Source organism: Anser cygnoides, chromosome 1 (genome assembly GCF_040182565.1).
Source record: "Anser cygnoides isolate HZ-2024a breed goose chromosome 1, Taihu_goose_T2T_genome, whole genome shotgun sequence".
In the NCBI taxonomy this organism is placed as follows: Eukaryota; Metazoa; Chordata; class Aves; order Anseriformes; family Anatidae; genus Anser; species Anser cygnoides.
This window is the reverse complement of record NC_089873.1, coordinates 84,610,250-84,682,338: the sequence shown is the minus strand read 5'-3', so window position 1 is coordinate 84,682,338 and position 72,089 is coordinate 84,610,250. Positions and strand designations below refer to the sequence as shown.

The following is a 72,089-nucleotide window of genomic DNA, read 5'->3' as shown; positions in this document are numbered from 1 at the left end:
GGTGACTGAGTGCTTCTTATGCCCAATTTCTGCGATTATATGAAGCATTGTCTGAATTCATGTAAAGCTTAGTGCAATAGAGAGACTTAAAGGATACAGGCTTTTGACAGGAGTTACTCAGGCTAAAGGCATTCTCCAGAGAGAGAGTCTGAGAAGGTTTGATTGCTGAAACTTTCTAAGGATCCTTGTTTTTTCTCTGCTGCCAAATTTGAATAGTCCTTAAGATGTTGACCAAAATGCTGATGAAATATGCTAAATATTCACAGCATAAAAAACTGCTTTTACTAGACCTATCCGGCTTTTATAATCCCAAATTCTCAGCAGTACAAATGTGCACAACAAAAGTCTCTAATAATTAATACCTGAAATCCCCCCAAACCATGCTGCTGCCCTGGGAAATCCAGAGCAGCTTGCACGGGCACTTGTGGAAACTCAGCCCAGTCCTCCAGTGTGCAAGGAGAAGAGGATGGGAGCAGAATGACTGGCACTGGGAGCTGCTGGGATCGCTTAGCTTCAGGACCTCTGATGACAGTGTTTGAACAATAGCGACTGATCACCTTCCAGAGCAGCAGCTGTGGATGCTGCACTTTCATAAACAGACCTCAGGTTTTTGTTTGTGTGTGTGTACTGCACTGGGAAGGTATTCCACTGGTAAATAAATGAGCTAATAAGCCAGGGTCAGTCCGTATGAGGACACGTTTTGATATGTTTCATAGGAAACACAGCAGTGTGAGTGAGCAAGGCTGAAGTACAGCTGTAAAAAGTAAAAATGTGTGTGTGTACATGTATGTGTCTAAATTTCAATCACAAGAGAATGCTGCTGGCATCTGGTAGCCATTTGGGTTCCTGGACCAGAAGAGATTTAGCAGACCTAGTAAGCATGAGTAGTAAAGCATGTATGTGCTGATGCCCATAACGCAAAATAAATTTAACCCTTTGCATTTTTATATGTTCTTTACCAGTCACAAAGGAGCCTGAATGATGTCTCAGCAGATGCTGCTCTGCAGCACAGACACTCAAAGTCTAGCAAAAAGGTTTCAGTATCGACAAAATGACTTACTGATAACAATATTTGTTACCTGTGTCCAAAAACTGCACATCTATAATCCCTGCCTATCCATATCTATTCATGCATTATTTTTTGGATAATAACATACTGAACTAGGTTCATTTCCAGCTGTGAATGCATGATAGAATTGATTTAAAGCTGCAAAGTTTATTGTACTTTTTCAAGGAGCTGTCTGATCAAATGACAGATTAAAACTGAAATCAAAACCTAATTACTAGGCCTTCATTTTCTATTAAATATATACTATTGATGGCAGATAATACCATTTAGAAAATAAGTCAAGGACATAAGCTGAGTCTTTTTGCTGTATAATTACTTCTCTGCATACAGAGTTGGTCACAAGAAAGCCTCCTAGCTATGAAACCGTCATCCTCCTTCACACAGCAGCACTAAGCACAATGTATTCAAAGAACACGTGCTTTGAAGTGCTCTTGGCAATGGTATTAAGGTGTAGGAACCAAATGCCTTGACCGGTCACGTTCCTCTGTTGTACACAGGAGCGCTCAGGAGAAATGAGAAATAAGAAGCAAAGCAAAGCAGGTCTAGTAAAAGAAGTTTTGTGCTGTGTCTATTAAATATATATTACATTATTTACTGATACGCTTGTGAGTGTTCTTATCATATCCATTATATAAAAATGTAAATTGAAGAATAAAGAATGAAAATAGTTTGATGGTGATTATAAAATGCAGTTCACTGATTTGGATAAAAACCAAACAAATAAGGATTTCTGTTCTCTTGATTGTGATTCAGTTATTATCTCATAATATTGCACACAAAAGGCAGTACAACAGATATGTAGCTCTATTGGTAAGTTAAAATAATGGCAAAATTATCCCAGGTACCATATTTTAAAGAATACAATACAATCTAGTTAGGTTAATTTGGTATGTAATAGTTGGCATTATTGATTATGTGAGTTAGCTGTTCAGTTTTCTATCAGAGAAAATAGAATAGGTATGGGGAATGTAGACAGTGCATGCAAATACTTAGTAATTTATATATTGTTGATTGTTTTGACTCATTTTGGTGCATGTTATAGTAGCATACAAGTAAACCATCTGCTAATGGTGCAGAGAAAGAGAGAACTTGAAACTGTGTTAATTAAAAATATATATTATTATTATTCCAGTTCAGAGTCTTTATCTGCACATTTGTGCACAGTTTCAGCAAGGTCCATTCCTTGGATGTGTTTTTGCCCAGGACCTCTTGAACACAAGGACATTAAACTCTTCCTAGGGAAAGGGGCTAGAAAAAGACAATGCTTGCACATGCATACACACATACACAAAGAAAAAAATGGGGAGAGAAACAGAAAGCTATTGATTTGATTCTGGTTTATGGATTGTTTTAGTCTGTTAGAGGATTGACTAAGATATTACCATAACTAATGCAATAGGCTTTAAATTAAATTCCAGTAGACATAGTCATATGTATTGTAGGTTTGAAAGGGACAGTGAAATTTTATATACTCTGCAAATAATGTTTTCTGATTGCTAATCATGGGTTTCCTTATAATAGCATGATCTGTGTTTAAGTGGTGGACTCTCATAGTTTAAACAATTGATGCTGTCATAATCCTTATCATTGGTAATATAAATATTCTCCTCCTTACTGGAAGAAACTCTTGCTTGGTGACTTTAACAAAATCAGGAAAGGAGGACTAGTGACAGTGCCGAAGTGTCTTTGAGTAGATCTGAGTAGGACTGTAGATCTTTCTGCAAAGTTACTTCCTCACGTCGATCAAAAAGAAAGATGGGGTGCTAAAGAGGTACGTTTGTGTATGGATGCATGTGTGATTGTAATCACAGGGTCTGAAAGACAATTCCAAGGATTTATATCATTCCTCATGATGACATCAGAAATGAACTAGTTCAGCTTCAGTTAAAGTTGACAAGAACATTTGCATTCAATAGCGAGGTCAGAGAAACCATTCATCTTCTATTCTGTTGGGAACATCTGTTTAGCGAGACAACCAGGTGTTCTTGCTGGCAAAGACAAACAGAAGCTGCATTTTAATACCAGAAGTACAAGCCAAGGAAGTCAACCCCATGCTGTAGTTCCAAGAGGAATGAGATGTGCTTTCATGTCTCAAGGAGCAGAATAAGTCTGTTAGTCATTGAGAGACCCAAATGCTGCAAATTTCCAGTCATCTACTGCATCTCTTCACCTTTCAGCTGCATTACTGTGTTTGTGTGTGTGTGTGTGTCTTAAAATTTGTTTGTTGGTGTAATTGTTTGTTTGGTGAATTAAGTAGGTAAACCTAAGGGTTCAGAAAATTCACGCATTGATCTGTACCTTGCCAAATAATATTTAACGATCCTAAATATTGTTTCAAATATGGCTTATTAACTGGCCATCACAAATAGTATTAGAATTTTGCAAGCTCTACTATTTGTTTATTTACTTACAAATACATAGTTTTATCTGCTGTGTGAATAGTCATGCCTCTTTTGGTTCTCTTAGGGGTAAGGCAGGTGGGAAGAAAGTGATCACAAGAAATTTAAGCATGCAGTCAAATATATAAATGTTACAGAAGGCTTCAATAACCTGGGATCCCAAATCACACACTTTAATGGCACAATCTGTAAATAAAAAATAGTACTAAAACTTTGTATTTCCTGTAGGAAAAGCTCGTAGGAGGTACATAAGCCTAAAAAAAGTTTCAGGTTGCCATATGTCTGTTTATGCAAAATTCAGAGGCTTTGAACGGTGACTCCTGTGGGCAGATCAGCCCCCACCTTGCCCGTGTTATCACCTAGCTAGTTCTGAAACAGCCTGGCTGCTTTGTAGTTGACAGGTACCTGTAGTTCCATGTGTGAGCTAGTGCGTTGCTATTTGGAATTTGGGTGCAGTTTGTGTTTCAGTGATGGAGTGACCCAGGTGTGTTGTTTTCCCTTGCCATGATCATGCCAGATGACTTCCCCTCAGAGGAAAACTAAATATATTTCCTGTAACTGAATAACATACATGTATACATAAAGCGTGTGAGTGCAGTTTATGAATGTAACTTATTCAGTCCATCTTTCCTTTGCAAACAAAAAGAACAAATAACATAAAAACATCCCCTTTCTGGACAGATCTTGGGCACTTCTGTCTTCTTCTTATACAGAGACATGAAGACTCTCTCTCCCTTAGCCATGTAGATGGTCTCCCAGTGAGTGCTGACATATAAACCTGTCAGGTTACCCGTGTGTCCCCAGGTTTGAAATTGAGTGACTCTTATCCCTCCCCCACCATAATTTCTTGTGAGCCTTATTTATTGTACAACTAGCTAAAATTAAACACATGGATGAGATTGGCCACTCAGCAAAAAAGTTATATTTAAATTCCATGTTAAACCAACTCATGCATCTAGCTCATGTAAAAAAGGCTGCCTTGACTAACACCCAAATTAAAACTAAACCTGCCGTATCTTCAATAGGATTGTACCACAGGCTGATTTGAGATTTTTCCCTTCCTCCTTCCTTCATTTTCCCCTTTCTCCATATTTTAGCAGCAGCAGTATTTGTGGGGTGATAGTAAGTGGTATGCTCTGTCGTGCTACTCTGGTTTGATGGGACTAGTTTGGTTGAAAACAAATGCTTTTTCTATGTATAGTCAGGGCAAAGCTCAAAGGATTGGCCTAGGGCCGACTGAATTGGTTGGTGTAACTGAATTGGTGCTTGTAGCCTGAAGAAAATATTTGGGAGTGTTCATGGTCTCTTTTACAATGATGCCAAGTATCTTGATTTAATTGGAAAGCATTAATAAGTGGGATTGTATTTACACTACAGAGTCTGGCAGCACAGTTGCCACTTATAGCAGCATCACTGCTGTACTTGATAAATCATAGTCTGCTAAGATTCAGGATAAACTGTCTTAAGACCTGCCTCAGCCACAAAGCATAACAACTTTGTGTTTGTGGGTTTCACTCCAGATGAAAGACTTATAAAAAATATATTTTTTATTTTTTTCTGATCTTCCAAGAAGTGCTATATTCAAAAAAGACAGAAAAAATGAATCCAATAATAAAAGTAAACTGAACTTTAAATAATTTTAAACATCTACTCAGAACAGAAATATTTCTCTCCAGATTAGACAGTCTTATTTGCTATTCTTGTTTGCTGTTGTGCTAGCTGCAGGAAAACTGTCACTCATAGCAGTCTTTTATTATTTATACAAAATCAGGAAGGAAATCATTATACTCTGGTACCATTGCAATAGGAATTTCTATTACCTAGTTATAGATGGTCTTTTTCAGTATGTTTAAAAAAGAGAAACACCTTCCCATGTATTTGAATGATTATTTAAAATGCTATATATTTCCCACATCGGGCAGAAAATTTATATAGTTTTTTCTTTTCAGTTTTTTCAGTCTCATTTCCTGCCAGCTCCACTCTTCTTTCATTTTATGAATCCATTTATTATAAACGTTGCCAAAAGAATTTCAGGAAAGTTTGACTAACTTGTGCAGGGTTAGTGGAGTTCTGTACAAATGTGATGCTGCTTGAAAGATTAATTGAAAAAGTTCAGACCTGTTGGTCCCTGTGGAAGTTTCAGACAATATGCAGCTGACATTTTAGTTGTTTTCTCAGTTCATTCTGGTCATGGGACCACAGAGTCATTTTAAGATAGCATTGATATGTGGTTTTGTTCAGGTAGCTCCTCCTTAGAATACACTTATAAAAATTTCTATGTCAGCTAAAACTAAGTAAAATGGTTTACATTTAAAAGGACTAGTTCACTGAACTCTCAACAAAAGCTGAAATTAATAAATGGATGCTGAGGGAGATAGGTTTTTGTGTAACTTCTCTCTGGATGCTTCAACTTACTACAAATAATTATTTCAGATTTTCCTTATTTTTGTTGACGTGAGCTCAAGAGACACACAGACAAAGAATTTACCATTTTATAGTAAACAGATTTGGGGTGAGTGAAAGAAATAATCTGACTTTTCCATGTTAAACATTAACTTATTTTTTCTCATCTTTCATTGAGTGCTCTTTTTCTTCCTCTAAAGATCAGCGTAGAGTTTGCCCATTTCTGGTATTGGATATCATGTAAGTCAGACATTCTTTTATCTGCAGTTGACTGAACTAGCCTTCATTATGAAGGCAGCCATCCTTCAATGTGAAATAAATAACTGTATCAAAAGGCTTCCCTGACATGTTTGCATCAGATTATTTTTTTTTAAATGAAAATAATCAAAGCAGGGTCTGTAATATTAGCAGTATTGCAAACAGCGCTGTGGACATAATTCTTTCGGTTTTGCACTGGAATAATAATTAAGTCAATGCACACATGAGAAAAGAATTAAGCATTAATTATATTTTCCCTTCCAAATTAAAAATAATGTAAATTACATCACTGTCTTGTTTGCGTTTACAGTATGCTGATTCTGCGAGCAATCAAACAAATTTTTGTTGTTCACAGAACCGCTCAAGCTTGTAGAAGACAGGATTTTATCTGGCTGCTACCCCTACTCTGAGCTGTTGTGAAAGGAAAGGTTTGAGGGGATGTCTGGGGTTTACTTATTTCTTTTTCTGCCAGCTGCACCAGCTCACAGAGGACTGGCTGGAGCTGCTGCAGACGCTAGGTGCATGTGCTCCACCTGCCTCTCTTTGCCTAAGGGGTCGCGCTCAGCCCAGCCAGAGCAGCCTGCAGAGTGGGACAGATGTTTGTGCTATCAGCATGTAGCTGTGGTGGCTGCAACAAGCTCCGCAGTGAAAACATTGAATTCAAGGAACATTCTGTGGGGGTAGGATGGAGTTGTGCAGATTTGCACATTTGTACTGCTCTGCCTCTCACCCACTGATTTGCCTTCTGAGGCTTAACTACTGTAACTCTGTATTAACTATAGAAAACTTTTTCTGAAGGAGGGCATAAAATACTCAGGGTATTTTGATGGCCCTGAGCTAAGCTGAAAGGCACCGAATCACTGCTCAATTGGCATCCTGAAATAATTAGATAAATGAATAAATGTGATTCCTGCAATGATAGGATATCACTATGTCACTGGTAAGACACTATACTATATTCACCAGGGAGCTGCTAGTGTCTGATATAGTTGTGGCCTTGTAATTTCCTCCTGTTGGTCTGTGGCAACATAGATGCTGCTGACTGCATCAGCTCTCAGGGGTGATGTTTGGTCCTAGGCCAGGTAGCACAAAGCTGCTTAAATCCCCACTTCTCAGTCTTCACCTCCTCTGGAGCAGGCTCTGTCCACTCTGTGTGGTCAGTCAACTGCAGGCAAGGTGTATATTTTTTGCTTTTGTTTTTTACTTTTAAAAATGTATGAAATAATATGAAGAATACATTGCAGCTCATCAGAATGCTGTTCCGTAGTGTGAAACTGAGGGAGCATGTTATGTGCCCTAAGGAGTGCCATTAGGGCATGTGGAAGCACCTAAAATTGTAAACCCTGATCAGTTTTGGAAGATTGTGTATGGTCCAGAGAGCCAAACCTGAAGCAGTCACCTCATGTTGTCCATTTGGCAGTCCCTAGAGTGAGGAATCTAGGGGACATGTTTGGGCTTTGCTTACAAGTCATCTGATTCATGGCAAAACTAATCATCTCTGAGAGGACACGTGCAGTGTGGGTGATGAGGGACTGCGAGTCAGGAGCGAACAAGGCATTAACGCCAAAACAGCTGTGTCAGCTTGTACCTCTCATTGTTCCCACATCCTTCCTATGCTTCAGATGGTTTTCAGTTGTCAGCTGTACTCTCATACTTGCTTCACGTGGAGGTTTGCAAGGTTGCAGGGAAGACTACAAAGACTATGATATGCAAACAATTTTCAGAATTTGGTTTTGAGTTTCTTTGGGTTTTAGTATGGGAACAGTCAATCAGAATGAATCAGCTCTGCATATCTAATTGAGATTTGGATCACATTGCTTTTTTTCTATATTTTCCCTCTATAAATATGAAATAAATATAAATATTTAAGGAGATGCCTTAGTTTGTACAATGGAATTGTCCTTACCTTACATCAGGATACACACTATGAAATCTGACTTCCAAATGATAGCCTCCTGCTGTTAATACTGCCTGCACCTACAGTGTAATAACATTGAGTTTCACTCTACAGATCAGTCTAGGAGTTTTGATCTAGGAAATTCTATCGGTATTATTGAAGTGAAACCTGTATGTCAGGGAGAAATCTTACTCTGCTGTTGAGGCATATTATTTCTTCCAAAAATGTAGCCACTTGGAAAAGCATCAAAGATTTTAGACAGTGCCCTGCAAACCCATCCATGTCAACAGGAATCTTTCCATTCAGTTCAGTCAGTCTGGTCACAAACAGCATTGTCATGGTGGAATTTCCCAGTGCAGTTGATTGCAAAAGATCATTAAAAATTATTATTTTGAAATTACTTATTGCTTTGAAAATAATAATGTTTGCCAATGTTTTGGATTTGTTTTTTGAAGCTGTTGCCATTTTTCAAAATTTCAGTGGCATCAACTCTGTTGACAGATTGCTGCTGAGAGATTTGCCAAAAGAAGATTTCAAAAGAAAAGGTTTGGAACAGATAAGAGTCCTTGAGATTTACAACCCAGCCATTGGAAAGGCTTTTCTTAGTCATTCTATCTTTCAGACTTTTAAAGAGGATTAACCCATGATTATGAATAAAGTTCCGTAGCTGGAAAGAAGAGCAGGAACTTTGTATTGTAGCATCTAAGAAAGAATCTGTGTTGCTTATCTAACTCAGGTACTGACGGGCTGTTTCCCTTTGCTCTTAGCAGAGGAAAGATGGTTGTTTGTGTCCTTTTTGCCATGTGGCTTTTATTCTGACCTATTGTAAAAGGAAAGGCTTGAGGGTTTTTGGGGGGAACTTTTCTACTGCTTTTATTCCCAGTATGCATCTGCTGGGAAAAAACTGGAGATAAATTAATACTTCCATCAGCCGTATATCTTAGACATTTATGGATACGCATATAATTGTTAAATTTAACTGAAAGTTGAAGATAGACATTTTCTTTCTATGGCTTATTGCTTTTCTAAGTAGCATGGAAATCTTCTAACTTGTAATCAAAACTTTGAAATCTAAGTTTGTTTTTTGTTTTTTTTTTAAATGATATAATTCTACCTACAAAATGATATTCATTTTACAGAGAAAAATAAGGAACAAAGCTAAAATATTTCTCAGCTATTTTTCCCCATGAAACTAAAAAAATCTGAAAAATATTTTGTTTTATTTTATTTTATTTTATTTTTTTTCATAATAGTTGAAAAGGTTAAAATGGCTTAGGAGTATACATTTTTATTCATGCTACCAATGTCAGGAGCCTAAAGAAAAACAAAATAACCAAGAGAAGTCATAAATGTCTTATCAAAATTCATTGCAGATTTCTTTAGAAAACTGCTCTTAGCAGAAATCAATTAGCAATGCTAAAAAATAAATATAAAATAAAATAAACAAAGAATTTACCCCCAAAAGCTGAAATTTCCAAGTGTAAAAATTGTACTTTGTAGAACATTACTTGAAGGGTAGGATTGGTGAGATAGTATGACAATATATCAGTAAAAAGTAAAGTAGGAACATTTTGTCCTTTCTGGATTACTACTTATGTTTAAGATGATTTCAAATTAGAGTGCTGCTGTGCACAGACCATGAGGAAAGATTAGTGGACTTTAGGTGAATAACGTTTCCTAATACTACTGTTCTTCTTCGTCCTGTCTTTTCAAAAGGATGTGTCCTTTTTCTCCATTGTTTATCAAGCTAAATTCATCCTCGTATACCACCTTGTGGCCCAGCTTTACTTTCATAGCTGTTAGTGCTGTAACCAAAAGACATGTCGACTTTTACTTTCTGCTTTTTGCTAACTAGATATGGATTTTTTTCAATGCGTTCGAACAGTTAGCAGATGAGATTGAGTTTACATCTCAGCAACATCCCACAGCTTGTCCAGGGAAACAAGGAATCACAAAACTATTGTGATCATGGTGATAAGTGCCTGTGACTCTGTGCTGCCCTGGTAGTTTCACGTAATTTGAATGCCTGAGAGTGGATGTGCTTCTTGCCCACATGTTCCCAGCAGGCCTTCTAGGCCAGCATTCCTGGATGGCTGTTTTAACTACAGTTTTCTAGCCAAAGAGACTTTGTATGGTCAGGTCTGGATTTTGCACACATTCTCTATGCTTCACTAGTTCTTATATCTGACATTTTATGAACTGATAAGGATTTTATTCAATGTGCATGAATTTTGTTAATCAGGTTTATTCAAGTGAGTGACCTGAAGTGATTGTCATGCCACTGTTTTGATAAGCACTTTGTAAGCTGGGTGAACACATCTGGCAGCTTGGGGGTTTTACAGTTTGTTCTCTCCATTATATATAAGCTCAAAAGTTATTGGAATGACAAAAAAAAAAAAAAAACAGGCAAAAAAACAGCAGAAGATAATGGAAATCTAAAAGCGAAAGAACACTTGAAGATGGAGGCTATCTGTCTGTTGATCTTGAACAAAAAGGTGGCATTTCTACTGCACTTTGCAATAATTTTGTGTGGTAGCAGATTGCCATTCTTCTTGTTCCCATTGCTTGGGATGGAGATTTTTGTCTCCCTGGAATAGAATGCCTTTCTTGGCCTTTTAAACTATGCCAGACTGTCATAAAGGTTGAATATTTTCTTCTGGGTGGTTTTAACCAGTTCTTATCCTTCATCTTAGATTTTGCCTCAAAACAATCTCCTCTTCCAACATATCCCACCAAAGTGTTTTTTTGACACACATATAAGCTCATGCTGTTCTCAGAGTTGCAAAGTATAAACCAGCCTACAAATCACTTATTTCTCCCAGACATTATAGTCTCTTTGTTCACTGTATTTGTCTTCCTTAAAGTGAACACACTACTTTCTTGCCAGACAGAAAAGCAACAAAAATACTGTGATTTAAAGTACTGCATCTAATGCAAACAAATTCTGCTATTTTACTTTCCCAATGTCTTTCTGCATAGCCTTTATCCATTTTCTCCATTTAACGATTCACCTATTTCTGCCTTCAAGTCAGTTTTTTTTTTTTTTTCGGTTTTCTTGATGCACTTGCTCCCTTTGGGAGATAATTTTGTGGTACCATTCTTCATTTTGTAAATCACATTTGTCTTCATTTTTTCTGCTTTTTAATTGTTTTCAGTTAGGAAGAATGTGTTTTGGATCTGTTTATTCAATCTTTTTCTAAACTCAAAACCTTTAATTGCAATATTAATTCCTACTTGAGTCATAATTTCTTGCAGAGTGCCATAGCTGTGATTATATAGGAACAGTTGTATTAGGAGGGAGTAACTTGCACGTTATCGGTAGGTTTAGTAAAAACATTTCACGGCTGGGAAAGAACCTTTGACTCAAAACTTCAGCTAACCTAATAAAAACATTTAAGTTTAGACAAAGCATCTTGCTTGTTCTAGAAGTCTCATGAGAATATGTTTCTCTTGGGAGATTCCCAGTACTTTCAGAAGTGTGACATATATATTTCTCATCTCTCAACTTTCTACTGCACAAAGAGCACTTAAAAAAGATAAGGTAAACAAGGAAGCACAAAATGTTCTGAGATGAAGGTGGCTTGAATACCAACAGGAGATAGCAGGTAATTTCCCTATAATCATAATTGTTCTCTGATAATTTCCCATAAAGATATTTAAATGTTGTTCAGTAGCTTTCTGTAAGATTCATGGTTACAGAGAGGATACATCTCAGGACACAGAACTACTGGAGAGAGTGTCCAAAGGAGGTCAACAAGGATGGTCTACGGCAGAAAGCTTATGAGGAGCAACTGAAGTCACTTGGTTTGTTCAGCCTAGAGCAGAGGAGACTGAGAGCCAGGAGCTGGGCTCGATGATCCTCATGGGTAACCTCCAACTCGGGATAGTCTGTGATTCCATGTCCAGATGGCTTTTGACTCTCCCTCTTTAGTTCTGCAACAGTCACCCTGGAGAGGTTCTCTTCACCTTTGAAAAGCAGAGCACAGGAGGGGACAGGGAGAGGGATTGCTGTGATGCAGCTGTGGTGCCTGTGACAGCAGAGAGGACGAGTCACAGCGGGGGAACTGTCATCAGGGCCAGCAGCAGGCAGCGCCACCACACTGTGGCCTTGGCCGTCGGTGAGTTCAGTTTGCACCTCCTGCAGGCCATGGCTCGGCTGATCTTCCTCGCCCTGGCTGTGCTGGGCATTGCCCAGAAGCCGTGGTTCGTGGATGATCACATGGATATGGACGCGAACGAGCGAATGCAGCAGCATGCAGAGCAGCTGATTGAAGGCATGGCTCAGCTGCTGCATGAGATGGAGGAGAGGAGCCAGGAGCAGAGCGGGGTGGCCCTGGGAGCCCTGCTCTTCACTGCCTTGCAGCAGTGGCAGCTCTGGACCTTTACTGACCTCCTTGTCCTGCTCCTTGGGCTCTGCCAGTGGCTCAGGAAAAGGAGCCGTGGGCCAGGCAGCAGCAGCAAACAGGGCAGCTCCACAAGGAAGAAGAAGGATAAGGATGGTGTAGAAGACGACAGCGACACCGATGCCACCTGGGATCTGGGCAGGGTTTGGGCCTATCACGCCCAGTGGCCGACACCGTACATGGCCGACAAGTGCAAGGTGGTGGAGGAGCTGGTGGATGAGCTTCTTGGTGCCTGCAGAAGACTCTCCGGGAAATCTCTCTTCAAGCCATGGCTCCAGCCAGCTATCGGTGTGGGCTGCCTCTATGAAGGCTGGAGTGCCCGGCAGGACAGCGTCCTCTACCGCCTGCTCGTGCCCCTGAGGCCTCTCCCCAGGCACGCCTTCCACCTGGAGCTGGGCGCCGCGGGGGAGACGCCAGCGAAGAACCCCGGCCTGCGCGTGGAGCTGGAGTGCGCCTGCGCGAGGGAGCGGCTGGTGGGGAACATGCTGTGCTTCCTCCACCACCCCGAGGACAAGCTGAGGAGAAGACAGGAGCCCAGCCTGCTGTGCACCCTCTGCACCAGCTCCTACCTGGATGTGGAGGAAACCACCCGCTGGTTCCAGGCCTTGGTGAAAGCAGCTTGGGAGCTTCTGCCGCAGTCACGCCACTGCCGCCTGACGGTGCTGCCCTCCCACCGCTCCTGCAAGCTCAAGCTGGCCAGCGCCTCTGAGAGCACCCTCTCCATTGAGATCACGCTTGGGGTGCGGCTAGATGACTCTGACACCTTCCTGAGCCTGGAGTAGCCGCAGCCAGCTTCACCAGCAGCACGGCGCCGCCAAAGAGCTGCGCTGTGGCAGAGATGCAGTCTGTCGGGCACAGGGCCAGACATGCCCGACCCCACAGCTTCCACCTCAAACATCTGCAGACCTGCGCCCGTATGCTGGTGAGCAAAGGCTTTTCCCCCCATGCCCTGAAGACGGCTGTGATTCACCACCTGACAGCCACAGCCCTGGCAAGTCTGGCAAAGGAAAGATTGCCCCCTGCGCCTGGATGACCTCCTGCGGCGCCTCTGCTGCTGCTTGGAGAAGAAACCCCTCAACCGCTTCCTCTTAGGCAACGAGAGGGTACCTGACAAGATGGATGCTGTTGTCCCCGGCCTCCCAAACAGCTGGACTGGTCAACCTCTTTCAGGCAGTGAGCACCCAAACTTTTGGAGAGAGCCCGTTCCCTCCAGGAGCTTCATCCTATGCACTGATGTCAATAAATTGCTTGTGTGAACAAACACTGTGACTGTGTCTGCGCTGCACTTTATGGGGGAATGTGGGCACTGGGTGCTGAGCGCACTGCTGCCACAGAATTGGGAAGTGTTTGGGGAAGTGAGCTGAGGTTGGAAGGAACCTCTGGAGGTCACCTGGTCCATTCCCCCTGCTCAAGCAAGGCCACCTGGTGTAGACTGCCCAAGACCTGTTAATTACAGGCCTGTCAGGCTCACCTCAGTACCAGGTGAAACCATGGCAAAGATTATTCTGAGAGTTACTGAAAAACACTTGAGAGACAATACAGTCATCAGTCATAGCCAAAAAGGGTTCACAAGGGGAAAGTCCTATTTAACCAGCTTAATTTAATTTTACGACAGGGTTACCCATGTATTTCACACAGGGAAGCCAGTTGATGTAATCTGTTTGCATAGCTTTTGATACTGCTTCTCACAATATCCATCCAGACAAAATGTCTAGACAAATACATAGTAGATGAGTGAGCAATTGGATGAAGGTCAGGCTCAAAGGGTTATAGTAAATGGGGTTACATCAGACTGGTGGCCAGTCACCAGTGGGGTTCTCCAGAGCTCCATTTTAGAGCCAGTTCTCTTCAATGTTTTCTAAAATGATCTGGGCACAGGACTTGAATTCACACTAAGTAAGTTTGTAGATGATTCTAAATTAGGTGGAGCTGCTGACTGCCTTGAGGATAGAGAGGCCTTGCAGAGAGATCTTGACAGACCAGAGGGCTGAGCAATCAACAGCTGTGTAAAGTTCAACAAAAGCAAGTGCTGGATCCCACACCTGGGAAGGAAGAGGTGATCCTGAATATATGTACAGACTGGGGGATGAGAGGCCGGACAGCAGCCCCGTGGAGAGTGATCTGGGGGTTCTGGTTGACGGCACGTTGAATAGAAGTCAGCAGCGTGCCCTGGCAGCCAGAAGAGCCAAGCACACCCTGGGCTGCATGAAGCCCAGCACAGCCAGTCCGGGGAAGTGATTGTCCCGCTGCCTTCTGCACTGCTGCGGCCTCACCTCGAGTGCTGCGTGCAGTTTTGGGCACCAGAATGTAAGGAGGATACAGACCTACTGGAGAGAGTGTCCAAAGGAGGGCCGTGAAAACGGTGGAGGGTCTAGAGGGGAAAGCTTATGAGGAGCAGGTGAAGTCCCTTGGTTTGTTCATCCCAGAGCAGAGCAGGCTGAGGGGAGGCCTCTTGTCGGCCTGCAGCTCCCTCACGAGGGGAGCGGAGGGGCAGGTGCTGAGCTCTGCTCTCTGGGGACAGCGACAGGACCCGAGGGAACGGCATGGAGCTGGGACAGGGGAGGGTCAGGCTGGGTGTTAGGGAAAGGCTCTTCACCAAGAGGGTGGTCGGGCACTGGAACAGGGCAGTGATCATGGCACCGAGCCTGACAGAGTTCAAGAAGTGTTTGGACGACACTCTCAGACGTATGGTTTGATTTTTGGACAGTCCTGTGTGGAGCCAGGAGTTGGACTCGATGATCCTTGTGAGTTCTTTCCAACTTGGGATATTCTATGATTCTATGTTAAGTTATATGAAGTATAGATTTTCCTTTTTTTTTTTTTTTTGCAGTTCCCTTGTAATAAAAGCACTTGTTTGTTTGTTTCCAAGTTTTTTTCTTGTTTTTTTCTTTTTTTTTCTATTTTTTTTTCTCCAGGAGAAAAGACCAAATTTCTTTTTTTTCTGTTTCTGTGAAAGGCTGTATTCTCCCACATAACTTGCTCTGCATGTAGTTCCCTTGACGCCATTTGAAATTGTCATAAATATTATTATCTTGCATAACCTGTGCTTTTTTTTAACTGATTTCACAGGTGGTCCTGCTGCTGTCATTTATGATCATGACATAAGAGCTTTTCAAAATAAATTGCTTTATTTATAGTTTGGCATAAATTATGCCTGTTTTTAGAGTTTGAAAAAACAATTGACAATGAAATTATTTCTTCACGTGTGCTCAGGTTATTTCAGAATATGAAACTGGGGCTAGGTTTTAGTGAGTCTCTTACCCAGCTTTTCTGAAGGGATGGTTTATCAGCTCTAACTGGTAAACAGATAAACTGATTAATGCACTTCTACCATTAGAGGAAACATCTCTTGCATCTGTGGCTTCTTTTTTTAAAGAAACATTTTATGTTTGATAATACCTTTCAGATATGTGATTTCTCCTGCTGAATCTCTTGCTTTAAATGTGCATAATAATTTTCTAGGCCTTCAGTTTCTCCTGGTTTAAAAATGAAATAAAACCAACCACAATAGCTAAAACAGTATTTTGTTTTGTTTTCCTACTGTTGAATTAGGCTTACTGAATTTGTTCCAACTTGAACAGGAAATACATGGATGTACTTTTTAATAATATAAAAAAAATCCTCTGACACTAGCTATTTCAGACTCTGATCTTTTCTTCTGTTGCAAATTCATGATTTATTTTTTTAGTCATAAACTTTTAAACTAGTCTTGTTACACAATGCTTTGTCTACCATGAGCTTGCAAACTGTCTCTGAAGCTGACTACATTACTCACAATTGCCTTCTTTCAATTTCCAGATTCTTTCTTCTGTTAAATGAACAATAAAAGCTAATGCATGCCACTTACCTTTTACACCTGTGTAGTATGTTACCCAGAGCTGTAAATGAAATTACCACATTCAATTTCTACTTTCTTTTTCTTTCCTTTTGTCAGCTTTCAATCTCTGTACAAAAACTGACCATTCTTTTCCAAATTCCATCCTGTAGATATTGCATGTTAATGTGGAACATTGTAAATTATGTTTAAGGATGGTATAAGGAAGATTGATGTCCATTTCTTTCATCTTTTCGACTATAGCTGTAATATCATCAGCAATTTCCAGTAATTAGTGGGGGTGGGGTGGGGAGAAGGGAAGAGCGTGGATGGACGTGGTTGACATTTCTTGGAATTGTTTCATATATTTCTGTCTTATAACAGTAGTCAATTATCCAACCCTTTATGTCCAACTTAACCTAGGCCATTAGAACAGTATTTTTTTGGTAGATGTCTCTGCATGCACAGGATATATCCCATTAAAGATGCCATTTATTACATTAAGGGACTCAGGTTCTTAATTGCTTGCTGCATCAATAGTGCTTGGGACATGAGGGTCAATGGCAGCATCTGGAAATATGTGCTGCAGTGCTTCAAGCTAAATGATTCAGATTTGACTTCATAAAGAAACAACTGCTTCTAATGAAGGACTGGCTAAACAAACAGCAACAACAAATTGCCCCCCCAAAACTTCCAAGTCTTTGACATGTTTATCCAGAATAGAAGATTAAATTAGAAATGTTACCTTCCTCCTAAGACTTGAAATGTAATTAGCGGGTTCCCATCTCTAGATCAGTTCTTACAGTGCTGGTTCCCTGTCATTCAAATTCTTCCTTCACCAAATGGAAACATGACCGTGTTTGGTGGGGAAGGCAGTCCAAGCAGGTAAGGAATGGGAAGATGAGGCAAATGAACCACGTCTCCTAGGAAGCATGACTTTCTATATAATTTTATTATTTTCCTTTAAACATTTTTATTATTTTCAAGGAAAAACATTCTTAGCAAGCTATTCTTTGAGGTGACATTTCAGTGCCACAAATGAACCTTTAGGAGGCCAACTGTAACTGGTTTTTGCACTGTGCATTGAGTTAATGTTATGCAGAGCTGAACATTTGGTGTCAAGGCACTAAATAAAGCTGACATTTACCAGACTCTTTGGCTCTTTACTTTGGCTCTGAGGAAGTCCAGAACTTTGTACTTGAAGGAGTCATATAGGTTTTGCTCCTGCTGTCATTCAATACATGCAACTGAAAAGTCCTTTACCTGCTAAACAAATATGTGTGACACAAAGCAAAAGTATGCTTCCAGTCTATGTGTAAAATGTTAGACTGCGTGTAAATTGCCAGCTAAAACTGATCATATGTACTCAGTTTTACCATTTTCATGATCAGCCAAGCAATTTGTCATCTTTCCATCAGTTCCAATTTGTGGCAAAGTTCATGAGATTTATTGTGCATCTTGAAGTTGTTTCTCCATGTCTGGTTGATATTCTGTTGAAATATGTATTTGATCTACCCCCGAACTTTAGAAGCTGAGGCATCAAGGGAGGTAAATCTATTGATCTGGAAGCCTTTCAGTATACGTTGTACGTAATGTGGCTGGTAGACTCACAGTTTCAAGAATTCCTCCAACCGTCCACAGAACCCAGCTCTGTAATTGATGATGACAGCATCAATCACAGCATCCTATCTCACCTTCTTCTATTTTTCTACTACAGCTTAACAAATGGACAATTACAGTACTTAATGGTTAATGTAGAATTAGAGCGTTGATAATGCTCATAAAAGAACAACTGTTGAAGAATGATGGCAAGAGGGTCATGGAATTACATGGAGAAATCCTGCCTTAACAGGATATAAAGGTGCTATGAACAGAAGGCAAGAACAAATACAGACCCCACAGAGTTGGACATTATTGTAGGGTTAGGACTATGAGGAACCAGAGGGTAATAAGAGTGCAGCTGTAAGGGAGAGCAGACAGGACACTATCTGCAATTGCGGGAAAAAAAGAGGTGCAGAGTGCTCCTATAGTGAGGGAGGTTACGAGGAACTGCAAAGACAGAGGTGAAAAGGAGAGGAGCACAATGAAAGCGTGTGTGGGAAGGTTGTGTCTGCAGCATCGTTATCCTGGAATTTGCCTGTAACTGACTGGGTATTGTAGAGCACCCAAACTGAAATGAATGCTCGTCAAAAGGGAAAGCTAAAGGCATAACACTACTACCCACTAGATTACCAACCCACATCAACTGTCTACAGCCACTGCAAGTGTGGCACTTCCCAGGGGAAATTCTGTCTGAAGAAGTTCCTGTGACTGAAGTGGGTTCTTCCTACAGAGGAGGAAGCCATTAGTGCTGGTGCAACAGTTTAGGCAAATGTATGTGTATTTCAATTTTTGTGAAGTGAAGCCTTCAGAAAAGTCCAGTTTCATCCAAACTGAGCAGTCAGGATAGTACAATTATGAGAGTTTTTCATGGCATGAATGGCAAATATCTGAGCAAAAAAAATTAGGAACACAAAAGGAAGAATTGCTGGTAATCTACATTTGCCTCTTTCTGGCAATGGTACTAGTTTCCATCACTGCTATACAGCTTTAATATAAATCTTCAAAATGTGAACTTATGTAAACTGCTAGATTTGTATTTCTCCCTGTCTTTGGAACTTACTATTTTATGCATCATTACAATAGCGTACATTTTTGCTCCTATTTACTCCTTTCAAAGCAAGATTTCTATCTATTTATCTCTCCCCACTTCCTCCTTATATTTGCTGCCTAAAAGCAGCTGGTGAAATCCATTCCTCAAAGAAAAGAATCAAAATAAATAAATAAATATGAAAAGTGCAGAATCCTTTCGTTTTTAGTGTGGTTTGCATTTCTCCTTCTTACAGATAATCTGCAAAACCAGCGCCAGATTCCTTGTTATTTAGTTACAAAATTGTTCATGACAGAGCAATGCAAAAATATTTTACAAAGCATTTGAGTGGTATTACCTACACCAGTCTCTCTGCCTGCCAGTGTTTTCCCCTATCTGATTAATCCAAATCAAGTTGCTTAAGCCTTCTGGCTTCTCTGGAAGATGCAAAGCTTTCTTACGTTGCTTTCCTTTCCTTTCTCAAATACCTGCAATGCCATTCTGCTGTTTATGCAGAAATATCTAGCCTCATCAGTTAAGTTTACAACCTTAATGTGATTGCAAAACTAGCAATACTCAATGTAAAATTTCCCGTGAGACACAGACAACCCTTTTGTTACACCGTTGCTCAGCTGCAGAGGAAAACAGACAACAGGACCTATACTATCCCCTGATTTCCGAAGGTTCAGTAGCACATTTTTAATGGTAAATTAGTATTAATTGTTCACAGCAAATCTCTGCACTGTAAGAGTAATTAGACATGATCTACACAGATGCACAGTCTTTGTATTCCAATACTGTGAGGCTGGCCTCATTTGCCTTATAGTCATTTATACATATTTATAGCCTTATCAAGAATGTTTTTGTGTTGGTTTTTTTTTCAGATATTCCGTTAACTAGGTTTAGGAAGCATTCATTAAATTTTTGAAGCTGAGGATCAAGCAAGATAATACACAGTAATTAAAAACAACAACAACAACCACAAACATTTAAAAATTAGGAAGGTAAATACCTGAGGTACCACTTCAACAGTATTTACACAATCAGTTTATTCTAAAGCACGGGAACACCCAAGCGTAATGGTGATTAGAGCCTTAATGGATTATTTTGATTGCTTATTTGAGAAAGCTCCCTGTTTTACATTAAATTCTCCAGAACTATTTAAATGTTGATTGAAATCTCTCAAATGGATGCATGGTAATCCCATTCTTTATTGTCTTCATTGGTTTCTAATGACACGTTATTTACAAAATCAAAAAGCCCAGGTTTAGCTCTATTTGTTCCTTACATCTCTCTGCTAAATATGCGCTCTTAGCTTGACTCGTTTTTGTTGCTGTCTCATGTTGCAAGTCGGTGTTTTAAGGATTGGGCTTTAAAAGGAAAAATATCCCATTGAAATTTCATTGCCTCAGAACATATGTTCAGACATTTCTAACAGCCTTCAAACCAAAGAAGAAAACGAACATAAAGGAAGCACATCTCTTCAAAGTGATAATCCCGAAGATACGACTTGCTTATGTTTTAGAGCAAGATGTTTATTTTACACACTTGTGGTCTCTTTGTTACTCATTGTGACCTCTGAAATGGTAATATAGGAATCATTTGCTATTGTATTTTTAGCTGTTACTACACCCACAAGACTTTTTATTATCAGCAGGAGTGGAGGTATTAAAGAGATTTGTGGGCCTCAGAAGGCTCAAAGCACAGTAGGGATGAAATTACAAAATTATATTGTTATAAAATATATTTCTAAAACTGTGTACAAAGGTTCAGTGTTAATGAAAGTAATTGATAGCAAATACTGATTTCTTTTTACATCACCAACAAAGCATTTTTTCTGAGTAATAATGAGCCTCTTTTTAGTAACAATAGGAAAAAAATGAGTCTCATGAATCATTTATGTGGCCTCATTCATTGCTATTATTACTTCTGCCATCAAATATTTTGGGAATTCAGCCCCTTTTTCTCTCTGTCTTTACATCTCACGTAATGGTCTTTCTTGTGCTTTTCAGAAGGAAAATTGAACTTTCTTCTTTTTTAATGTACAGAAAAGTACCAGATCTTCCATTCTGATTCTGAATAAATGTTCCTGTTGCTGAAGCTTTTAGCTGAAGGAAGCCATAAAAGATGAATAATTGCTAAAGGAGAAATAAGATAGAGGAAGTAAAAACCCAATGTGCTGAAGGAATCCATTTTCAAAAGGTCAACACCTTCAGTACAGGATTTGCCTAAATTGGCTAATTCCATAATATTTTAGCTATCAGTAATTCCATAATAATGAAAAGACTAAAAAAAAGTGCACTGAAAGTGTCATGCCTGTGTAGCTGGTTTCGCTGCAAGAAGCATTGGCTAACACTTAGAGCAGGACAATAAGTGTCGGAAGGCTTTGGCTCTTTTGGACTTTGTTTAAACTCATCGAGACAAGTAATTTAACCTTCACTACTTAAAAGTAATTGTCTGTGCGTTTGTCATCTCTGGATTGATTCACATGTTCTGCAGGCAGCTGCACATAGACACTATTCAGAAGCTGTCTGCAATGGATATTGCATGTTCTCTTCCACTGACTTTAAGAAATGACAATTTTTCAGTGCAGTATCTTCTTCCACTCTAATTCTGCCAGTGATGTTCCTCATCTTCATTATTTTCCAAATATATTTGGAACTGTTGTTCTCACGTCCAGGTTTTATTTCTGGTTTGTACCTTCCTGCACTCATTTTTTAACCTTTATTTTATATATTCAGTACTTCAAAGATGATTTATGTGCTTATGATCTGGAATCAGCTGAGGTGTTTATTTTATCAACAAGTACTGTTTAAAATACAAGGTGGCTAGAAAAGAGGCTATTGTAATGAGACATGCTGACCTCAGCCCATTACCCTGAACATCTAAAGCATAGCACCTGTTATAAAAATAGTCTTTGTACTCGGGATTTTTCTAAAATGATGTCATGTGAGGTTAGTTTGGTTTTAAGTTACTTTTGGTGAGGTGACACAATTACAACTTTTTCCATTTTTTTCTTTTAAATATAGAGTGTTTAATTTGATGAAAAGAAAAAAAGTTCATTGAAAAATACTTAAACTCCATATGCCTCAGTTGCTCTATTTATTAAATTCTTAAGATATTTCTACATCATTCTTAGATTTGAGATTTGTGGATGAGCAGCATCATGCTACCATCAAGTAGCATTCTGACAGCTTTTTTTTTTTCATAATCTTTTTAGCTGCAAAATCCAGATTCTGTTTGCTTAGTTTAGTTTTGTTTTTTGCCATGGAAAAATATATGGCATCTTGCCTCGAGATCAACTCTCCTTGTCTGTATGGGGGATTTCAACTTGCCAGACGTCAACTGGGACCACCACACGGCTGACACGAGCAAGTTCAGGAAGTTCATAAAGCACCTAGATGATAACTTCTTGGTGCAGGTGCTAAGGGAACCAACTAGGAAAGGTACCCTCCTAGATCTGTTGCTGGAGAACAGAGAGTGTCTTGTGGGAGACATGGCAATTGCCAGCCGTCTCAGTCATAGTGACAGTGTGTTGAGTTTAGAATTTATGGTGACAGAAGGAAAACTGTCACCAAAACTTCAGCCCTGGATATGGGGAAAGCAGACTTCAGGCTGCTCAGGGAACTAGTCAACAAGGTCCCCTGCGGAACTGCTTTTGAAGGCATTGGCGTCCATCAGTGCTGGTCAGTCTATAAGCACTGCCTCCTAAAAGCACAAATCAGGCGATTCCAAAATATTGGAAGTCAGGCAGGCGGGGCAGAAGGCCGGCCTGGCTGACCAGGGATCTTCTACTGGAGCTTAGGTGAAAAAAGACACTGTACGGCTGCTGGAAGGAGGGTCAGGCAATGAGGAAGGAATACAGGGATGCTGTTTGTGTTTGTAGGGAGAAAATTCGTGTGGCCAAAGCCCAACTAGAGTTGAAGCTGGCCATGTCTGTGGGAGACAATAAAAAAGGTTTTTTTTAGATTTGTTAACAGAAAAAGGAGAACCAAAGAAAACAGAGGTCCGAAACATAGGTCCGCTACTAGATGGGGAAGGTCTCCTCACAGACAATGACATAGGCAAAGCAGAGACATTTAATGCCGCCTTCCCTTCTGTCTTCAACACTGATGATGGGCTTCGGGACCGAGGGTGCCCTGAGCTGGAGGACCATGACGGTGGGAAAGACAAACTCCCAACTGACCCCGAACGTGTGCGGGACTTGCTGCTCCACCTGGATCCATACAAGTCCATGGGTCTGGACGGAATTCATCCCAGGGTGCTTAAAGAGCTGGCTGGCATCATTGCGGGACCCCTCTCAATTATTTTTCAATGATCCTGGGAATCTGGAGAGGTCCCAGTAGACTGGAAGCTGGCAAATGTTGTGCCAATTTTCAAGAAGGGTAAGAAAGAAGACCCTAGCAATTACAGGCCTGTCAGTCTCACATCAGTGCCTGGTAAAATTATGGAGAGGATGATTCTTGAAGTTATTGAGGCACACCTGGGGGACAATGCAGTCATTGGTCCCAGCCAACATGGGTTCATGAGGGATAGGTCCTGCCTAACAAATTTGATTTCCTTTTATGATAAGATCACCCATCTAGTCGATCAAGGGAAACCAGCTGATGTAATCTTTTTGGACTTCAGCAAAGCTTTTGACACGGTTTCCCATAGGATCCTACCGGACAAAATGTCCAGCATACAGCTAAACAAAAACATACGATGGGTGAGCAATTGGCTGACGGGCAAGGCTCAAAGGGTTGTGGTAAATGGGGCCACATCTGGCTGGCGGATGGTCACTAGTGGGGTCCCTCAAGGCTCCATTTTAGGGCCAGTCCTCTTCAATGTTTTTATAAATAATTTGGATGTAGGACTAGAAGGTGTTTTGAGCAAATTTGCCGACGACACCAAACTTGGAGGAGTTGTGGACTCGGATGAGGGTGGAAAGGACTTGCAGAGAGATCTGGACAGATTGGAGGGCTGGACGATCACCAACCGCATGAGGTTTAACAAAAGCAAGTGCTGGGTCCTGCACCTGGGACGGGGCAACCCTGGCTGTACGTACAGACTGGGCAACAAGGCGCTGGGGAGCAGCCCCGCAGAGAGGGATCTGGGGGTTGTGGCTGACAGCAAGTTGAATATGAGCCAGCAGTGTGCCCTGGCAGCCAGGAGGGCCAACCGTATCCTGGGATGCATCAAGCACGGCATTGCTAGTCGGTCGAGGGAAGGGATTGTCCCACTCTACTCTGCACTGGTGCGGCCTCACCTCGAGTGCTGTGTGCAGTTCTGGGCACAACAGTACAAAAAGGACATGAAACTGTTGGAGAGTGTCCAGAGGAGGGCGACGAAGATGGTGAAGGGCATAGAAGGGAAGACATATGAGGAGCGGCTGAGGTCACTGGGCCTTTTCAGTCTGGAGAAGAGGAGGCTGAGGGGGGACCTCATCGCAGTCTACAACTTCCTCGCAAGGGGGAGTGGAGAGGCAGGTGACCTATTCTCCGTTATCACCAGTGATAGGACCCGTGGGAACGGTGTTAAGCTGAGGCAGGGGAAGTTTACGCTGGACATCAGGAAGAGGTTCTTCACCGAGAGGGTGGTTGCACACTGGAACAGGCTCCCCAGTGAAGTCACTGCACGAAGCCTGCCTGAATTTAAGAAGCGATTGGACTGTGCGCTTAGTCACATGGTCTAAACTTTTGGGCAGACCTGTGCGGTGCCAGGAGTTGGACTTGATGATCCTTATGGGTCCCTTCTAACTCGGGATATTCTATGATTCTATGATCGTTCAGAAGAAATGCACTTCAATATGTTTCCTGTGGTTCTCATCAACATTTTAAAGTTAAATAATTATTTAAACCATTAAAAATCGATGCTGCTTCTGGTACGAGAAGTCTGATAGCAACAAGAACCATTGTGCTTTTATGCATGAAATATGACAAAAAAGTCAGAACGTTGTCTGTGGTAAGCAGAGCCAAACTGTAAACTGTTTCTAAGGTGCAGCCTCATTATAAGCAAATAATGTTGACGCAAAGAGTTGTTAAACATCTAAATCTAGTCTGATGTCTACATCCTTGTTGCACCAAATAAGAATTTCTTGTGTTTAATCAAGTTGTTCAATAGTGTTGACCAATGTCACTGGGAACAGACTCGTTACTGTAAATCCACTCTGTCTGTGTCAGCAGGGGTCTCACCCTTCCGATTGCGTTGCTTTGCGACAGAAATCACTAGCACCATTGGTCATAAAGTCATGGTCTAGGTTAAAACTAATCTAGCTACAAACTTTCAAGTGGAATATTTTCAGGTGTATCAATATCACAGTCTGATTTCAGATGCAACTGCATCAATGCAGGGTGCTGGCACAAAAGTGGGAGCTCAATGCTGGAGTTGTGTAGGATGGACAAGGGACTTGCCCCTCCGTGCAGTGACATCTGCACTGATTCCCTTAAACAGATTGTGAGACAATGCCTTCAGCAGGGAATGAAGAAGCCAGATTTCTGGAGGCTGCTTCTTGCACATCTGGTAACTGTGCAGAGGGAGAAAAGGTGTCTGCACGCAGGGAAGGAGCAGGGAGTGACTGCAGGGCCCCAGAGCTAAAAGAAATTTTCTGTTGAGATTTTGGGATCACATTTGCTTTTTTTTTTTTTCTTTCTTTTTTTCTTCCAGCTTGTTTCAGAGCTCATTTATTCCATTAGAAATGTGTTAAGCACAAGATTAGTAATAACTGAAAACACTATGGGGAAGCTGTTTTCAGATACAGCAGTGAACTCTTTACCTCATGGTGTTTGACTGATGATTTTTCTTAGAAACTGTCATACAATATGCACTTTTAATCTGTGATCTGTTACTGAAGTACTTTCTTAGTGGACTTAGCTGGAGGAATTCATATATCTAACAAATAATGTGTTTTTTTTTGTTGTCGTTGTTTTTTTCCCATAAAATATATTCTGATAAATCATGTGTTTCATAACAGAAGTAGGATCTAAACTAGGCAAATTATAATCATCATGGATTAATGAATGAAAATGATAAAAGATTATAAAAATGCAGAAGTGATGCAATTACCATTTCTTTCCTTCATGAACAGTCTTCTAAGAAAAAGAGCCTGCTCTATTCCTTGAGAATACAATTCCGATAGCTATGTCCAGCTCAGGAACCTTACAGTACAGTTCACATGCCTGTTATCTTTTTGGTTAAAAAAAAAAAAAAAAGACGTCCACAAAAGTCAAACCTCTAATTTTACATGGCCCTCTCCTTGTCTTGGTCAGCTGTTGTACTTTGGAGAAAATATCTGAATGATGAATTTTTGTTCTCTGTGAAGTTGCCTTGCATCTCTACTGTAAAGCATGATTCCTGTCTCTGAGCAAGAAGCAGAAAAAGAGATGACCTTTGCAGCTGCCATTTTGAAAAAAACTCTTCAAAGCTTGTTAAGAGAGAAGCCAGATACCTATGAAAGCAAAATAGAAGAAAATGAAAACCTTTAGGTCTGCAGGGAGAAGTGTTTTGGCAAAAGTTGGTGGCAACATGGCCTCTGCTCGGGTTGTATGGGCTCTCCGTGCAGGAGGAGCAGGAGCAGCAGAAGGTCCTGCTGAGTTTGCCTGCAATGCCGATTGAGTCGTTGGAGAGCCAATGAATGCTTTTAAGGCAACGGTTTCCAGCATCTTAATCTTCTCACTGGTATCCTAAGGACTCGTGTTGCCCTCAGCGCTGGGTGGAGGCACAGCCTGCTCTGGGGCTCTGATCCCTATTCCGAAATAGGCCCTCCCAGAAGCCCAGCAGTTCGTTGTTAGGAATTTAGAGAATGAGCTATAAATTGGAATAGATCTGTAGCAAGACAGATGAAATGGCCTGCGGCTGTCAGGTAAAGAACATGCCTGGACAGACAGACATCCCTGTCAGACTGCAGCACCCCACATCACACAGCTGAATACTGCGGGACAGGGAATCCACCCCTGGGCTGGGCAAAAAGCAGGGCTCTGGAAGAAAGAAAAGACTTCTACAGATATATATTCTTGAACTGTCAGCACTAAAAATAGCAATCCTAGAAACCTGAGCAAGGATGATCCCATTTTATTACGGTCAGATGGGAAAGCAAAAGTACCTATTAGAAGTGATAAGAGGCAACCAAAGCGAATGGTATTAGAAAGATAACAACAGAAGCAAACAGCCAATATCCCTGTCATCTAGGCTTTGCCAACAGACTGGGACTGGACCTGCTAGTAGTTAATTCTAGGTTCAGTATACTTCTTCCTGGAAGTTTTTCTGCAACAAAACAACAGATGCCCATGCAAGGCTCAGTGCTCTTAAAGCTTTCTTATGGTGTACAGCCAGGTGATCTTGTGGTGTTCATTATTCTCCTGGAGCTGCTGCCTCAGCTAGAAAGTGCATAGAAGTGAGACCCTACAGCAGCTTCTTCTTTCATGTGTGAAGAATCACAAAAATTAATTCTGGTTGCAGTAGCCAGCCTACCTGGGGATACTTGAAGCTATTGTTATTTGAAACATATGGTCTGTGCTGTGCCTCAGTCACCAAATAAAAATTTGCATCTCATTGATATCAGGATTTGTTTTCTGAGGCTTTGAGATAGCCTGGTCTCTTCCTCATGGGACAGAGGGCTCCAAGATAGCAGAAGGGACATCCCCAGAGGGTTTTGGGTAGATTAACACATTTCTCTTTGATGTAGAAGGAATTGAGCCAGAGAAGTTGAAAACAGTACTAGAGTATAAACATCTAATGCTTCAACCTACCGTTGTTTTACCCACAAATGACATCATGCAAAGTAATTTTACAACAAAAAAGAACAACACCCAAAACAGAATCTCAAAATGCCTACTAAATGCCACCTGAACCACCTGAACACCTACTTATATTAGTGTTTTCTGTTATCGCAGCAATGGTTTGTGTGACTGTCCAACACCTCATACAAGCATTTGAATGTGCACCAGAAAAAAAGCTAGTTGCAGAGAAAGACTATTGATTCATACTTGTGAAATATATGCATTTATATATATATGTCTTACAGGTAAAAAAGACAAATTTGATCATGCTACAGTAATACGTACAGGCCTCTTCATGGAGTGCTCCTGCAACCTTTTAAAAGAGCTCAGTAAATTAAGGGATAAAACTGGAAGTGTCTTGAGGAGGTTTGCTTTAAAATTCAATGTCTAAAGGTGGTATTCTGCCACAAATTTCCAATAAATTTAGGAATTGCAATGGGGTCTCTAATCTTTGCAAGAAGTCAGTGCCACAGCTTCATCCTTGACCCCACCTCAAAACATCTGAGCTTATGTAAGGTTAGAGCATGATTATCTTCTGAATCTGAGACACAAGGAGCATCTACAGAATGAGACCTTCCTTGAAGTTCATCAGAGATGTACCTCTTGTGGGCTGAGCTGCCATAACTCTTGTTTTGTCCAGAAAGTTTAAAGCCACAGGAAGTCACTTGTCCAAAGGAGGCACCTGTCGTTCTTCTGGACAGTCCTGACAGCTTCAGCACCCAGGTCCTCTCCCTCCAGCTCCACCACTTTGCACAATTTGGAAAGCATATCTGAATGCAGCACGGTGCGCCCTACGAACAGTGCCAGGGAAACCAAACCTTTGCTGAAATAGGTACTTTATGTTACAGCCAAGGAAGGAAGGTTAAGAGCAAAAGGTGCAATTACAAGTATGACTAAGCAGGCAGATTTATGCTGAAGACAGACCTCAGGAAAAAGAAAGGGGGGCAGGAGGGTGGGCCTGGAGGGATGTTAGAAAGAATTAGGGAACAGCTGAGTGCTCCAAAAATACTGTATTAACAATCTCTAGCAGGAGTAGCAGCATTCATGTGCCAGAAACTCAGCTTCCTGTTATAGGACCAGGTTGCTATAGAAACTTACTACTGGGAGCTAAATAAAGTAATTTCTATGCTAGTGTTGGTGTCTGTAACTTCAGCACCTGATGCTAACCAAATTGTGCTCAATAAACAAATTTAAACTCTAAAAGCCTGCAATGAGTTTACAATGGTTTCTATACAACTGATTAATCTCAATTGATCTTGGCTTAGAACACAAGAGCTTGAGAAATCATAGAAACAGAGAAAAGACTGCTCAAGACCCTGCTCAAGATGCCTGATGCTTTTTTTCTTACCTGATTTCCTTCTTCGTCTGTGCACCTCTTTATTCTGTCTTAACTTTTTTATTTCAAAACTGTCTTTTTCACTCCTGACCTCATTGTTGAGACTGACATCTGTGATTCCCTTTATACAAATTAATTCTGAATTAACCTGCAGTTGCTCTTGCATCCCTTTCATATATCATTAAGCATTTACTTCAAGTTAAAAATGTGAGAAGCAATGTTAACAGCCGAGGGGCAAATCCTTCCTAGCTGCAGTGCAGGCTCTCGGAGATGAGAGGCAAGGGACAAGTTTGCAGATGTCTGCGCAGGCAGTGCATACCTTGGGAACTGCGAGAAGTGCTTGTCTCCCTGTGGGCATCGCGGGCTTACTGTGAAGCGGGACATGGGAAGGCCTGGTGAACCTGGATGCCAGGGCAGATCAGGCTAGAAATGTCTCTGCTTTGGAAAGGAGTAATCATTATTGTTATTACCGTAGCACTTCCCTGCACTGACTAGGTAACAAGAGATCACCCCGAGTGTTTCAGAATGCAGGCTGTTTGGACTTGACATTACCTAAAAGTCCAAACAATAAATAACACTAGTGCCGTAAGTAGTCATGTAGGATGGATTTAAAACTCTTTAATACTGCTTTGTCTCTGTTACAGAAGGTGTGCGGACCTCTCTGCAGCATCTGAGCATAAATGACAAGAGCTGAAGCTATGAAGGGTGCCACAGAGTGGCAGCTGTGACAGCCCTCCCTTTGGCAGCTTGGTCAAAATCTCTCCCTTCATCATCGAAGTACCCAAAGCAGCCCATAAATAATGCATGTGGAGGTATGGGTTAAATGCCTGGGGTAGATGGCACTTCTGGGAGAAGACAGCAGGAGAACCCAGCGGGGTGGGAGCAGGAGGTTTCCTCATTCCCAGCAAAGCTGAGCATCAACCAACATTGTTTTATCCCTGGCAGAGGAGCTGAGGAGCACATTGGGGGGAAGTGGTGTACAGACACCAGAGGATCGTTTAACTCTTACCCACCTTGTGTGGGAGGGAGAGGAGAGCAGGAATGGCGAGGCAGCCACTGCAGGAGGCCAGTGGACTGTCTGGGCAGCTGAGCTGCTGGGAAGAGGCCAGGGCTGTTTTACCACAGTGCCCAGCAGCTCTCCATGAGGAGATCAGCCATGGATGCTGGTGCAGGGGGTGGCCTGAAGCAAGAGCAGGGCCTGGGGCAGCTTTGGCAGAGGAGGCCCTGGGGAGCCAGCTCTCACCATGCCGGCCTGAGGCATGGGGGGTCACCAGGCTTGGGCGAAGGGTGGCATGGGGTGTCCTGCGGCAGGTGGTCGGTGACACAGGGAGCCCTCCTGGCTTTGGCAGGTATCACAGGCAGCTTGCAGGCACAAGCTGAGGGAAGAGGGCCCCTGGCCATAATGAATCTAGATGGTGGAGCTACCAGAAGGACAGCATCAACTCCTTGCTCAAGCAGATCTGGCTGGAAAAGTAGGGGAAGCGTGTGTTTTATCAGTGTTTGTTGAAACACAGGCATTCTGGGTGTGAGGCCAAAGTCTCTGGCACAAACCTGGTGAATGCAGCTAGACTTTGAAATTATTTTGTTCAGTGGTCTTTTGTTCACCCACGTCTGGTGATATCATCACCTACAGTTACCTGGGCCTCCAGAAGAAGGATATATATATAGGTGCTTGTATGCAATTCCCTGTACAGCATAACAGGGCAGTGGCTGCTCAGAGTCCTGCTGTTCACTCCAAGGCCAGGGGTTAAGGATATCCTGCTGAAACTAATGCAGTCCAGCCAGGCTCTTGGCACTCGCTAACATAGAAGGTGTGTTTGCAACCCGTTGACTTGGGGAGAATTCAGCTACCAGCTGAAGTTTCCACATACATAAGATTAAAGGCTGTGTTGAAGAAGAATGAGCTGAAATTCACCCATGAATTTAAGAATGCTTGAATGCTGGCTCATTTAAGAGATGCTTTCCAAGGATGTCATAAGATAAGGATTGAGAGGTATTATTAACTATTTACTTCCTGTATGAGAGGTCTTAAATTGGAGAAATCAAGACATGAGGGTCAGGACCTTAAGGCGGAGAGACCAGACATCCTAGACACTCGGTATTTTTAATGATAAGATGTAGGCTTCTCTAGGTTCATAGCAGGAAAGTCACTGGAAGGGTATCTGCAACACCACTGGCAGCAGGGGGAGTGCAGGTATTTTAGCCACATAACTTGGACAGGCAAAGATAGAAATCCTCTGTTTTCTTGCTGAAACAGAGGCAGTTTTCACTACCTCTAAAGTGTAAATAAGCTGAAAATGGAGAAGACTTGTATATTCTCTCCTAGTTAGACCATAAGGAAGGCATACTTGAGTCCTCAAGGAGGTTTTGAGAGTCTTGCTTTTAATGAACCCTAATTTGTAAAATTCTTTTCATTTCAAGAATTGGCACTCGATTCTGATGTCTGTTAGTCTTTATAATGTCTAGTCTGTTTGCACAAGTTTATGAAAGACTTGAGTGGGCACTTAAGTACAGTGATATTGTTGCAAAGCTAAGCACAACTGTTCATATGAGTGGTACATTTTGCCTTGCTATTTCAAGAACAAGTCCTTGTATAATCTGTGTACATAGTAAGCCACATCTGAACTTCCATACTCTTTTTTTATATTTTCTATATGCTCTGTAAATACAAATGTAAAAGAAAGGGCCATACTTCGATGCTCAGCAAAACTAGAAATCAAAGCTTGTAACCCACTTGCATTGCTTCTCTTCCCATCCTTTGATGTCCTTCACATCACCTCATTCTCTCCACTCACCTCAATGTCCCTGAGTGAGTGGGAAACAATATGTTTTGTTTCTTCTTTCCCCAAATCTCTGAGAAGTTGTGTTTGTTCGTCTGTTTTCTTTGTCGTTTATTTATTTTTGACAATGCTATTTCATATTACCTAAGAGCAGTTGTAGAGAACGTGTATTTTAATTTGCATTGCTGACACATTAGTTCTGCCACTTAAAGTGTTTTACAGAGCATTGTATACTTCCCTGTGATGGTTCTCCCTTCTGGCAGGGTCTGAGCTCCCAAGTGCTCACAAAACCAGAGAACTGCAATCTGGTCTCTTCCCTGTCATCTATCTCAGGATCTATGCCAAGCCTTCAGGACTTTGCTCCAAACCTGAAGCCTTTTTCTGGTGAAGTTACAAGGGAAGGAAGAAGTGTTTCACTTCCAAAGGTCCTGCTCAGGCTATAATTCACACAAGCGAATCCTTATATTCACAGAGACTGACTGAGTCTGGTGAGCTCTGGCTGAAGCACAGTGAGATTTTGTGTGGGCATCCCTTCTGATGGCCACAGCCACTTCTTAGTGCGTTGTTTTAGTCATGATCATTTTTTTAGAAGTGGGCGATTTTAAGAATTAGTATTTGTCCATACATCATAAAAAGTGGCAGGCCAAAACTGATGATTCCCATTAGTTGTCCTTGTCTCTGATTTCTCTAAGTTTTGCAAAGGCCTGTCTTACTGTTCTTGGTTCCTTATCTAAATAAAGTGAATAAAAAAGAAATTGTGCAATAAAACAAACTATGGCCTAGAACTTGCTAGGACATACACATCCACTTAATTTTATATGCACCAAGGGTCATTGCAATGATTACTTACAGCACATTAAATTTACCATGTGCATAATTATTTCCAGGATCAGTGCATAACAGGTCATCTTTTAATATACAGGAAACTTAATGAGGGATCAAAATTTAAAACCCCAGATCTGAATTACCCTGAAATGTGGAACTCCAAAATGTAAACCTAAGGGTCTGCAAGTTGCCAATAATATTTGCTCTCCAAACTTCAACAGAAAAGCCTTGCTAAGCATTTTAACATGATGTTTTTCTCGATGTTGCTTTTCATAGTAATCTGTTATACCTAAGCACATTTTACTTTAGAGAAGCTATTGATTTTTATAAGGAGGAAATGGTATTTTGGAGACATAAATCTTGTTTATAAAACATACTCAGATTTTTAGTGAGAAGATGGTAAGAAGTTGTTAGCTGCTTGTGAGAAGAGTTTATCTGGTTCTTGTGTTACATCATTTTTTGTTACTGTTGTTTCTCAGTCCTGTTTTAAAAAAAAAATAAAAATAAAAGGAGAATTGGTATAGGGACAGTAAAAACTTCCTGTATGTTCATGAAAGAAATATGTCCTTTGTTTAATTCTTTTGCATATTTGACCAAGTATGATTTGTCTTCTTTTTTAATCTTAAGCATCATTTAATTTGGAAGAAATTTTTAACATTTTCTGAAATGTAATTGCAAGAAAACAATTTCTTGCTGGGAACTTTATAAACCCTTTATTCCTCTAAGGAGGAAACTGGGTTGATATTTTCCATCCCTCACATGCCTGTGATGAGATAACTGACAGGAGCTGTTGGAGTGGGATGGGTAGTACTAGAGGCTGCTTCCATCAGGCCAGCTGGGTTGGGGTTGTTGTTGGAGTTCTGGGCAGTCAGAGTAGGCTGGCAGCTGGTTGGGTCAGGAGCTGTGCTAGTGCATGCAGGTAAGCCTGGCTGGGTTTGTTTTCCTGAGTTATGTTTTTAATAAGCTTTTTTCTTCCTTTCTCCTCTGGTAATGGTCTGTGCAGAGGAGCAATTGTAATGTATAACTTTGGCTTTTGAAGAGGCTTATCAATACATTCCCTATGGAAAGGAAATCCTTTTTTGTTCTTTAATTAGTCAAAAGTAGTTTGTTTTTTTTTTTTTAGTGGTTTTGTTTGTTGTGTTTTTGTTTTTTCTGGAAGGGTAACTTATCTGCTCAACTATTGTCTTCTTGGCTTCTGTTTTGTCAGACTTAGAAACCTCTCTCCACACACCCATTCTCCTTTTATCATGCATTTTGATGGCATATGGGGCTTGGGGATTTGCGGGAGATGAAGAAACAAGTGAGAGAGATCACCTTTGCTGTGGAGATGCCCTAATTTTATAAAATGATGGCTTATGCCTTAAAACATCTAATTCTTCTAGTATAAAAATGCAATAACTGTCTTACAAAGGAAAAAGTAAAATTATTTTTCTAAGGTTTTAGGGAGAGAACCATTGGAACCTGAATTTGAATTCATGAGCATTGAACCAGAAGCTATTCTGGCTCTACTTAGCTCTAAAAATAAGGTTTACCTTGCTGAAAGTCAGTGTCCCCTTCCTCCATTGATACAAACTATAATATTGCAATGATTGAATGCAACTAAGAATGACTATAAGAAACATAGAACTCCACGAAACCTGGTCAAAGCCTCTCTGCTTATATTTTGATGCAGATCATTAGTGTCTGCGGTATGGACACGTAAGTCTGCTTTTTGAAGAGCAAGCGTCCAGGGTTTAAATAAATGTGTATTTAAATGTTTTCTTAAGTATATGAAAATGAATGAAATAAACAATAATAAGATGTACCTTTATAAAAGGGCTTTACATAAAGCTAGTCTGGAGGCTATCACAAAATAAAAATTGAGAAGATGTAAAAATGGTGGCAAAGGTGGGAAAAAAATAAAAATGTTAATTTAGAAGAAAGTATGAGGGCAGAGAGATCTTTGAGGGAATCATCTTGTAGGAATAAACTTCATAGAAGAACCTCATCTGAAGCAGGTGATGGGGCAGCTGGCAGAGAGGAGTTGTCCTAGTGTTTAACTACAAGGTCAGATAAACCCGAGGGAAGGAGGGGATGGGTTGCTTAAAGGGTTTAGAAGACAACTATCTGCAAGATTGGCCAGTGGGCAAAGACCTCAGTGAGATAACAACGATACAGCTGGAGATAATCTATGATATTATGTGATGCTAATTATCATATGGAGAATATTTTCATCTGATTAATTCAGTGAACTAAGAAGCATGGGGTAGAGTAACTTCAATTTAGCTTTATTTATATGGAAGATTGGTAGAGGAAGAGATGAAGTCAAGAACAAAAAAATAAAATAAAATAAGGATTTAAGTGACAACCTGACTAGTACTTATGCAGTTGCCAAATTTCATTCAAGGAACTGTTGGGGAAAATCATGTTTCTAGAAGGATCTAGATCAACCAAGAAAGACAATATGTGGGGGAGCTGAAATGGTAAAAACTTCACTTAAATAGATATCCAATGAAGGATACCGTACTTGTCTACTTAGTGTGAATGAGCCAATACTAAACATACCCGATTATCAAAGCATTTGAATGTTCAAAGTTCTCAGTAAGCATGTGGATGTTTCACAGGCCTATGAAGCATAACAGTTATCTAGCATACCTTTTAATACAGTGAATAAAACATACAGAAGGGGGAATTATGACTTTAGCAACATTTAAATCCATATCCTAAAATCTCCATGTAAAATTGGGCATGAAAACCAGGTTTAAACACTCTGAAAGTGAAAACCTATGTTCACAGTCAGGTACAACAGTTTTCCTGAAGCCCTGAGTCATATGTGAAGTTCTGCATTTTACACAGCATGGTAGCTTTTGCCTATGACAATCCTTGGCTTCCATTCATAGGAAGGAGATACCTGTTATTGGAAAGCAAAAATCCCATAGACAGCCCAGCTGAGATGTTGATTTTCCTTTTGAGAGCCCTAGGCTTGTCATTGACATTAGGGGAGTGCTGGAGTGCAACAGCAAACTTTCAGGCAGGTTGCTGAAATGATCTGCTTTGCTAACCAAAATACAGAGACATAACAGTATTTTTTTTTGTTACCACTTCTCATACGGGTTATTACAAAGCAAGAAAAAAGTGACAGAATACAATGAACACTGTTGCTTAAAAAAAGAAGCATGAAATAGATGTGCTTAAGGAATACAGAACCAGCTGTCATGTTGCAGCTCTTCTAGCTGAGACCTTGAACAGGAAACAGGAATATGAAGCACATTAAATGCACACAAATACACCAAGTGCGGTCTGCTAGTTCCAGTGCACTGCAGATGTTGACAGACAGCATAGGATACCAAAGCTCATGCTCAAGAAGTGGCTTTCTCCTTGATGGATATAACTTGATTTTTGACAGAGCTGGGAATGTTCTGCCTTTTCTTACACACTTATAAGCCCTGTATGCCTTGTCAAGCCAATAAAGCCTCATTGAACTGAAACTGCTTTCTAATTGTGGTGTGTGGCAATACCTGTGGAAACTCATTGCCTTCAGCAGAATTGCAGAAGTGGAACTGATTGGGAGTTAGTGAGGGACCTGGTAAACAATGCTCAAGGAGGGATAGGATTCAGCACCCTCACTCCCCTCTCAGTCATTTGCACAGAGCTAATAAGAACAAAAATCCAGTAAAGCGCTGTGTGTGATATGAATGGCTATGCAATTCTGCTGAATGTAAAGATGCTGTTGCAGAAAGACAGCTTTCAGCATAGAAGTACATACTTGTACCATCAAGGTAACCTCAGCACTTCTCTAAGTATGGTAGTGGTCCTCCCCCCTTTAAAAAAAAAAAAAAAAAAAAAACTTTTATATAGCAGATAATTCTGTCATGACACTGCTCTGATAACACGACAAGTGAGGTTTCAATCCATGCAAGATAGGATTCATTGCATCTTCCCTCTGTTGCATTTTTATTTGACTTTTTATTCCTTGTTTTTCTTTTAACATGATTATATTGCTAGTCCCTGATGAATGCATTACTTTTTTCTACTAAAGGTGCAGCATGTTTGATGGCAGGTTTTGTGTAAAGAATAACATGTTGGGGTATCTTAGAGAGTGATAGATAACAGCATATCAACAGATTTATCAAGTTTATCTGAATGCATATTTAAAAATGCCAAATGTGCTTTCAACTTGATTTTGGCAAGTCTTTTGAATCTCATTAAAATGCAACCTTGAGGGAATTTAGAGATCTGAAACAGACGTAATTAGCTATTTCTTTAAAGGAAATTTGCCCTTGCTGACAAAATATGAGCCAAGATCATTACTATTCTTACAGTGGTTAGTGTACGGAAACTGTTACAACTGTTAAGATTTTTTTTTTACCTTCCTGCAGGTACACTTGAAAACAGTCAAAGAAAATGATGAGGATTTGCTTCTGATGTAATGACGTATCCCCCTGACATCGCAGTGAAGAATGAATGTTTCTCCCTACAAAAATCACAGGTATGTGGACTCTGGAATTTCCGTCCCGACGAATTGTTTGTCCCACACATAATTAAAATCACAGTACAGGAGGTGGAAATAGCAGGTGTCAGTGTGTATGTGACACAGGGATGGGAAATGGTAGTGTTTGCAGGCTTTTCCCTTACTAGTGTTTTGCTGGTGCAAAATTAATATAAGCAGTTCTTTCTACTTGATATTCACATCAAGTTTGCATACTCATCAGGGGGAGCTGGGGATTTTGCCTTCAGCTATAGACAGCAAACTCCCTTTTTCTTGAGATTCACCTCTAAATAGATTCTGAACTGGGACTGGGGAGTAGTGCAAGACATTCTGGGTACTTGACTCTAAACAGTTATTGCTGAGCTGAAATACGCCAGCTGCACAAAGCTGCTTCCAGGACTTTGTGGACCTCCCCCAGCCTGCCATTTCTGATAGCTCAGGCTGCAACTTCCCGTAGAAGCTGCAAATTCTCAGCCCAGCAGGATTAAATAGGGTGTCACACAATAGGTGTCAACTGAAGTGTGCTGGATCCATGCTGTTATAGCAGAGGAGTCGTGTTTGGCACAGTCTGATCAGTTTGTACATCTAATGTTTTCCTTGCATCTGTTAAAGGAAAGAAAATCTGGAAGGCTTTTTGGGGGGCTTTTTCTACTGCTTAGGCATTCTTATGCATTTTTTCCCTCATTTGCTTCAGTGGATGCATTGTTGATGTTTCACCCCTTAAAAGATGATGTTTGATCAAACTCTGTTGTTGTTTTGATATTTTTTTTTTTAGAAACCTTTTTGAAGTAAGGTTGAAGAAGTTGACCAAAATTGCATAAAGCAGCTTCTGATTAAGTGACAAAATAAAGCCAGTTTTGGACCAACTAAAAATAAGCATGCATAGGTTTTTGCTATGCCAGATTTCAAGTGGTGTAACTGGTGTTTGCTCTTCTCTTCCTATAGCTCAGTTGACTGTCCAATATTTCAGTGATGTGTGTTGTGTGCCTCTGTGGATAAGCTGAAGCTGTGTTGTCAGTATGTAAATAATATTACTCCTCTCTTTTTGACCAATGGCTAGTATAACCTCTAATTGATAGTAAAAGGTTGCGAGTTTGCCACTGGATTTTGAAAAATATCCTGCTAAAATGAAGCAAGCGTTTAAAATTTTAGTAAAGACATGGCTAAAATAGACTTAACACCCCACTTATTCAATATTGTTTTAATATTCATTTTGAATGCACATCGGTGTATGTATGTGACTCTTCTGCAGTTCTCATCTTAAACATATCTATTTTGTCATTTTTCCTCTCATAACACTGATTATTTGTACATCCCCAGAGTTGGAGAAATGAGTAAAATGACGAGAGGTGTGACTGGTCAGAGTGGTTCAAGCAGATTTTGCAAGTGTAAGAGGATATCCTCCACTAAAAATACCTCCACAAATCTTTTAAAGCTCTATTAGCATTAGAAGAATCTTATTCACTTTGTTCGGACTTCATGTTTTTCCCCCCTCCCTGTGCTCTGTCTGCAGTTATCTCCTGAAGACTGTTATTTTACTGAAAGCCTTGCTCTGAGTGATGTTACCATAAAAGCCTTTTATCTTCCATTGGTGTTGGTTTTGTAACTTCATAGATCTAGGATGACTGTGGTCTTCAGCGGGGCTCTCTCTCTCTCTAATATGAATCCTTACTCTCTGGTTAGAGGAATGCTGATATTGACATAGTTAACACTACTTAATTCAAAAGAATTTCAGTCACCTGCCTGTCACAATTTTTTTCCTGTCAGTCATTTCCTAAAACAACAGTGTCTTCTTTCATAATATTTTCATTTATGCTAGGTATATATCATGCAGTCTGATATTTTGCTTTGATTGATTCGTCCTTAAATATCAAAAGGTAACACCTTGAAAAAATCACATTTTCTAAAGAGGTTCATAGTGCTTTTCTTCAATGTGTACTAGAGACCTGCAAAAGAAGCCTTGGGCTAGTTGTAAGGGTTTGGTGCATGCATATGCATGCCTGTGCCCTTACATGCACATACCTGTGCAGTCTGTGCACAGCTGTGTGTGGCAATACCTGCTCGAGTCCAGGAAGTATGGTAACTGTGTTAGCATGGCATTACACCTAGCCCCATAAGCTTTATGTCTGCACAGAGCTTCCTGCTTCCAGACCCACAAGTGTCTCAGCCCCGGGCAGTTTCAGCATCACGCTGTGCTGCACAGCCACTCAAACACCTAGTTTGTGTGCTATGGTACGGCTGTGCCTGGGGCTCTGAGGATCCCATGTACGAACTGCCAGGCTGCTGCTGGACATGTGCTGTGCTGGAAGTCATGATCCTGAGGGGATGCAGGTGGCCACTGTGCCAGTAGCCAAAGAAACCTAGGACAGAAAACGCTGGAGTGTGTAATCTCACTGCAGGCAAACACAGAACAGTATAAGCAAAATGCGAGTTGTTTTTTTTAAGGTTGTATTAATAGGGAGGAAAGCAGTGTGACCTGCTATTCTAAGCCTGTTTGTCTCCAAATTATAATCATTCCTGCACAAAGTCATGAGGACAAGTTGCATTAATAGAAATAAGAGCAATCAGAAAACTTGCTTGAGTTTACAGAAGTCAGACATACCATAATCATCCCCTCTTGGTATGCAGAAGCCCTCTGCTTGAATGCAAAGCCCTTTGAAGTCATTGCTGTCCATCTCATTAAAAAGTGCTGTTTCCATCACTTTTTCTATTGGAAACTCTCAGGATTTAAGTAATTTGAAGACATTTTTTTCTAAAATGTCTGTAAAAAGTATGCAACATGTATTTCTTTACCTATTTTGAATTTGGGGAGGTATGTTGGGAGACTTATAAAAATGTTCTCAAGGGTGAGCTTAGTATTTAAACTAGTAGTGGATGCAAATGTAGCTGGCTTATTTCAGCTGTGTTATAAAAGAAGGGAGGAGGACTGATGCTCTGTCTCCTTTGTGGTGTTAGGCAAGGCATAAATGGGTGATACATAAAGTAATTTAGGCTGGAAGGACCTTTGGATGTTATCTGGACCGATCCCACAGCCAAAGTAGAACTGGCCTAGATGATTGACCGTGACATTATATGTCCACTATAAACTCTCAAATTTGATTTAACCTTTGGGAGGCTGGAGCAGTACTCAAAATGAATTTATCATATTGCGATTTGCAGATCTTTGATTGCACTTCAGTAAATGGTGGCTTGGGGATTGTGTGCTCTGTATTTGTTTGTCTGATGGGGATCTTCCCTATTGGGCACGCTGCAGTCTTGGTAGTTACCTCTCAGAAAAGGGGACAGGGAACAAAAATATTGAGATGATGACTGTGCTGCTGAATAGTATTGCTGCTTTGCACCAGCATGCAGACAGATGGCAGGATTATCCTGAGGTACCTATACTTTTTTTTAACCTTCCTTAAATTACTTGTAAGGAACTCTAATCTGACATTCCTCCCCACTTCCATCTATGCATACTGACTACAGAAAGCTAACACTGGCACCCACCTTCTCATTTCCTAGAATGGGAGAAATGGTCTTCTATAGCAGATAGCAGCCCTTTCTTTCTGATCGCCACTGACCATGTTGCGGCTATGCTATGGCCAAGCTGTAACTTTATGTCCACGTGTTTGATAGGGATGATGTGGTGATTAGTAGCAGTATTAAAGTCCTCTCAAACCTTGACCCATAGTGAAGCTTTTAAACACGTGTCTCATTGCTTACACACACCCCATCTCCCCCCTGTTCTCATAGCTGCAATGTGGCATTGTAAGGATTGGATGTTAATTTGTGATATTAGTATGGAATATCTCAAATACAGAAGCGTTAGTTATACAAAACCTGACTTGCTCTGACTTCTTACTCTCTATTAAGTCTCAGTTCTGCAGTGTAGTGTGAGGTTCAATTTACTGAAGCAACCCTTTAAACCATCTAATGGTGTTGTACATTTAACTTGATATGTTATTTGTCTTGTTCTTAATGAATCTTTGACCAGTTTATGCCTAGTTTGCAATTTTGTCTGTGCTTTACTGTCAATGGGGGAAAAAATAGTAAGGTCTCAATTTAAAAAGGTCAAAATAGTAAACAAATTTAAAAGGGTCAATGTACTTCAGAGTGCAAAACAATGTCAGATTGCGGAAGGATTGCTTTGATCCTAATTCTCTGCATCACATAAAGGTGTCGGTCCTTCTTAGATTTCCCTGATGCTAACAAAGCAAGACAAGAGCTGACTTGTGAAACCAGGCTTTGCTGTTACAGACTCCTTCCTCTTCCAGCAGAGTATTTCAATGTGTCGCAGTATATAAATAGCCCTTAGAGAGCAATAGCACGCAGTTGCACTACTTGCTATATGCACAGCAGAGCCAATTAGAATTGATGAGTCTATTTGGTGGACTTGATTTGCCAAGGTGTGTTTTTTTTTTCCTCCCCCACCTGCATCCTGCAGTACAAAAGTACTCTCCACATGAGTGGTGTATCTTCTAATATCAGAAAACTATTGGGTGTACTATGCAGTAAAATATTTGCTATTAGATGCAGTTTTGGGGTTCAGTTGAACAGGTTTATTGAAGGCAATGGCAAACTAGGCTTTTTAAAGAATTTGGACTTGGAGGGCAGGAGTGTGTAATTTTTTGTTGTTGATGGTTGATTTTTTGTGTTTTCTTCTCTTTAAGGAAACTGTACAGAATTGGAAACTCTTTTAAAATTAAAAACAGTTAGCTAGCTCTGCAATCACAAGCATTGTTGAAATGTTTTTGGCCAACAAACAAATCCCATGCTGATTTCAAGTCAGGGTCAATTAAAACAAGTAAATGTTTTTTTTCTTTCTAGGGAAGTGTTTGCATCAGAAATGAAACAAATTATTTTCTGCTCCAAAACATAAACAAACACAGACTGACAATTTTCATTTGGGAGCAAGTAACTTATGGAATGACATGGAAATGCATGGTTTATAGGTAATTCTTATACTACTACTGCTCTACAGCTACTTCTAGCAGTCCCATTAGCTTAATTACTCTTGATTTCATAGAATCTGCTCATGTGTAGAAGTCCCCATTAGGGCACAGCAAGGCTGTAGCAATGAACTCGAACATGGATTAAGAGCCATAAAATAAAAGATCATGGTTGACTTTTTTATATATTTTTGCAATGGGTACCTTATCATTGGTGTAGATTAGGCTGTAATCTTTGCAAAGTGTTTTCCTAACTATGCTTTTTGCTGTCTAACAGTTGTTTAGGCTGGGACATACTGCTTTCGTGGCACAACGGGCCTCGAGGTAAAGAACGCTCACCAACAGCAATGTTCCTACTATCCTCAGTAAAGACAGGAGTAACTGATCTGCCAGCAAACTGGTGACAGCAATGGCAATGGGAGGGTGTTTGAGGAGTTTCTGAGGCAGTAATACAAGTGCAAATAGTTCTCTTACTGAGTAACTCTGCGGCTTGGTAGCTGGCAGGGCAAAGCAGTGGGTGGCCAGGGACCTGTGCTGCTGCTCTAACAGCAGGTGGGGTCTCCCCTACAGCATGAGTGGTGGAAACTTTACAAAACAAACAAAAACCTGCTTTTCTTTCCACAGATAAGTTTTGTTTTCTGTTTTTTTTTGTTGTTTTTTTTTTTGGTAATTCTGCACAGCTTTTTTCCCCCTTTTGTTTCTCCTTTTTGTGTTAATTCATATATTACTATATACCTAAGGTATACAACTAATATGCAAACTTGGGGGTGGCTGCTCAGTGTCTGATGGGATGGGTCTGTATGTCCTAATTCCTAGAAAGAAGGACTGTGAATGGAGGGAAAAAGTCCGGCTAATACATCCAATAAAATAAAGTAGAAGAATAAGTAGCTAACGACCTTGCCAGAATAAATAGCACACAGCTTTATCAATAATTACCAATACAGCAAATGTAGCAGTGGTAAGAGAGTGATATATGAAAATAAATAGTTGTTGTGGATGTTAGTCATGAATATGTATTCCTGTTACATGTTTTTGTCACTTTGTTCTATAGATGTTTCTGTAATTATCAATTTTGAGGGATAGTATTTACAGATTTTATCTCCAGAGCATCAGTACATAAGATCCCATGATTGTGTGTTTTGTAACATGATGATGCTTTAGAGGCTGTGAAGTGAAAGCTGCTAGTAATCCTATCAACAGGTTTTCCTTCATGTTGTTTTCCTGAGTTATTGCATCCATCTCCTGTGGTCCCGACTATCCCTTGCAACTCTGCGAAGTTTTGCCCCTTATCATGACCTAATCTAAGGAACATGAGCTCACATGAAGCTTACAGCCCCGGAAGTAAGCGGCTTTGCTTTGGGTCAGTTCTCATTTGAAAACAAAAATCTGTGTAACGTTAAGAGGAGAGGAGCTGCTCGTGTCTCTAGAACACACGCTGCAACCGTGGTCCAGAAATGTTTGTAAGGCTACCAACAAGCCTTTAGAAACATCATGTATACCGGGTTGTTTGAGAAGCAAAGCTTATGCGGCAACTCTGCTTACAAAATTGACCCTTTATTTCTGAGACTAAAGTCAAGATCATGAGTGCATGATGCAAGATGTCACACATGCACAACAACACAGACCACTTCTTCAGTTTACATGGGGCAAAGAGCATTAGATACTCACTGATCTGTACATTTACAGTGGTTACTCATTGGTTGATGTGGACCAGTCACCTGCCCAAGAATAACTAAAAGGCTAGCTTATCTACCTGTATCCACACCCTTCCATAAACCTACCAAGCAGCAGGGCAAGCTAGGCTCTGTCTTCTGTGCAGCTGCAGTGAAATATTGGTGTTCAAGTAAGCTAGCTCATATAATCCTTAGGTAGCCCTTGGTACATTACAGTGCCTTCTCTGGTGACAGGATGATAGATTCAGCTGATTGTTCATCTGCTCTTACTACAAACTTCTAAAGTGTTGAAAAAACTGGTAATCTGCTGTGGAAAGTGAAAAAGAAGGACAAAATTGGTCTGATAAGAATGGATGTTTACTGATTTCACACAGATACCCCCCCCCCCCCCCATGTCTTCTACTAGTTTGCGCTTCTGTGATAATGGGATCAGTATATGTCCTACAAAACATACAACTGGCTTTAGAAAAGTACTATATGCAACTATAAAATAAAATCACATCATAAAACTGAGGATGTCAATTTGAGGGGAAAAAAATTAAACCCAAATGTTAGATTTGTCCTTAATTTGTAGGGAGAGAAAATCCATATATAAAAGATTTGAGAGACAAGAGTCATAAAGACAGAAACATTACTGTGCTTTGAAGAGCCCCAGAGCACAGCTCTTTGTAATGATCCATCTCATATGCCAATTGAACAGAGACCAAATCAGCCAAAGGCGAGGAGAACTTTTGAGGGAGGATAAGGCACTTCAGGTTTGCATGGCACCCACAGTATAACAAAGTGGAATGCCACAAATGTTTTAAGTGTGCTTTGTTGTTGCTATTTTTCTCTGAAAAGAGAAAAGGTCATTTAAGGTCTCGATACATAAAGATGTTGAAACCATCTGTGAACAGGGGTCTTATTTTGAGGATAGCCTTTGAAACACTAAAGGCGGTCAAGATGATACCTGATCAGTGCCCTTAGAGCAAAAGACAATATTAAAGGAATTCATTACATTAGGGTAATACTGGGGGAGAAAAGATTGTGGCATCAGTTTAATTATGAGTTACCTTACTAGGAAAATAATACTTCACCTTAATAAGAGAATGTAAGGTGAGAAAAGGTTCTAAAATGCATAAACTTCTTATTTGTTTAAAATAGAATAGATTATTTTTCTTTAGGTGCGCTGGGTCAGCCAGCAGAACTATTGTTGCCTCATTGTTACTTGTTTTGCAGGGCTCCTACTCCGAATCATTGCGCTATTTTTATATTCTTTTAATGCCAGAGCTCCTCTAGGCAAGGCTTTTAAGTCTTTTGTGCTACTGGAACCATTAAGAAAAAAGGAGGTTTCAGATTGGAAGTGGTCAGCAGAAATGTGCAGATCTCCCCTTCTTTCACCATTGCTCTCCTAACACTGAGGAAAAAGTTTCTGCTCTTGCTCTTTCCACTTCTTATGTTTTGATCCTGCATCCTGTTTCCTTCCAGCTCCTTTCCAGCTGCCATGGCTCCCTCACCATCATATATCTTAGCCCTTCTCCTGCTGCATTTGGTGCCTTCCATGTTTTTCTCTTGTCCCTGCAGAATAATTCTTTATTGTCCAACTCAGCTTTCTTTGACACTTCTCTTGTCAGCAAATGCTGATATGCAACTGAAAAAAAAGGGGGGGGGGGGGGGAGAAACAGTTGCCTATAATAAATGTGTGTAACTAATCAATTTAAATGCATAATGTGTAATTCTAACTAGTTATTATAATTGGATAACACAATGAGCCCTCTCTTCCAGCCCACCTTTTCTGTTGCCACTCAGCATTTTGCTGACTCTGAAATTGTTGGTATTTTTCAGAGAGCAAAAGAAAGAAGTTGTGGTGGATGTTCCCATGCTTTATATCTTAAAATTTCTTATAACAAGGCTAGGTATATGCTATTCTGTCCTGAAAATGCTTGGCAGCTTTTTTTGCACAAGATTATCTAGCTGGAGAAGGTAACTAAGAACAATAGCATGTCCTTGAAACTCCAGACACAGCTATGGCAGCGTATGTATGTATGTAAGTACACAAAATGTGTGCATCATAGAATAATGGTCAAATTGTGAATATTGTTGTATGTGTATAGGTGATGTAGTAGAGTAACATGAGTGTGAAAACTCTAATGCCATTTTGTAGTAGATCTTTTTAACAGTACAGGACAAGAACTCAATCAAACTGAGCACTTCTCTTTCAAGTTCACAGATAAGTTTGGTAATCAACTGACTGCCTAATCATAACTGAGGTACACAAAAAAAACCCTTCAATACTATACTTTTACCATTCTAATTTAAATGTCTTTCTAATGTAATTTCAGGGCATAAATCCGTGGTGTGCATTTTCTGAGACCTATCTAGATCCTTTAGCAGCTGTAGGTCTCTTCAAGAGAATTTAAATGGGGGTATTGGTAATGGAAACAACTTCTGGGTGCTGTTATGCCAAAAGACCAAGGTAGCAGTGGCATTGACTTTGAATCTTTCATTTTTTTCAAGCACAAGACATAAACTGGATGAGGTCAATATGCTATCTCTAGATGCACAGATGCAAAGTGTTGCAATGTAGGAGTTCAACGACTGGCTTTGCCTTTCCTTACTGAGGCTGAGTTTACAGTAGATAATTGTTATTGTGATGGTTATTAATTATTATTATTGTGATTAACTCTGTTTTTATTTAAAAAAAAAAAGTATTTATGACACTAAAAGTACCAAATATATATAATTCAGGATAAGTTTTTTTGTTATTTTAAAAAAGCCTTTAAAGAAACTTCTACTCAATTGCCAATTGTTGTTGTTTCTGAAAATGTTATTTTTCAGATATTTCAGCAAGTAGAAGACTATATTAGTGCCAAAGGAGCAGTTGGAACCAATTGTTTTTGGGCACTTTTTTTTTTTTTTTTTTTTAAAAAAAAGGTACCTGATCTGGTCCCCATGAGTGTTTAAGTGATGCAAGAGAGGAATGATAAAGAGGCAGGCAATACATGAGCTTCAAGTTCTGGCTGTATTTTAGAGTTAGCTCTTTTTGTGCTTTTTCTGTGGATTCATGTCAGGTGCATTAATTGAAGGAAGTAAGATGGAAGGAGTGCGTGCTGGAAGAGAGAAAGCTCAAGTGAAAGACTAGGAATGTAAATCTGACTGTAGTAAAGACTGGCATAATCTTTGTGTTATACTAATATGTGAAACAAACTGTGAGGCAACACTTTGGGAAAACACCATTGTTTCAAAGAGTAGCAAAGGTATTGTTTCAGTCTAAGATCTACATGATTTATGACTTGGTCCAAGGAGGAAATGCCACATCAGGAATTCCTTGTTTCTCCATTTAAAACAAAAATGGGGAAAAAAAAAAGCTTTGCTTTTTTAATCTTGTCCCTTGATGTTCAATTTGTGTTTGCAAGCCCCCAAAACCATGATTTGTCTCTGATATTTTTAGTTAAAACTTGCAGTCTCAGCCCAGTTTAGTAGTTAGTCTTCTCTCTAATTCCCTGATGGCTGCAAACATTGCTTCTTGCTGAGTCTTGCTCTGCAATATCTGTTGAAACTGGTATAGGTTTCAGTTCAGTAAATGTACTATTGGAGTGCAAAGGGGTTGAAGATCCATAGGCACAAAAATGAACTCCTTCAGAGAGCAGAACTCTTTAATGCACTCTTCTGATGACGGCTTGAGTCCCTCTCAAGTTGAATTTGGAACATGAAAACCAGAACCTCAAACTACATGTTGCAGATTGTTCTCAAAGGCATATTTTGCTTAGCAGGAGGTAGGGACGTTTTTCCCTTCCTGTTTCTCTGCCTTCTCTTTTTAAGGCAGAATACTTGCATTTGAAAGTCATGATTTCTGTAGTTCAATGGTCTACTATATCAAACAGTCTTTTGTCTAGATTTAAGATGACGATAGGCAGATCTCCCCCTTAGATGCCCCGTGTGCGTGTCACAAGTGCTGTGGTACTGCACTTCAGCAGTTATTCTGGTGGATTTCCAATTGTCACTGCTAGGTTCTGGGTGCCTATATAGCTGGGGAAGAGGATGTGTGAATTAAGTACCAATGGTATGCAGTCTAACTACAGCCACAAGTCACAAAGCTTTGTGATGGGCACGAAGGGCAGGAACATGTTTGCAAACTAATGTTGAAAAAGCACATAAGTACCTCAAGTTACACTAGTTCTTGCTTCCTCTGTATTTTCAAGATGATACTGATTCCTTTTAATGGACAGGAATAACACAGGTCATGACTAATTAACTGAAGACCAAGCTAAAATTCAGTATGCCAATACATTTTTAACTTCATATCTGAAACTTCCCCTACAAAATGTGGACAAATGTTCTTTCTGTATGTACAAAATACTTAGTTACAAAACAGGTAATTATTTGTATATTTTTGTGTGCACATTTAGTTTGTGTATGCTAAGTTTTAAAGGGATGCTTTGTGAGACCAACTTAAGTTCTGAATTTAAAAAATATGCCCTGGAGTTTATTGTAAGTCTCCAAATAACGTTTTAAAAACGTCCATAATGAGCAGCTTATTTAAGAAATCCAAAATTATGGCTTAAAAACATGAAATGATTTGGATGTCCACCTGGAATCCAAGTGTTTGTGCATTATGCATGAGAAGACAGCAAAGTACAAAACTAAAAATTTGATAGACTGGTGGAATATTTTGCCAACAGGAAAGATGGATTATTGCTGCTCAGAGCATTGCTCTTGCTCAAGTGCGTACAGTTATTTTGGGAGGGTTTGCGTTCATTTTACCTCTGTGGAAGTACAGCGTTCATTACTTTCTTTTAAGCATATTAGCAATGTGGGTATTGGACACATGTTTATGTCTGAACCTGACCCAAGTCGATGAATTGACTGAATAAATGAAGTGATGTTTGGAAGCTACAGGCAAATATTTGTGTGAGAGTAAAGGTTGTATCAGCTCAGTAGTCACGTAGGTGGGGAATTAAGTCCATTCTCTGGAGCTACGGAGTTGTTGTTTTGCCTTTGTTATGTGCTTGAAACCTTTCTAACTACAAAGATTCTTTGACTGGGTCAGAGGTTTCCACAAGCTACGCCCATTCCTGCCTTCCGGGTGGGTAGGAGAATGTCCCAAAATGTGTTGGTGAATTAGCTTGCTTTCTTTAAACCTTTCCCAATATGAAGTGACAATTGGGATATGCTGAAGACTGCTAATCTTCTAACATCATATAAAGCATGAAAATAATTAATAGGTGATTGCTGCTACTAATATGGACATGCCAATGTGAAGAAACTGGCTCCTCTGTCACTCCATATGCTTGTAGAAATGTGGTTTAGTGGACAAAAACACATGCTCTATCCTTCTGGAGGAATTCATCTCTGTCCTGAAGATGCCTTTCAGCACTCCAACTTGTGAAAGGTAACTTCTGGCTGTACCTTTTTCTGTTCTTCTGCTTCCATTAGTATTTGAGGAAACAGTCTGAATATATGGTGCATGCTGGGAAGTCAAAGCTGAGGGTGTGGAGCAGCAACATCTGGTATACTCAGATGACTGCATTTCACTCCTGCCATGAGATATTTAATTACAGAATAACACTTCTTATGCCTGCAGTTTGAGGCATAACATGAATACACATTTATTAGTTCATTTAAAAACAATATTTTTCTGGAACGTACTTTTGACTTATATGATCCTTATTGACACGTGTGTTTTTGTGTAACACATATGTGTAGATATCTTTACAGACAAGAATATGATGGTAAAATAAAAATAACTGGGGTGTGAATCACATAAATTTGCTCTTTCCTTCTCTTTGAAGTCTTATGCAAACCAATTCATCAAGTCTTTTATTCCATCTGTGAGATGGTGTTCATACTCATTTTTGAGCAATTTTAGTGTCTGCTTAAGTGTCACTATGTGGAAGGAGTGTTATTAATTAGATCAGTGCAAGTTCTTGAGCATAATGAGATCCATATAGGCATAAATGGCTTATCAGGTATTTTTGGCTACATGGAAAACAGAAGAGCTTATGGCTTCTTTGAATTTTGGCAATTACTTCACAGTCTCAGTAACACTGCAGAAAGCTCAGGCTTTCCAAGCAGTAATCCAAATGGGAATGTGAACAAAGCGGTGACCACTGAACATATTCTCCTTCATCCTGAAATTTAATGTATGAGGCAAAGGACTCTGTCCTGGGAATCATACTGTTGGGGAAGGGAAAATTGTGGTTATTAGCAAGTGTTGCTATAGGCATTTGTTTTAAATATATATATATAAAATCTAAGACAAAGGATATGCAGAAGAGTTTGTTTGGAATCATGTATGTTAAATCTACTGATTATATATTATATATAATAATGTTATCATAATTAAAAACAGAAACCGCTTTTTTTCTGAGAGCAGTCGTACTGGATGAGTGTTGAGTGACCGATAGCAGAGCTCTAGCATTAATAACAATGTACTTTGGGATACTTAGGTTTTAAATGGTTGGCTTATAATGCAGTTTCCAGCTTTAAAATGGATTTCAAATCTGTAATGCTCTTCTCTTCAAATCTGTCCACCCTTGCTGGCATTGTCTGATCACACTGCTTACTCAAGTTCAGGTGTTTCTTGGAAGTAGCTTTAAGTGCCAATAATGAAGCACCTTAGAGGTTCCATGTCTCAGCACAGATGTACACGTTTTTTTCAAGCCTGAAATCTCATATGCTCATTTTTTTTTTAAATCCAGGAAAAGTTTTCTTTGTCTAATATTAGCTCCTTTTCCCTTGCCTTTTGTAAAAATCTTTGGGTTGTTTCTTGAAGAAATGGATGCTGTTTTCTATGCATTATGGTACCTCAGGAAAGATCTGTGAATCTCAGAAGCTTTTATTCTCATTATGCTATAGAGGAAGGGACTGGGAAATAATAAATCCCTTACTGAAGTGGCATGGAAGATTTTCATCTCATCTTGAGATGTGCTGGAGTGCCTTGCAATTGGCAAGCAGCCGTACTGTCAGATCCTTGTGGTGCAATTTGGTCCTGAATGCTGAAGGGGAGCTAGTGAGTGCTAAGGGTATCTGTCCTGAAAGCTGAGGGGTTGGGCACATCAGACAGCAGGGACGGTGCTAAATCCAAATAGCAAGAAAGTTTTCTGAGCTTTTTATATCCTTGGAAATTTGATTTATTTTTTCCCCCCATACATTTATTTCAAGTGAAAATTACGATTCAGAAATATTAGTGCTCTGCTGCATGAAAAGGATTCTTTTTTTCTTTCACCACATTTGCTAACAAGAGTGCCATCTATGCTGCTTGTTATTTTGAGATGAAGTACTGTATATTGTGCATAGCACATTATCAAATATGGATAGGCAAAAAGCAAATTTAGGGTTCAAAATAAGAAGTACTCTTGAAAAGAAAGGCAGCACACTAATTAGCAAAGTGCAATAGCTGGGTTCACAGAAGGGTGGGACTTCCCAGAGTTCATAGGCCCCTGTGTTTTTCAGAAATGTTCTGTCTGTAACTGCTTAATGCTGCTAAAAATTAGTTGTTGGCGTTTCCTGTAAAATTAGTTCGATTCTCAAAGGTAAAATTTCCATTGGTTTCTAGGAGTTTTACTAAGTGTGCTTGACTTACAGAAATTTGATATTGTGGGAACATATCTTCAGATTCAAATCCCACATTAAAAACAAAACAAAAAAATTGTCCCTTTGTCCCTGAAGGTGTTGCAAAGATTGTGTGATGCTATGATGTCTGTACTACAGACCTTGAAAAGACCTTTAAGTGAAAGATGTATTAGAAAAACAACATACTACTGAAGAGAGAAGTTAAGAAAAATAATTTGCTTCACCAATGAATCTCTTCCATTTGCTTTTTGCAAATCTGCTACCTATAGCTAAATACTTACATGGAGAAATGTTATGTAACAAAAAAAATAATGTAAATGAAGGTGATTTCTAAGCACTACACTGTGACTACAGAAATTTATGATGCTTTGACTTTTAAAAAAAAAAATCATTTTTTTAAATGCTGTGTTGTATTATAATCCTATCTATGTGTGTTGCAGTAACACCTGAAAGCCATGATGGTGGAGACCAGGCCAGCTGAGGCAGAGGCATTGGTTGCTCCTGGAGTCTAGAAGGTGTTGGGCAAATCGTCCCTGAATGAAGGTTTCACCTGCATGGGCAGAGGCTCACTGAGCAATGCAAGTGCAGGCTCTATTCGTCTGGGTGGAATGGGGCTTCTAGGAACAGACTGCACTGCAAGAGTGCCAGGGGAGCAAAAGAGCAAACCCTGCAAGCAGAACTGGTACCAATGCAGAACAGTAATTGCAGGTGGCACAGGTCTTTCTGAAAGTCATCAAAGGCTTTCTAGTAACATGTCATGGGCAGTGGGGTGGTGGAAGTGTGTGCGTGTGAAGAGCCTAGGGATGATTTCATCAACAAAACTGGAAAATTTTAAGGCCCAACAATGTCTCAGACATTGCAACCCCCAAGCTTGCGTTCCATTGTCATATTAATCTTCCCCTCTACATTATCCAGCAAGTACCTGTGTCCTTGCACACAACTGGCAGCTGTAAAATAAACACCCACAACATCAATTATGGATGAGCGTGCCGCATGATACGTTCCCTGCAGCTGATGCCTACAGGCTGGCTGAGTGCTTCAGCTCACATCCGTTCTCATTCTCAATGGTCTTCAGAAACAGACTTACACAGACGCCCCTTCTGGTACTTTCTGGGAGGTGGCAGAGCTGGAGTTGACAAAAGAAAGGGATGGAGCAGAGGAATGTGCTTGGCTGCCTTCCTGCATGAAGATGGGGGAGGCTTTGCCCGTGCATGCCACATGCACCTCAGCTAGAGCTCTGCATCAGGGATGGGCACTGCTGGGGGGCACATGGTAGCATCTCCCATGAGCCACATCTCTATGTGAACAGCGCGGGGTCCTCACCAAGATTAAGGTCCTGATTTAGCTGTTTTTTTTCTAATTAACCAGACAAATGGCTGCTAACTTTGAAAGCGATTTGCTTGAGTAAGGAAGGCAGTAGTATGTAATTCAGGATTTATTCATATTTTATGAAGTGTTTAAGAATTCTTCAGAAGGAATTGTTATGCACATATAATATCGGTTATATATAAGACTGCTTGATTCAACAATGAACAAATAAAAAGGGCAATTTTATCTTTTATTGTCCCCTTTTCCCCATTTTCACTTTGTCTGGAATAAAATTAATAATAATACTATTTCTAGCATGTCTGAATGTCTATTGAAATAATAAATCAAGCTTCCCAGGCACAAGTGTGATTTTAAAAATACATAAACATTAATGAGCTTCATTTTTCTCAGCTTTGTCTTTTAGTTTCTCACTTTGATAGCATATCAAACCATTCTTAATAAATCAGATCTCCAAGTTAAATTGTATACTGCATGTAGAACAGTTTATACCACGCAGACACGTAAATGGCTTTGGCAACCACTTCGAAATATAAAGAGATTCATAAACGAAATATTCACCCAAAAAAATCTGCAGTTCAAAACATACCCAATTAGAATTCAGAAAGCAGATGAGTTTTAAATGCAATCTTAAACTTGGAAGGAGAACCTATCAGGAGATAATTGATTCCACCAAACAGAAACAATCATTGAAAATGTTCTGCCACCGGAGGATCCTAGGGGCTATAGAAAAGGTAATAACTCTATACTTTTCCCTATAATATTTCTGACAGATTTCTATAAGCCATTGTCCCATCTCACTGAGCAGACAACCCCTCTTCTGTCACGCTCCGTTGCCTTGCTGTTGTCCTGTTTCTTTCCTGAATGACGAGGGCAGCCCTGTGTTCACCTCCCTTCCTCTTCCAGTGGAGCCTGGGGAGAGCTGTGCAGCCATGAGGGTACGTGGGCTGTCCTGCCACCTTGGCAAAGGGGCCGGGCCACTTGTGCAGGCAAATGTGCTCCTGGCACTGCCTGTGTTGACAGGAGCGACAGGGGGCCACCACTCTTCTTGCTCCAGTGGCAGTAGGATTAGTGCCTGACCCTTACAGGGCTTTCTCCTGCTTCTTGGTTCCCTCCTGCTGTTTCCCTCTAAATCTTCCCTTTTTGTGGTAGAAGAGACCTGTCCCAAGCCTGGACTTCTCCCTCCCATGTATGCGTGCACCTGTCAGAGCAACAGAAATCAATTTTGCCTGCACATCTGGAAGCCCTGATCCAACTTGTGTGCTGTCATTGGTTGGGGGTAGGGAAGGAATTGCTGTTGTCTTTATTCTAAATATATAATTTTAATTGAGGTGATTCAAAATGTATTTGCATGTTTGGACCTCGTGCATTTTTATTCCAGGCACAAACTGAGCTGCTTAGGCTTCCTAACCTAACTTATTTCCAAAACTGCAATGAAAGGCATGGATTTTTCTGGATGTGCTCCAGTAAAGAGGTGCAGTAGAAAGTCCACGTGGGTGACAGGTCACTTTGTCCCCCCTGTATAAGGTGAGTAAAATCCAATCACGCCTACACTGCCTTCCACACTCCCCCTACAGAGCTACTGATGTGTACTTTGATTTAGTATTCTACTTTTCTTTCACTCTACCTGCACAAAGAATGTGCTTAGACAAGCCTAAAAGGAGTCTATGGAATAATTATTCTGGCCCATATGTAAATAAGTCGTATTTTATTTCTTGCTGATGCTCAGCAATTTTCCTGCTTTTTATTTTTTCTCTGACCTCTTTTTCATCAATGGTTTTATTCATTTAGAGTACTTTTAATGAAAAATGTTGGCTCTGAAAGAGCAATACATTGTAGGGATGCATGTATTGTGTGTGTATATGTATATAAAACTGTTACTCTTTTAGCAAGCTTCTTTGTTAATTTATAACTGCTGATGGGTGTTGTACAGTAATAATTTTACTTAGAGTTGTACTAATTGCACAAGAGCGTAGTTCTTTAAAATAATGAAAAAGTATGCAGCCTGTGTTTGTGTATTCTTGATGAGCAAAAACGAGGTAGGACTTTTTATGTTTGATTTTTCAAAATAGCTATCAATTTGAACAGCACACTGCTATCTAGAAGCAATAGGAAAGATCACTGATATGACAGCAAAGGTTGTGGAAGTTCTCAGGTTGACATGCTAGGCTAAGGGCTGCTGCTATTTTATAAGAAGTTATTCTGTGAGTGGGGGAAACCAAAACATCTTTTTTTGTATGTGTGTATGGATTCGTGTCTTATGTGCTCTCTCTGACAGCACTAGTCTCAGCCCCCTCTTGCATCACCTGTGCCATTCTCTCTCTAATCCCTGACTTTTGCATCCCTAAATCTCCAGAATATCTTGTGCTCCCTCCTGTGTTTTCTTTCTGCAGGCTGGGCAAGCAGCAGCATGTGTTGCAGATGGCACTGAGCTGCACATTTGCTGAGTGGCAGCCGACAGACCAAACAGAGCATCTGAGAGTTGAGCGGATATGGCAGCCTTGTGTCCTAATTTACATTTCTGATCTGCAGAACACGGGGAAATCTCGACTCTCCTGCCCATTTGGCTGATGGGGACTGATAACTTTTATTTTAAGGGCTGATAAATGGGCAGAGATGGCAAGATCACACATACCTCGTTTTGTTATGTTATGAGACTCAAATCCGTCCTGGTTGTCCTCATTTGCAGCTAGACTCAACTTATGTGCGCATCTGTGTGAAACCTTAGAGGCCTTTAGTAACTTCTTGCTATAAAAGGAGGAAAAAATAGTGCCATGACTTAGGTATATAGGCTGTGGTCTTAGTTTCACAGAAAATAAAGACTGCGTCATTTGGGGATTAAGGCACTAGAGTCTAACTGCTAGTGGGATGGGTGAGTAGGGAGAGAGAATTTCCAAAAGTAAGAGTTAGTCAGGGGAACTGTGGCTAATTTAAGCCCCAGAGACGGTCTTGCTTTGAGATATAGTAAAGATAAAATGCCTTTTCCTCTCCTTCTTATAAGGCGTGTTTGAAACGGCACTGCAATTAACTTCCTATATGTTGCATTTCTCTTCTGTTGGGTCTGGTGCCCTTTTGCTCTCCTCAGTTCTTCTGAGGAGTCTTATGCTAGGCTAATTTAAATATTGATAATTAAACTCTTTCCGTATTCCTCTTTCCAAAAATGAAAGAAATATTTCTTCCAACTCATCTGGCTCAGTGAATAGATTTTGGGTGACGTATAACATCATCTTTAAGAGATAAAATGCTAAAGTAATAGTTATAAATAGATGTGTAAAATCATACTGGTGAATCTCAGAAGCACCGCACTCGAGGAGTGCAATGCAATTGACAACCAATTTAAGCTACAGCGTGAAAGGATGCAGAAATAACAAGATTTGCATGAAAAATATTGAGATCACGAGAACATCAAATTTAAACGGAAAACTCATGTGCCTCATGATTAAATCATGAGAGCTGACATTACTGTTATAACATTCAATATCCTTGGCTTTTGAAAATAGTTTTATAATGAGGGTGGAGTGTATCTATCTGTATAGAAAATGAGCATTGTTTGTACCTAGCTAGCTCATTATGATGGGAATCAGGAATACAAGGCTCTCAAATCTTAATACAGGTCAGAAGATCTCAGATGCCTCCAGCTATGGCTGAGCCCCCCCCCCCACCTTGTCAGGAAGATAACCCATAGCAAAGACAGAAACTGACCCTGCTTTCAAATCACCCAGTCAGTCAATCAGTCAATCAATCAGTGATTAAACAGTACTGGGGGGGGGGGGGAGGAATAGACCGAATTTCAATTAGGTAGCTGATTGTCTATTTATTCCGTCTTATCAGTGACAATCATTTATCTTAGGACAGAATACAGCTACTCACATCAGGGACGGAGGCAGCAGGTCTAGGGAAGGGTCATGGCAAAGAGTCTCTCTCATCCGTCAGGCCTTATGCTTGCATGACTTACAACCACCCCGGCAGATTTCTTTCATTTTCTTTTGGTGGTGTTGTGCTTTCTGATACGCTGCACGGTCAGGAAAACCTGATAGACTTGTTATCTTAGTGGAAATATGGACTTTCTAAATCAGTTTGTTTTCATAATATGTTCTAGCAGTGCAAACCTCGATGGCACTTGCGTGGGCTCCCTGTTTAATTCTACGAATGAGAAGCTTGTCGTAAATGAAGGTGCTTGTTCAGGTACATTCATGTTTTCTAAATTCCAGCCCCCACTCAGTTGAAGGTTTAAAAAAAAAAACAAGTCGGCTCTAGAATCGTGGAATTGATTAACATTGTTCTTTCTGCTTTAGTGGTACTCACTGAGATGTCTTTAATACTTACCTTTTATATTTTAAATAAATCTGGAAGATGTGTTTTCTGTTTGTTTTTAAAATAGCTATCATCCTCATGATAATGAGCAACAGCATTTATATAGAGCATTAGTATGTTTTTTTAAAACTGCATAAAGGGAAGGATAAAATAACCAGAATCTATTGTCTGGAAGCTGCTAGGATCGGCTGCTTTATAGCACTCTGCTGAATAAGAAATACACTTCTGGGAAAGATTCAGACTGCCCCCCTGAAGAAGCAACTGACTTTTTTCCATTTTAACTTCACAAATTATGAATTCACAGGCATGTCAGACAAACTTATTTCTGATTAAAAGCAGCTGAGTCAAACAGGACACTCATTGCTGTGCCATAATCCCCAGCAGCCATGTCACTTTTGCAGTATCATATTCCTTCATGTAATATCTCATAGCTGACACTTTGTTACAGGAATGCTTTTGCCTTGCAAAACTGAAATGCCATTAACTACCCAAAGGCTGCCGAGTCTCTACCGATTTATTATACGTATTGTGTGATATCTTCACACCGTAAGCAAAATTCTCATTCCCATTATAAGTACAGCAGAAAATAAGCATGGGTCCCTCCTCAAAAATATCTGGTTATTTTATTAGACACTGTTTTTATCTTTTTGATTTTGTATCTTGGAACTAAATTAATGTTTCTTGCTGTTGGTATCAACAGGCCTTTTGTGTGTTTAATGCAGGCTTAAAATACTGTGATAATAATGTGTCCAGTATTGCAAGAACTGTGCTACTGAAACTGTAGCATAGTAACACTGAAATAAAACGTGAAAAGAAAAAGGGGTATTGAAGGGCAATTTTGCACTGTTTACTGTGACCTCACAATTAGCAGCAAAAATAAAATTATTTTACCCAGAAAAGGAATCTCTTTGCAAACACTGCATTTTACTGGTCTCATCAGCATTATAGTGTCTGATCAGCTCAGCCTTATGTGAGGCAGTAACATTATTTTCTAGGTAGTCTGCCAAACCCAGGGGGATTAGGAGTCTGCAGTGATTAAGCCCTGAAAGAGCATGAAATTTGCCGGCTGGTGTTAAATGTCTCAGAAGGGGCTGAGACTTCTTTTTCTCCCTGTGATGGAGCTCTCCACCAGGAAAGGGTGAGGGCAGCGTGGGACAACCATGTGCCAGAGCTGGCATTCCCCAAATATGCTGCAGGGATGCCATGGAGAAAAGGTGTTTTATGTGTCCACTGAAAATCCAAAGTTTGAATAGTGTGTGCATGTTCCCTGTAGGAAATTGTAGTATTTGCTGGGGAATAGGTAGACCAGAAACCAAATTTTAGTCAAAAAATTAGCTATTGGTTAAAAGTGATCTCTGTTGGAAGTTTTTATCATCAAGTATTTGTTGTTGACAGGGAAATAATTCTACATCTGTAACACAGACTCCAGGAAAGCAAACAAACAAAAAAAGAAAACACAATCTGCTGGATTGCTGGATGCCTTGCCAAACTTTGGTGCATTTACTAGTGTAGCAATGACACTCTGCTTCCAGGTCTGTGCGGTAGAACACTGTTCTCTTGCCTGTGTTTTCTTCTCAATTAATGTTGTGTGTCCTTTAATTATCATTGCTTGGAACTGGCTAGTTTTTTCCTCAATATGAAATTAGAAGTTAGGCAAAAGTACTGAAACCTCCTCAGTAAGGGCTGGTTTGTCTTTGGTCCTTTGAACATCTTACAGAACTAAGTATATTTAACAAATTGTAATTTGGGGATAAATCCAGTTTGGGAGAAGCAAAAACTTACTTCTGAATCGTCACCCAATTGCAACAAAAATACAAGAGAAAAAGTACTGTTAAAATCTTAGTGTTTCAATTATGAAGTTTTCTTTAAGGCTACTTCTGGAAGTATATTGGTAAGGTTGTTTTGGTTTTCTTTTTCCTTTTGCTTTTTACACAGCCTCTTTCATGTTAAAATGATCTCTAAAGAAAATATAATTTCCAAAGCTATGTAATCTTCAGTTCATTTTTAAGTGCAGGTCAAAGTGCATTGTTATTCTTCTTTTTTTTTTTTTTTGTAAAATTATCTCCTTTCTAATGCTTTTCACTACTAGCAGTTTTTCCCTCTTCTAACCTTTTCCTCTGGATCATCATTTCATGGAACAAGCTGGAAATGTCTGTCTGGCTTTCTTTATGCTGCTGTTGTTGCTGTACTCCCCAGTTGCTGGACTTTACACATTAAGCAAACTGACTAAATACCTGTCAGATACTGTTTGTTCTCCCATTGTATCCTCAGAGGAAGAAGTATGGACAGTGAAGTGTTATGTTCTGATACGGATTTCAGTTTGTAAATTGCACGTGTTGCTCTGTATTTATGTTAGCGTACAAGGTCATAAAAATGTGCTTTGCCCTTCAAGGGGAAAGTAGTCCCTTTGTCAGGGCCTAAGGAAATGCTGCCTGCAGGGTAAGTCAGGTTTCCTTATCCAGCAGAGCCTGACTGTCAACCAAGCAGTTGTTTTGCATCCTGGAACTGGAAGTAATTTTCATGTGTTAGGCCATTAAATGTTCAAAGCCTTTATCATTCTTGTTTTAGTTGGCTCTCCTGTGGAAAGTGGAAGAGAGACTTTAATACATACATACATACATACATACATATATATATATATTCATTAGTTTGTGGTACTGGGAAGGTGAATCACAGAGTTCAGTGATAGAGCTGCCCAAGAGGTGCTTTTATTATTATTTTAATATACCTACATGTTGTAATGTAACAAAAAATTGAAGAAACAAAGAAGAGGCCAAATACTTTTTTTTTTCTTTTTTGTTTGTTTGTCAAAGTGGGGTCAAGACTACTGTATGGAAGGAAATTGTAGTTAATAAAGATAGTGCTATTGGAGAGTTTAGTTTCATTGTAAAATCCAAACTGATTTACAAAGTAGAGGATAAACTGAGTAAATGTGGCATGCATAGCACTCGTCATGTGAGCATGCGTCTGTCGGATGCTGGCTTAGGATTACCAATGAACTTTTCAGTGACAAAGAAACAACTCTGTGCTTTTTGGCAGAGATTCAATTTATCACCCACCACCCTTTGCGTGCATCCTGTTAGGAAGGACTCAGGCTATGTTCTTATATTGGTGTCAACTTCCCCAGTTTTTTGGTATTACAGCAATATTGTATGGGAGAGGCTTGAGTGTCTAGGTTTGAGAAGCGCAGGGAGGTGTTTGGATGTCTTCCCAAGCTCTGACTGATACAACTACTGCGCTATAAAAGTTGTACTCCCAGGGTTCAGTGAAATGACTTTCTTTTCAGTAGCTTGAAATATATTAGTTAATTCTGTTAGCTACATGTCTTGATTGCCTGTTTGGATGCTAGCGAGAAGCAGAGTGTGATTAGTCTGATTTATTTTAGATGTTTACTCAAAGTCAAGGTCAATTGCATCCCTTGTTCTCACCACTGTCTTTGAAGAAATTCCAGATGTATGGCTCAAATACAGATACCTAAAGGCTGGGCAAAATTAACCTTTTATTCATCTGTAGAAAAAGATTTTAAGTATCTTTTTTGTGGACTGTCATTGTTTGTATTTGTCATCACAGGACATGTCACGTCATTTAGATTTCCACCATCGAGACAACTTCATCCAATGAGTAACTAAATAAACCTAGTCTGAGAGGTAACCATTGATCTGTAAGAAAATGGCAGAAAAATTGTCTGAATTCCTATCTATGCTTTTAAGGAGAAAAATATTTTTTTATAGCAACAGTTTTTCTTTCTTTGAAAGTCTTAAATCAAAATGAGGTGCAATGAGAATAGGGAAAAACCTTGGGAACTCTAACTTATACTTTGCTCACTAGATAGACATTTTCATGCTTTTCAGTTATCTCTTTGCTTAATCTTGGTTCACAAGGAAAAATGCACCGTTTCTTTAGACTAAAAATCAGAGAAGCGTGTCTCCACTGCTTGATGAAAGATGAGTATGATGATAATACTGACAAATGCACAATTATACACATAGAATAAAAACAACTGCAGTCAGGCAGAATTTTTTGAGTCAGGAAAATCACTATTTCCTAAAATGTAAGAATTATAAATAGCAGATACTTGCATGATCATAATGAAATATATTTTTCCTTTCAAAATGAGAGAATAATACAGGCAAATGAAATTCTTGTCCCAAGTGTAATTATAAGTATTTCTATTAGGAATCCTGCCTCTGATGACTTTGAAATCTGTGGATTTTATCCAAATATACACAGCAGAGTTAGGTATTACATAAATTCAGACATGTATTCATTGTAGGTATATATTTGTGATGTCATACTGTCAAGAAATATATAAAGGACATTTCATTTGCAGCAGACATTTCACTGTCACAACATATTATCATCCTTGCTAATGACAAGTGGGAGAAGATCAGGTTTGTGCTGAAAATGACCTTGAAGCTTTCCTAACTCAGTCCAGCAGAGACAAAGAAATGTCACAAACCTCTTAGCAGCTGTAATGGTGTCAGGTTTCTGTTATGAAGAGTTCTCTTATGTGGCAAGAAGACAGAGAAACAAGGATAAAAAGGACAAGCAGCAAACCAAAGACTTCTCCAACCAGAGTTTCGTGAAACATTCAGTAGAAGTTTATATTCCCCATCTAATTTAAAACGGGTATTTTTTCTGGACAGTTCATGCCCCCACAGTTTGCTGGAAGTGGGAGGAGGGCAGCTCTGACAGCTATTTGGGGGTAATCTTAATCCACATCCTCGGTAAAATTGATGGAAGTTTTGGCAGTGAATTCAGCAGAGCTGGCCTCTTGCTCTGTCTCTCTCCAGTGTCATCTACCAGTTGCACATCACAAGTAAAGGGGCCCATGAAGAGTTACAGTTTGAAGTCAAAAAATAAGATAGTTTTTAATCACTTGCTTTAACATGCAACATTTACTGTAAAATGCACACCATATTCTGTGACTTTTTTAGTAATTCAAGAGTTCAATATTGAATGAAAAGGCATAGCAATCAAAAATCGTAAATTCAAATTCTGATTTTGACAGAGGTGATCTTTTTAAAAATGGAAATAAGGTGTCGCTACCAAAGGAATTCTGTTTAGACGGGAGGACGTTATCTTCAGCTATGCCTACAGTCTAGAAAGTATAATAAAGTAGTCATGCTTTCCTAAGCTTGTTTAAGGGGGGGGGGGGGGGGGGGGGAAGGGATGGAGAATATACTTCTAAAAATCATTCACACAAAAATGCAAACTTTACTGTTTAGAAGTCTTAGATATTTTTTACGCTAGTGAAATGTCCTTGAGTTGCTGATTTCTTTTGTTAAGCAAGCTGTGTTAGTGTGTCAAGTAGATTTGATCCACCTAAAATGCTTAAGATGCTCTGTTATCCATTGCAAAAAATGTCAGACACGCACCCTCATGCATTCACTTTTGTCCCACTTATTGTATGAACGAGTGGAAAAGAAATTAACTGAGTAAAAATCATGCACAGCATCGTGCAGTGAGGAAATATAACTTGATGCTCTGCTTAGCTGACAGAACCAAATACTTGATAGCTACTGAAAGAATAAATGGTGGTGGAAGTTTTTTAAAGGATTACTGGATAGAAGCAGAAATGTGGTTCCAAACCTATTCTGAGACACATACAACATGTGTGAAACATACACCCAAATCTGAAAAGATAGCCTTTAATCTTTGCCAAACTAAGTGCTATCTTTTGGTTTGTTTGCTGAAAAGTGCAGGGTGAGAATGCAGAACTTCGGGTTCTCTGGAGAAGGAACATCCTACTGCCGGAGTAGCTCACGAATCTCAACTATGTAGAGAGAGTTTCCAAAATAAGTGAAAATACAAGTTACAGCTGTGGAAATGCAATTTTGCAGGTTTATTAGATGGAAAACCACTTACAGGTTGTGTGCCGAAAGAATGTTCTACCAAATTCAAGCCACCACCATGCAGTCCATGTGGCCATGCTGCTGTTAGAGTTTCAGTACTCAAGTAAGTGTGAGGTGTATCTTCTATGAGACCTACTGATGCATATGCTTAGGGGAGAAGTTTCAAGCCTCAGACGTAAGCACAATCAGCAAAATTATTTCTAAAGCAATACGATAAAGAATGTTGCCTGCTCTGCCGGAACTCAATAAAGCATTAGGAATAAGCATTAGCATAAGTAACACTTGAGGTGTTTTTTTTCTTATCAAATCCAAAAATATTTTTTTCCTTAAAACCTCTCACTTGTCACATCAAATGACTTCATAAGGAACTCTCATGATTGTTTGAGAAAGTTAGCATGGATTCTCGTTGTTTGTTCAAAATCTTTGAAACAATCTAAGGGTTCTAAATCCCAATGTAAAATTGCCTCTCTTTATTTTTTTCTTATTTCTTTAAAATTTATCTAATTGACTAGGGGACAATCATAAAGAGATGGAGAGGAAGCTGCTAATCTGTGATATTTTAAAATACATGTGGTGGAAAATACTGTTGTTGGACTGTTCCTTGTTTATTAAAGTGAAATAATTTGTCTATCACAAGAAAGGGTACAAGTAGTAACAAATTAATGTGTTTAGGCTAGCGCATGGTGGATGGTGGAGGTATGATGCTGCTGTGGACTTCCCTGTTCAGAGGTTGGGCTTGGATTAGTTAGGGTTCCTGGGTTCTTATCCAGAGCCTTTATGAAGTCTCTTTCAACAGCCAAACACAAACTTTCCGCTGTGTTCCATTATGCACAAAATATAATAATATTAATTGGACTTTTAATGCTTGTATAGGACTTTGAGATCAGCGTTCAGAGTGAAAGTTGCTGCATATTTACGAGGCACTGGTTTGATTCCAGGAAGTGGCTCTGAGGAACCAAAGTACAAATTTAATGACACCATAGAGATGTATCAGAATAAGGGAGGGCGGAATCTGGTCTGAGGACAGTAGCTGCTCTTTTAATTGCACCAGTGACCTACTGAGAACATCAATTAAGCTCCTATTCTACTCACTTCACAATAAATGGTTTTGGTGACATGTTATTAAGGTTTTCTGGGATTTAGTTGTTCTTGTAGTTCTAAAAACCAGAAGGGAGTATTTAGTAGTAACTGCTGTTAGCAAACTACCATTACTAAGCTCTTTCAGAAGCAATTTGTGGTCTGTGTCATAGAACCTACTGTGCTTGTGGATCTAGGCTTCATTCTTGATTCAGTTCTTATTGCCTTTACAAGGCAGAGGAAGGGGAGGGTTTGTTTTTGTTTTTTAAGAAGAAAACATCCTTTAAGCTAGAAGAAAAACAAAATGACATTATACTGGTGTTAGTAAACCTAGCTGATCAATAACCTTATTATTAGAGAAAGCTGAAACTTTCCACTCCGGGCGTTTTTTGTGTAAAAGCCATTTGAAGTGGGCAAGTGTGAAAGCTGGAGCTTGTTCTATGTATAGGAGAAAGGGGCACAGTTCGGAGGAATTAAATGCGTGTCAAGAGATTTCAGGTTGTTTATTCTTTACAAAGCACTTGTGGCTGGCAACGTTAATTACTTGACCCCTAAAGAAAGGGGAGGTGTTTTTGGTTTTTCCATTTAGAAAAAAAATCCAGCATTGTTTATGGATTTAATAGAATACGGCCTTTGTCAGTTGACCTCCTTATTTTATGTAAAAGCAAAACACATTACCAGCTGATGAAGCAATGGTTCAGGTGAATGGTAGTTGTTGAGATGTCTCAGGGAAGAGGCATTTGGAATCCCTGCTGGTGCTGTGCTTGGAAAGGAACCGAGGGAGCCCCCTGGTCCCACCATGGGTCCCACCATGAGCATGTCCCATCACAAGGCAAGGAACTGGCTCCTGTCAGATGGAGTCTCTGCTGAAGCCTGTGAGAATAAAAAGGGGAGGGGGGCGTAGGGAAGGAATGCACTGCAGTTGTTTGACAGCCACTAGTAAATTACGCCTCTTACCTGTAAACTCTCCAAATCCCCTTTCAGCGTCTCACAAAGAACAATAATTGTTTATTGATCTAAGTGTTAACAATGTATTGCTTGTTCTTCAATAGGGTCCAGAAATGTAACTCAAGGGCAATAACTGCTTTGGATAAGCAACACACTTGATGGATGTGTGGTTCTTTTTCTTTCTTTTTCCAAAATATGAGCATATAGTTGAAGCATTTTGTTACCAAAATGCAATCTGTGTACATATGTATGCCTGTATGGGCTAGTGTCTTTTTTCTTCAAAAGAGTCATTTTTCCCAACAGTGTTTAATACTTCCCTTATAAATTACTTTTTTAAAGCATAGCAAAATGCTAAATTCTTTTTCAAGTCATTCCTTTTACCTTCCCCTAACATCTGTGCTTTGTCAGACACTCAGATGTTGTACGCAAAAATAAAAACCAAGGTGATACAAGATGAACCACAGCAGCATAAACACCAGTAAAGAAATTTTCCATGTGTTGCCAATATTTTGTGTGTATTGGGTGGGCGCATTTAAATAGACACTGAGTGTGTTGCCTCAGATAGCAACCAGTCACACTTACAGAGGAAAGTAATACATAAAGCGGTGTGTTTGTTTGTTTAGTGGATTTTTAGATGAGTCTGTTCTGTTTCACTTCAAGAGAGAAGGGAGAAGATTAAAATGAAAGTAACTGCTGCCTAGCCGAAGAGCAGGCGGGTCATCACCATGATCTTAAATAACGGCACTGTCAGCAGCAGGACCCAGCCAAGTTATCATATAAAGCTAGCTTTCATACAGAATGAGTACAAAAAAGTTTTCAAGTGCAAGGCTTCTTCCAACCTGGTAGATTTGGACAGCTGATAAACCCTCGGATATCACAGTGACAATTAGTTACTTATCTTTCAGTACTGAAAACGGAGGTTGAAAGTTAAGTGGCAACATAAAGCTAAACACCTCTGGGACAGGGCTCAGGTCCAAGCCAGGCAGAAATGACAGAAAATCGTTGAGAACAGAAGACGTTAAAAGGTCAGAAATAAATTGTGATCAAGCCCTGTTTGACCATTTTATCAGTTGGTATTTTTCTCCCCTTTTAAGAATGAATCAACATTTTCCCTTCTCTGAAGCTGTTTGTGTTGGCATTAAAGATTTACCTACCATCTAAATACATCATCTTATTTAGATGCGTTTCATTCTGTAGGAGGGTCAAGTTCTTCAAGGAAACTTTGATTAAGGCAAACTTTCAGTGGAAATTTCAGTGATAACGTAAGAAATGAGAGGAAGGGGATTGGGAAGATGCAGCTGCCTGATTTAGGTGTGGTAGAGACTGCTGGAAATTCCTCCTTATGCCCTCTACGAGTGAAATTCTGGCTGCGAATGAATCAAGGATAAAGCTCTCCTTGATTTCAGTGGCATCTGAGGACTTTACCCCATATAATTTATACTCTGCTAAGCACTGATAATACTTTTAAAGTAGCAAAGACTTCAACTTATATGTTGTTGGAAGAAAAGTGTGTGTGTATATATATGCATGTTTGTGGATGGATCTTCTAACTCATTCACACACTTCTCTCAGATGTTGATCCTTCTGGAAAAATTCAACCATAATAATTTCCTCTACCCTCATCAATTATACATGTACTTTCTAATTCTCAGAGTTCAGTTATGAGTTTTTCCTACAAACACCTACAAGGTGTTTTTTTCAGAGGTGTTTAGTCTTGCAGAACCTCTCACTAAGGTGCTTCCTCCAATGTCCTCATGACTAAATGTCACCACATTTATTTTGATAATGGTCCATGATCCTTTGTTCCCCTGAATTTCCACCTCCAAGAGCCAAACAGGAGCCACTCCTGGCCTTCTTCCACTTGCCCTGTCACGCTGATGGTGCAGTGCCACACAGTGCACTCTGAGCTGCCATGTCAACCAGTCTCCTCCAGGAACAGGTCCTCGCCTTTGCTCGTCACTAATGTGTTCACGCCAGGGCTGTCACATCTTGGACATTAGTGCTGATCAAATATTTCCCCACTGCTTTAACTGTCACTGCAGATGAACTCTTGTTAACTGAGAGACTTTACCAGAAAATTCATCCCATCTTTGCAAGCAAAATTTCTTTCCAGTTGCCTCAGCCGCATTGGGTATCCAGATGCATCTATGTGGAGGAAGCAGCTGGATATGCAATGAAGTGCAAAGGATTTTTTTAAATTATATCTTATATTTCATTTCTTTGCCATTCAATGTGCTTTTCTTCAATGTGCTGGAAACTACTTTCTGCTGCTACCATGCCTCAATTCAGAGGGTATTTTGTTCTTCACACCACAATCCTTTGGAAGTGTACTAGCAAGAAGCTTCTGTCAATGTTAAATCTTGAAACTTCAAGATTACACTGCCCATGAAACTCTTGGACTGAAATGAGTTAAAGAGAAAGAAAAGAAAACATAGGGAATTGCTCCATTGAAGATGGTGGAAGTATTGAAAAAAATCTGTGTGCATTCCCCAGGATACCCCATGATACCTTCATTCCACCTGAACAATCTTCTAATCTGTGCCAGCTGGAATCATTAATTATGATTGATTGGCAAAGTAACTGATAGGAATTTCAAGCTGAAGGAGATGGAAGGAGCTACAAAATAAATGACAAAAAAAAATGGTTCTCATGGGTTTTAATTATTGTGTTGCACGTTTCTTAAAAATCTTAACACCATTATTTAAAAATAGGTCGCCTTCTTTACAGAATATTTTATATCCAATAACTTTGTGGATTTTTTGCTTTGGTTGGTTAATAGATAACTGTAAAGGTTAAGACATAAGCCATAATTTCTACAGAGTTTTATTTGAAATTCAGTCATGGTACTGGTTGGATTACTTTATTTCAGTGCTTCCTTCTCTATTTTTTCCCCCATGTCCCTGAAATACAAGCTGCAATCTCTTTCAAATCCTCTCCAGGAAATATATTGACATATATCAACTATGTTGTTGTGTGTTATGTGGAACTCAAATTGATTTAAACAGTGAGCTCTACTTTTTAGGCAGAAGCTTGTAATTTGAACTCACCTACAGATACATATGATGATGGGGTCTTTAACATTCAGATGCCTGGTTACTACTTGTTTTTCTTTTGGTTGCATGTACTGTAACTAATAATGTTATTATGGACTTATTTATTTTATTGTCTCGAAGCCAGGCTGTACTGAAACTGATGACTCATGCATCGACCTATAATTCTCACTGATCTATTTTGTTGCCTCATAATGACAAAATAAATTAGTGGACTTTTTTTCAAAGGCAAAAGTAGTGAATTTGCTGTGTTTTTTTGCTTTCTCCCAGCTCATCAGTGGGATTGACTGCTGAATTGGAATTCATTGCGAACTTTGGTCTGTCAAGAAATTCGGTGCCAGTTAGAACCCAGCAGGGGCCAAAATCTTTAAGTATTTAGGACTGAAACATCCTTAGGGTTAAATATTTTGAAGGTATTCAGAAGTGAATTTGCAAAATTATTTTTTTCTCTTTTTTATAGCTTTTTTATATGTATATTTGGTCATTGCATTTGCATGTTGGATTAGCAATATTTGACGTTTCTATATTGTATGTCTGGATGTCTTTGTACCTGATATCAATATGGGATTGTATTTTTCCTGTAATGGACCTTACCCTGTAGAATTAGGGCTCAACTGAAATTCATTTTGATTTATTCCAGTATACAATTCAATGTCCAAAGGCATAAAGTGATTGTCCACAGCATGTGTGCAAGAATACTACTTAAATGACTGAAGATTTGCTTACTTCTGGTATGAATACAGGAAGACGGCTCTTAAAGTTTGCATGATTGTTTTAAGGGATGAAGGCTAGGGAAGAATGATGTTTGAATGTATTGCTTTTCTTTGTTATACCCTAGAAAATGCTATCATTCTCTTGTCTGTGTTGTCAGTGTCCCTGCTCTGACTTCTGAGACTATAGTAAAGGATGCATCGTATCTAAAAGGATTAATTTCAGGGAAAATCTCTGAATGGTATTTGCAGTTGGAGATTGTTCTCCAAATAAATAACCTTGTACTCCAAGTCAAAAGGTTCCACAAATCTCAGTTCAAATGTATACAGTACCAGCTTGTTAGAATTTGGACAATGTGTTTATCTTCATATAGGGATTATTCCTTTAGCAAAATTGTGTTATTTCATGTAGGAACTGGAAACGTGTTAATTGATATACTTAAAAAAAAAAAAAAAAAATTCAACCTCAGGACAACACCTGGATATAGGTTATATATAGGATATAGGATATAACTATAATCAACTGCAAAGAGAGTCCTGCCATGGAAAGTGATTAGTAGCCCCTACTATAGCTGATACTCTTAGCTCTGCTAATAATACATGGAATATTCCAATGAAGACTTAGTTTGCAAAGGTGAACATTTTATACATGCGTAATATTTTATAAAACCAGAGGATACTAGGATGAGATGTGGAAAGAAAAATGTTTCAGGCATGTGTCTTGCAATTCCTTTGGCATGTGCTTAGCTTTATAATAGAAACTGACAAGCTGAATGAAGAACATGCTATTACTGTTTTGGAGTACTATTAAGAACTTATCCCTGTTGTCATTCTGCAAGATTTTTCCAGAATTACCAGGCTTCCAGAATATATATGTTTTTTTCCCTCTGATAGCATTTGCTTTGATACTGTTTCTCAGACTCAGTTTGTCATTCTTGTACAAGTCTTTGTGGCACATGTTAATTTTGTAGTTTGCTGCAAGTGAAGCTGTTCGGAGAAAAAATTCAGACAAAAGAAATGCAAAGTTCTGCACCTGGAGAAGAATAACGTCATACTCTGGTATATAGGCACTGGCACAGGTTGCCCAGAGAGGTTGTGGGGTCTTCCTCCCTGGAGATCTTCAAAAGCCACCTGGACGTGGTCCTGGTTGGCAATCTGGTGCAGGCAGCCCTGCTTGAGCAAGGGGCTTGGACCAGATGACCACCAGGGGTCCCTTTCAACCTTACCCATTCTGTGTTGTCACCTTGTTAATGTGGCAACCTGCTAGTTGCTGCTATAGAGAGTTGAAATATTTAGCACTGTGTATCAGTTAGGACACATAACAGCTCTTCTTATAGCAGAAGGGTTTTTTCAGCTCATCTTTTCCTTAGCTGGGTATGACAAACAGCTGTCAGCACTAAATGAGTTGCTCTTCAGTTATTCAAATACTAAGTACAGCTCCAGAAATAAGAAAAGTAAGTAGCCCTTATTGGTCCAGGATTGAAGAAACGGAAATGTAAGCTATCGAGCTGTATTGCTTAACTGATGTAAGCCTATGAAAAGCAGAAAAGCCAACAGCTGTGGGACTGAGGCTGTCTACATACATCCTGATACGCACCCTGGTGCTCTGAAGTCACAGAATTAAAATATATCCTTTCTGTGAAAGGTACATTTTGTACCTGTGATCAGATAACAAGGTATTCATAGTATGTATGAATCTGTCCAAAGGGAGACATAGGAATAATTTCTGTTTAACTGTATTCATTTGCAAAGGAAGACGGTTTTTAAGAAAGTAGCTTATTTTAATGAATTATGTAGTTTTTAAAATTTGCATAAAAAACAGCTATATTATTTTCTAGTTGCTAATGGTTCTGTTGAAGGAAAAAGGAGGAGGGGAGAAATATCCTGTTTTTAAATGAGATCAAACTATACTACTAGTTGTAGAGCATTGCTATTACTGAAATCTATGCTTTGTTGTAAAGCAGCAATGGAGAATCTGGCTTACGTGCTAAGGTATGTTTTTTCTTGTTGTATCATCTTTTCATACAAATTCACTCTCCAAATGCTTTACTAATTCATATAATGTACTTACAGAGATAATAGAAACAGCAAAGCATGAAAAGCATGAAGGATAAGTTAAGGTTTCATTCAAGATTTAATGGCAAAATGGACAAGAAAGCAATGTAGTAGTTAAGAACAGAGGAAGTAAAATAGCTGTCCTTATTTCTACTATATGTTCAAGAAGATAAAAATAAGCAGGCTTTTTCTACTTTGTGTAAGGACTGTACAACACGATAAAGACTTGAGGTAGTAAAAGTGAGAAAAGACCTTGTATATTTCTTTCCCCTGTCTGAAATACTTCTTTGCCTTGGTAATGAAGGAAGAATTGCTGTAAAGAGTAGTGAGCAGGGGGCATTTGAGTTACACAGTCATGGGTTCAAATTACAGCAGATGGTAATACACTTCTGGAATGATCTATTCTACCTCCTTTAATAAATTTTTGATTCTAGCTTACTAGATCTGTTCAGCATTTTTTAAAATTATATTGCTGCTCTATATTTTAGTGCTAGTTATATCTAAAGGTATGTTAGCATGTGGTTTGTTGTTCAACCACTGGATATCCCTGTATGCTAGGTAGTTTTTCACTAAACAAAGGAGACAAGATTGGGCTTCATTATACGTTATTTTCCTGAGAAAGTTTCATCTGCTTAAAATGGACCATACTCAATAAACTGTAATTCTGCTTGCTGTTAACACATTTGATTTTCAGTATTTAACAACACTGACCTGTGTGTGAGTCTGTATCTAGAGAGAGAGAGAGAGGCAAGCAATGGTAATTATAAAGTTAAAAGATAAGCAAAATTTAATGAATTCATCACAATTTTCTTCTTGTAATCTATGCAAAATCTCAGGGACTTCCCTGGAATTGTTAGATATCTATGTTCAGCTGAGCAGATCGAATTGCTGTACTGGGGTCATATAATGAGATGGCACAGTTATGACTTCAGATAGAAACAAGACATAATCATAATTAAAAAGTGACTCCACAGTTTCAGTCTCTTTTTAAATGTACGACAACTTCAGATTTTCACTTCATATTTGAAATCTCATTAATATCTTTTCGATTTTTCAGTCACATATGCTTCTTCGTTCTTGCCCTTTCTTGCAGTGACCACATCTAAGAGCTAACTGCATAAGCAGCACTCATTATTTGCTTATTCAAGTATAGCAGGATATTCAATTTCAGTTTTTTGAATTAAAGAGATGGAAGATGCCTCCTAGTTCTCCAGGTGATGCTTAAAAGAGCTCAGAATTTTATAGTTCACTAGTTAAGATATCTTTTGGAGGTTAAGCTAATGACATTTTTTATGCCTTATTAGCTATCTGACAGTGCACTAACACAAATATATTCAACTTTTTTTTTATAAAAAAAAAGGTAACTAATGCAATCACATAAAACATCACTTAATACTGAAAACCCCAAGTAGTACTGCAGAACTAGAGTGTAAGTTTGAGAGTAATGCGTTATGCAAAGGTACAGTATTTATTGTCCATGGTTCCTGTAATCTTTCACTCTAAGTATTTTTTTGTGTGTGTGTGTGTTGGGGGGCTAACTGTTATATTATAAATAGTTT

General features: G+C 39.6%; 1 protein-coding gene and 1 long non-coding RNA gene across 3 annotated transcripts in view; both read left to right on the top strand.

Annotated features, from left to right (window-relative positions):
- LOC136791351 (inositol 1,4,5-trisphosphate receptor-interacting protein-like 1) overlaps positions 1-15,182 on the top strand; it is a 19,829-nt gene extending 4,647 nt beyond the window's left edge. The window contains exon 2 of the mRNA XM_067001392.1: positions 11,726-15,182. Within this exon, the coding sequence (XP_066857493.1) occupies positions 12,174-13,211 (1,038 nt within the window). The 5' untranslated portion in view covers positions 11,726-12,173 and the 3' untranslated portion in view covers positions 13,212-15,182. The remainder of the gene's footprint in view (positions 1-11,725) is intronic.
- Positions 15,183-33,380: 18,198 nt separating this feature from the next.
- On the top strand, positions 33,381-57,803 carry LOC106040211 (uncharacterized). 2 transcript variants are annotated; one of them, XR_010833151.1, is made up of 3 exons: positions 33,381-33,488; positions 36,928-37,037; positions 54,915-57,803. It is a non-coding gene; the product is annotated as an uncharacterized lncRNA (long non-coding RNA). The 2 variants fall into 2 exon arrangements; XR_001209765.3 differs by lacking the exon at positions 54,915-57,803 and adding an exon at positions 51,636-52,856.
- Positions 57,804-72,089: the final 14,286 nt, after the last annotated feature.